The sequence below is a fragment of the Clupea harengus genome, chromosome 15, assembly GCF_900700415.2.
Source record: "Clupea harengus chromosome 15, Ch_v2.0.2, whole genome shotgun sequence".
NCBI classification, from domain to species: Eukaryota; Metazoa; Chordata; class Actinopteri; order Clupeiformes; family Clupeidae; genus Clupea; species Clupea harengus.
Genome location: NC_045166.1, coordinates 17,744,849 through 17,816,937, shown reverse-complemented (window position 1 = coordinate 17,816,937; position 72,089 = coordinate 17,744,849). Strand labels below are relative to the sequence as shown.

The following is a 72,089-nucleotide window of genomic DNA, read 5'->3' as shown; positions in this document are numbered from 1 at the left end:
GCGTCAGATGAGTTGCCCTGATCTCAGCGACGCTCGCTGTTATCTGTAATCGGCTTGTTGACCTGGGTCACCACCCTGTGCCACCATCTTCTAGCTCGGCAGGAAATCAGTTGTCACAAACAGGGGGACGCACCAGGCCTCTCTGCATAGCCTCCAGTTCCACAGCTCCACTGGCTAGAGTCCTGTTAACTGTTGACTCCTGTTAACAACACACAGTGCTGCTACTAGTAATGTGGGAACTGAGTGATTGTTTAAAAGGAGCACTTAAGTTGTTTGCTATTCAAGAGATTCATAAGAGGTTTGTTGACTTAGAGTACTGTCACTCATTATTTGGAAAGGGCCCTTGTCATTTAACAACACCAAATGCGGCCTTACTTAAACACAGAGTTAGGGCTCCAGTGTAATCACGTACCTGTGTACAATTACAAAGTATGCTATATTTTTGAAGTATGACATAGTGTTTGTAGCATTGCCATGTAGTTTGCATGATCAGGGATAGTAGGCTTCACTCCATTCCAGCTGGATGTCCATGCAAATCATTCACATGTTAGCCTTTCTTAACAGAGGTTCATTAGCAGAAAACTTCTCCTTGTAATCTCCCACAGTGGCCACAGTACACAAGTGTCATGTTTTTCATTCGGTTGGGATAGGTGTTAGAGCATCCCATGTTACTTGTTACTGACTGGAGATCAGCACGCGCATCATTATATCCGACTCTGGTTGGGATGGATGGGTGTGTGATACTCATAAGCACCTCACTGGAGAGGGGGAATCCTCTGGTGGCCATTCAATGGATCTCTTTAGCCTTTAAGACCGACCAGGCGAACGTTAAGCCCCGCCATCGATTAGCTAGCGATTGGTCACTCTCGGGAGCTGATGGAGTGGGCTGTTCAATCTCTCTCTCTCTCTCTCTCTCTCTCTCTGTCTCGCTCAAGCTCTCTCTCAGCCCATCTCTCAAACAGCGATTCCCCTGTGTTCTCTCATTCGTTCTCTCTCGTCTCTTCATTCCTCTCTCTCTCTCCCTTCAAACCATGCATACTTCTCTTCGTTCCTCACTTCTTCATCTGTCTCTCTCTATGCCTTTCTATGCCTTTCCTCTCAAAATCACAATTAAATACAGATTTTTTGGTGTGACATCAGTGTTAAATGGTGTTGTCAAAGCAGCTTTCTCTTATCTCCTCCTGCCTTTCTTTCTCTCTTTCTCTCACAACCTCTTTCTATCTCTTTCTCTCTCCCTCCATTTCTCACTTCTCATCAGTGTGTAAAGGATGTCATTTCGGGAGGCCTGTGGGGTCCCCACTAGGGTTGCCACTTTATTTGTCCTCTGTTCCTCCCTTCTTCTCTCCTATCCTCTCCTCTCCTCCTCTCCCCTTGCTGCAGTAGTACCATCTGCACCTTTGATCCATCACTAGGCTGCTTTGTCCCTCCGTGTGCTAATAGCCTGTGTCTCTCCATCTTGTGGCGCTTAACCCTATCAGACAGATGGCATCTGTGGTCAGGTGCCGATAGCACATAGGGGGGGTCGGGGGTGAAAGTCGAAAGATGAATAATACAGGCTTTCAATTGCTTCTGTGTTTTACTGACAAAGCAATCCTCTTTTCTGTATTTCAATCTCCATTCTCTTTCCTTTTCTTTCTCTTCTTTTATTTAGTTTTGTCAGCTTTGGGGGAGCGGTGGCTGTGTCCTTGGCTGGAGTTCTGTGGTGTGGCGGATGATAAAAATGCCAGTCTGGCACTTCATACGGATGGTTGATAGATGGTGCATGCCACGCCAGTACACGCTCTCTTATGTACTGACTCATTCTCCGAGGACAGTTCTCCACAGATCTTTTACAGATTTTTTTAAATGTTTTTTTTTTTTTTTTTTTTTTTTTGTCGTGCCACATACTGCTCAAAAGGTTGCCATGGGAGTTGTCATTCGTGTTGGCTGTGCTTGCCAAAGTTGCCATGTTTTGCATTTAATCCCCAGTGAGACGCACTGAAGTAGTTATCATTGTGAGCAGGTGTCACAACTTCTGTTTTTGCCCTGTTCCTCCATCGCATGCATATTTAATCTTACAAAATGATTTGCCAATGTGTGTCTGTGTGTGTGTGTGCTTCCAAAAATGTCTGACTTTGGAAAATACACGTGTCTGCGTATGTATGCATGTGTGTACGTCTCTGACCGCGTCAGGCCCATTCCTTTCACGGCCGACTGGAATATTCCAATTTAACTCGCCGCATTAATTCAGCCAAAAAGCCGCTTGGAAGTGTACAGAAGCTATCATTATCTGTGTCTGAAATACCCCGTGTGCCTGTGTGTGTGCCGAGCTCACCTCACCTCCTTATCGCTTGCCTTTCATTGGCCTGATAAATGCATCCCCCTCTCTCTCTCACAAGTTGCTTAATTTCTTCCTCCCATTCTTTCCATTTCTCTCTCTCTCTCTCTCTCTCTCTCTCTCTGTCTCCTTTTCCCTTTATCCTGTCCCACTTCCTTGCCCTGTGTACTCCCTGCTACCTGCAGCGTCTCACACTCGTTCTCTATCTCTCTCAGACCGCTACCTCAGCCTCCGACCGTCTTTGTCAGACTGCGGTGGCCTTGCCTTTCACCCTTTTCCCCCCTCTATCCTCTTTGTATTCCTCAGGACACCTGTCCCCGCGTTTCTAAATCTGCCTGTTTCTGTGTCCTCCTCTGTCTCGCTCACTCGTTTTCTCCTTCACCCAGTGGATATTTCTCCTCCATCTGTGACCTTCTCCCTCTCCTCGCTCCCATTCTAGTCTCCTCTGTTCTCATAACTCTGGCCACATTACACTTTCCATATATCTCCCTCTCCTTCGTCTTCCCCCTCCATCTCCGTGGATGTTTCTCCTGTACCCATAATTCTGCCATACATGCCTGCTCTACCTTTCTCAAAGTCATTCTCTCCTTTCTATCTTTTATCTGTTACTCTTCCCTTTTGCTGTTTTTCATGTCTTTCTCACTCTCCCTCTCTAGACCTCTAGCTATGCCATATGTTCCGTCCTGGCTCAGCCATGTCTCTTTTCATCTATTTGCTTCCATTCATCTCCCACAACACACACACACACACACACACACACACACACACACACACACACACACACACACACACAAACACACACACACACACACACACACACACACACACGTGGCCCTCCTCTGCAGTGTGGTTGAGTCGCTAATGTACATTCATCTCCCTTGAGCACTACCCAAGATAGGAAAGAGCAGGGGTCACAAGGTCATGAGCAAGCTGCTCATCCACACACACACAAACACATCTTCATCCACACACACAAGCACACATCTACATCAACATCCACAAACACATACACACACACACACACACACACACACACACACACACACACACACACACACACACACACATATCAGCCCCCACATCCGGCGCATGGGTAGAGGCTTGGGGATATTTTCCCAGGCAAGGGTCAGATTCATCATCCCCATCATTATCCTAACTCTCCTGTGCTGCCTCTCAAAGATGGGCGGGCAGGCAGGCGGGCAGGCAGGCAGGCAGGCAGGCAGATGGGCAGGCAGGGTAGAGGAGCACCGTGGCACCCAGTACAAGTGGCATGGGACTCATTTTGATTGCAGAGTGTGGGTGCGGGTGGGCGGGAAGAAACTGCATGAAATGAAATAAAAGTACAGAATGTTATTTGCACGAGAACAGTGAGAATTAATAACCCATGTTTTACACAAACCGGCATGGGATTGGTGGTTTTCACAATGGGCACATCTTCACGGGAGACGGCAGGAGAGGGACTGAAAAATCCATCCAATATACACGTGTATGTGTAATATACAACGTGAAAGACGCGGGCAGGAGTGGGACAAAATATTACATATTTTAGCGCGAGTGGGACCGAATCCTGCAGGAGCAGGTAGAAGCAGGACTGAAGAATCCATCCTGCGCATGCCTCTGGGCCGGGGCTCAGTAATGACCCAGCACAGCACTCCTCCTCCTCCTCCTCCTCCTCCTCCTCCTCCTCAGCCTCACCGGAAACCGTGCTGATATAAATAACCCGGGAATGATGCATGTTGGCACAGATGCATGATGGGATGGGGAGCGTGCGTTGTACAGGAAGTGAGTCCACGGAAATGTTTGTGACTTAAACTTAAACTTAAACTTAAACTTGAAGAAATAATGACTGTCAGTTCAGAACCGAATTACATTTGTGAGTGATGCCAGGAACTTTTACCGGAAAGGACATGCAATGAGCAGCTGGTTGAAAGTAATGTATAAAGTCAACGGGGAACTAATACGCATGTGACCTTTAGATGTCAGCCTCAGGTAGAGTCCTTCCGACAGTCCTTTCAGAGAGAAACTTTTTTTCTGAAAGAAAAAACTAAGCCCAAAATACTTTCAGGGCCCCAAAGTGGGCAGAAAGGACATTCTCATGTTCCTGGGGAGAGCTTCCATTCTACTAAGGACATTCTGGCTACCCACAATGCACTGATGACTTTAAGTCTGTCACTTCACCAGAGGCTTCTGAGCTCTGATAGGAGGGTTTGGGCAAAGAGGAGGAAGTGGAGGATGAAAAAAAAATGACCAATGCGGCTTAAGAAGATTCGGAAAATAACTATTGACGTCATAAGATTAAACCAGCATCCAAATTATCCTTAGAGAAATGAAGGATGTTTTCACCCCAGCCAAATCAATATGTTTTGCACTCCGCCTCAGAACTGAATCTCAAGATGGGAAGGAGTGTGGGGAGGACTCTCTCTTTTAGTGAAGAAATAATGCATCTCTAATAATGTTTGCCCAGGGAGTCTAGGAAATTATACTTTAATAAGTCAATACCTTCATATTTTCGTTTGCCAGTCAGGTAACACTGAGCAAATGGTACCAAAAGCAAATAGTCAGGAAACACGTATTTTTTATACTCTAGTCTAGAACAGCCAATTTAGGTCCCAACTTCTCGGTCAAAACAAAGCGCTTTGTTGTTGGATGACAGGACAGGTCGTGGTGTGCCGTGGTTAACAAGGGCAGGTTTCATATGCTAAGGCCCCCTATTGTGTGTGAAGTGCTACGCCATTCAACATTTATGACGCATTTATAATGCATCTGTGAAGAGGTGCGAAGTGGAACTTCCCTTCAACCCGCTCTTGCTCGTTCCTCGTACCAGAGCGGCACGGTCATTCTTCCGATTTCTTCATAGGATTTCATCATGTTTTATCCAGGCCACAAACCATTGTGACAACCTCCAGGCGTCAGTGTTTAAACAGCAAGTGCAGTGGTCAGACTTTTTTATATATTTATATATGTATGACTTATTTTATTCTCAGTGTGGGTTGCTCCCCCCCTGCTGACAGGCTTTGGTGAAAGTCAGGGGTTTTGATGGATCGTCTCTTTGAGGAGAGCTGAAAGCGGTCAGGCTGTGGCGGAGGCCCGACGCGGGAAGTCACACTGTGCATTCACTCAGCATGACAGCACTATCCCACACATCTGACACTCACCAACCATTCCCCATGCCCCCCCCCCCCCCCCCCTCTTTCTTTCTTTCCACACCTCCTTTCTCGGGGGAAGTGAATAGCAGGTCGGTGTGTGTGTGTGTGTGTGTGTGTGTGTGGGACGGGTGGGGGGGGGGTTGTTGAGTTTGTCTCTCTATTCAGGTGACAGACGACCAGCCAGCACAACCCTCGTCCCCGCCCCCACCCTAGACTTCCTCACCCCGCTGAGACTGAGGGGTTTTATCATGATTAGAGACGTGCGTGATTAATAGACGAATCGATTACAACTCATCGCATACTCGCACCGATCAAACCCAGTAATCAATATGATTAATTTGACTCTGTGTCACCTCACATTAGAGTGCCCCCGTTTCAGGGGGTATGAAATGAGATTAGACATCCGCCGCCAGATGTGCCTCTACATTTGAACCAAGTCAGTGTAGGGTCTAGGACTGTGCTTTCCGACCGGTACACACATATCTTGACATAATGCCCAGGGAAACAACTAAACTGATAGCGTAGCTATGTCAGTTATCGGACAGTGTTAAACATCGGCCATTCTGTTAAACAATCAAAATGCCAAGTTTAATAATGGATTAACAATCTATAACTTCAGTTTAATAATGGATTCACATGACAACGCGAACGTTTGCCGATAACACACGCCGTCCGATAATTAACACCGTTACGATATAAACCTAACGAATGAAAAAGTTATGACAGGCCTTTGGGGTTTAGTTAGCTGGGCACCAGCTGAAAAGCTCTGCCGTCTGCTTCTCTTGTATTGAAATAATTACTTGTTGGTAGGATTATTACTCTGAAGGTTTGTGTGGAGCAGTTTTGACAGTCAACACCTGGATACAAGAAGGCATGACACCTTCATCAGCTGCAGTTCTACTGTACTAAAAAACATTTTAGGACGCTAACCTATCGTACTTTATCAAATCAAACATAATGAATCAAAAGATTGGTTTACGTAAGTGTGGATAACTATGAGGATGGTGCGTGGCAATAACCTGACGTGGATATAAGGAGAGGGAGAATAAAGAGATAGAAGAAAGAGAGTGAAACAATTGTGAGAGAGAGATATTGTGTGTAGAGGGTTGGGTTGAAAAGGAGAGAAAGAGAAGATGGGGGGATGTAAGAGAGAACAAAAGACAAAGTGGGAAACAGAAAAAAGGCACATGCAAGTAGACACGTGCTAACGTGTCCAATTTTACAATTGACATAATTAGGCTTCAGAAATTATATTTGCTTTAGCAGTGACTTTGTATGAGTGTGTCCTGTATGGTATCACAGTAATCTGAATACGGAATCTTTCCGGATCTTCAGTAGAGTCAGTGTATTTCTCCAGTAGGGACACGTCACAGAGGGTTCAGAACGTAAAACTTTCATATTCCCTCCTCAAACTCACATCTCATACCTCAATTTGACCCTGAGTATTATATTATTCTTGATAGTTCTGGATTCTGCTGAATAAGAAAAAATATTATTTTTTTTTCCCAGAGACTCATTATAGCTAAATACCCACTATTACCACTCAACAACAAGGATGGTTTTCCTAATTATGTAATTTTATGTCCAGCAAAATGAGTCCAAAAAATCGCCTTGAGTCTTTGAAGTGCTGAGAAATAACAGAGGGGGGGAGAGAAGGGACTAAAGAGAGAGAGAAAGAGAAAGAGATGGAATGAATTCAATTCCAGAGGATTCAAAAAGCTATTAAATTAGCCTTTTGTATGAAATGATTTCACAATGCAATCAGAAAAAAAAAGGATTTTTTTTTAGGTTTCGAGATTAGGCATTGTTAATCTCATAAAAGACGTTTTTGCAGGCAAGCTGAAACGATCTGGCCCTGAGTTATAGAAAGGTGCACACACACACATACACTGTTGATGCCTGGGGTGTTTGTATGTTCATGTGTGTGTGTGTGTGTGTGTGTGTGTGTGTGTGTGTGTGTATGTGTGTGTTTGTGTGTGTGCGCACCTTTTTTTTGATTTGCACGCAATCACACACTATTTCGAGGGAGAATTCTGGGCAGCTGTAAGAGAATTACACTGCAAATATTGGCATATGCATCTCTGAACAACACACACCTCACAACATTAACAGGATTTGCAATAGAGGGAAAGCAACCCTTAAGAGACATCCTCCACCTTTCAACAAATCCACGACTGGTAAAGGGTGGACGGACAGATGTGTGTATATGTTTGTCATTACTTGCACACTTATGTCTGTCTGTCTGTCTGTCTATGTGTCAGCCATTCTATATTTTGGTCTCTGTGTGTGCGCGCTTATTTTCAAGGGGGGGGGGGGGGGTACATCCACACAGGTGGTGTGTGTGTGTCAGAGTGCAGCTCTTATCTGCCAGAAGGCTTTGTTCCCTCCGACATCAAAAAAGGATGCAGTGAACACCTGCTGCAGTAGTCCTGAGGCCTGGCACCGCGCCCGCTCAACATATGGATGCCATTTCCAAGCGATGAAGACAGCATTGGGCCAGACGGGGCTGACAAAGCTAGCCCCCCCCCTCCTCACCCCTCACTCTCTCTCTTTCTCTCTCTCTCTTTCTCTCTCTCTCTCTCCCTTTATCCACCAGCCTCTGCTTAGCGAGACGCTAGCTCTATACAACGCGTGTAGCGTTTGACACAGGTTAATTAACCGCGGGTTAATTAACCTTACAGCATCGGCTGTTTGCGAGAGACGAGGGAGTCGAAGAGTGAATGCGGTTAACTGACAGATACGTCGGTTCCGCTGGCTGGTGGGTAGTGACAAGGGCCGCGAGAGTCAGAGAGAACTGACCATTCTGCCAGAAAATGGGAATCGACACCAATATGAGGGGCTAAAAGAACTACCCAGCACACAAGCAACAGAGACATGAATACACAGACAGAGAGATTGATGGGAGGATAAATGGCTAGATAAATACAGTTAGACAGACAACCACAGATAAGTAAACAAATAAAGAGAGAAATATAAAAGGAGACAGACAGATAGATAGATGGATAGATAGATAGATAGATAGATAGATAGATAGTTTGTCTATCTGGGTGTATAGACTTTCCTTGGCTGGCTTGTCACCCACTGGGTACCCACTTCCTACAAGCAAGGCCTCTACCTTGAGTCAATAGCTTTTCAAGACGAGGCAAGCCTGAGCCAAACCATCATTGCAGCAAAAGGCCCGTGCTGAAAAAGAAAAACACAACAGAGAGAATGAACACAACCACTCTCAAACCCACAGGAACCACAACCTGAACCCAATGTATTACCGCCTCCCTCCCAAGACATACCTGTCCTCTACATGCTTTTTTTTAAAGCACAGCTTTGCTCCATTTTAATAGATTCAACCTACTCCCTTCAATTTCCTTGGAAAAAAAAATGCGTTCCCATTTTCTCCCCTCCACTAAAGCCCCAGCCTCTCATTGGACTCAAAGGCTTTGAATTATGATTGGGTAAGAGGCATTCTAACTGGATCCAATGAAGGCTGGGAAACATGTCCAAACCCAGTGGAGAATAATAATTAAATAATTATAATTAAAAAATATAATAATTATAATAATTATAACGATAACACTAATATCACTCTAGCTCACAACGTCCAAAACACAGCAGAATCCATCGGATTTTAATTTTCATCACATCAATGAACATGAAGGATGAGAGACTTTTCTTATGGAGGGCTGTGTGGATGCTTATATCGATATATTTAAAGTTGTCTTCATAGTTATTGCTTGGAGGTGTGGACGTCCTCTTAGCCTACACTTGGGCAGATTGCCCTTGAAAGGGGAACAAATTCTCTGACAAATCTGGGGGACAAATGGTGACTCACTGCTGATGTCACGCATAAACAACATTCAAACTTATTATAGGTGCAATGCATTCTGGGTAGCATAACACAGAGTGGGGGAGGACATTTGTGGTGGAATGAGGAACCTAATAGAGGTTCCAGATCATGATCAGAGACTTTAAAATGAGCCACACCATAAAAATGGCAGGTCCCATTGTTAGGCCATGCAGCACAAGGGTACAAAATAAACAGACACAAAATCATAGCAAACCACCAAGGTCTGACTGTTATGGATCGTACATCAATCTTACCTGCATGCCCTGCAACACTCGCACTACAACCACCCACGAGGCAGCCACGGCTGACAGAAGCCACTGCTTTAATTTCATTGCTATGCAGAGAAGGCAGCAGCCTACTTCCGTTACGGCTTGACACGGCTGTATCATATCTCAATCCACAGGGGGATTAGCATTTATCCACCACTGAGAAATTCCCACCTACTTTTAATTTCATACAGCGAGCTACACAATAGAGATGACATATTTCACCTTGCAAAAGCACTGAAGTTCAATTTTGAGCTAGGGCTTTATATTAATAGCTGGATCTTGAAAGGTATATAAACAAATATATTATGGCATTTGGGGAATGGATTCTGACTTTAATCATAATTAATATCGGCGGAAATCATGATGTGATACGTATGAAGCGGCATTGTTAGCATGCTAATGATCACCGGCTTTGACTTAATCAGTCAATTAATCTCTGTCTCATGAATGTAATCTCATTCTTTTTCTCGCTTCTTTGCTTTCTCTCTCTCCCTCTCTCCCTTTCTCTCTCTCTGCTTGTCTGTCAGTCTTCTAGCTCTGATTGCTTAGAAAAGCAGACTTCAAAATCACGAACATAAACAGTCAGCCTTCGGCTTGACTGAAGTCCTGAACATCCTGAAATTGCATTTCTTCCTCACATGAGAAAGCACAAGTCTGAGACATGAAGCATTAGCTTGAAAATGTCCTCAAATAAAATATTCACTAAAGAAAAAGGATATAGTGTGCCTTTGTAGAAAGGGCATTGTGTATAAAGTCCACGACGCGATGACAAACAGCACAAGCCCCTAAAACAACCTGGCAGGAAAAGAAAGAGGGGGCACTTTTCTCTTCCACAGCCAGAGATTTGCCCCCCAGCTGTGACCACAAGCCATCCCAGCTATCAGGACCCCTCCCTGGGGCCTGTCAGCTGTAACGGGGCTTCACAGGGTAAAGGCACCTGGGGGGAAATTGTCTCTGACAATGTCAAACGAGATTAACAGGTTGAGGTGACAGCTTGTCCTTGACTCTGCGCTTGTTTAGACCCCCCCCCCCCCCAACCTTGTCTCACCAGCATTTGAAATTAGGCCCTTCACGATGAGTTGGTATTGGGGGTGTGTGCTACCATCAAATCAACTTCTCCCTTTATTAGTTCTTTGCAAAGTTCAGTTGAATAATAACCTATTTTTTTTTGGAGAGAGATAATCTTACCTGGCAAATGAGCTTTTAAGCTTTTCAGGGCGGAGATGCTGAAGGATCAGGTGCATGCATTAAGCTAGCAGAAATGTGCTAATTAGATGCTTTTGCTGTGCGTGGAAAGTGTGTGTTTTGACTGTATAAAAATGACAGATCTACCATCTTGATGTCTAATCACCATATTGTAATAAAATTTAAATGGTGCCAAGTACAGTGTTTTAGCAAATATTAGCAAGTACATTTAATTCAGTTTTACTTGCATATATCTTTTAACAATGAATACTGTCACAAAGAGAATGTTAACAGATATTTAGGGAGGTTTTAGCAATTACGTGAGACGATGTATGGGATAATCTGGATTCTGTCCATGGATCTTTCTCTCTCTCCCTCTTTCTCTGTGATCATCAAGACTGACATGATGTGGAAATTATGTGATTGACTGTCTGACTGATGTGCCATTTTGTCTTAATGTTAACCAGGGCTGGTATCAGAGATGATATAAAACTAGACTTCACACACGAATCACTCCCAGAACAGTTCCGCTCTATTAGCAGGGTAATTTGCTCGTTTTTTTTTTTTTCATTTTTTGTTCCTCAATTCTCCTCTGTAACAGTAGTGTCTTGGGGTATCACAGTAAGAGCCAAGATAAACCCTTTGTGGAATTCTCCCATTTTGCGCCACGTTTGATTTTTACACGTTTGCACGTTTTACAAAATGTTAAGACAGATACTTACCTATGAAACGGTATTTAAAGTCTAATTACATTTCAGGCAAACTGGCAAAGCCCTATATGTACTATGCTGACATTCTACCTTTAATTTTGATGATCATCTGGCTACAGAGCCTGTGTCACAGCAGCCTAGCAATCACTGGGGATGGAACCACTACCCTACCGACAGATAATCAATTATGTGGGTCACTACCAGCTCCCGTGCCATTATGGACAAAACACTGAGATTACAGTGAGATGCCTTAAATGCCCTTTGCCTTACTTCACCTTGTGTGTAGGGAGTGTGAGGACGAGGAGCCAGGCCTCATTAGCGAAACTAACCAGCCTTAAATATTAATCGCAGTGGTTGTTTATGACCCATACTGATGGCCTGGCCGTGTTCCCCTGATGCCAAGCTAACCCCTGCAGGTATCTGGGCCATCAGGCCTGCCCCTCATCAGTCTTCATCAAGGCATCCTTCTCTTTCTGACCGTGCCCTCACAGTACTCACATGTTTGGCCTGGAGTGTTAAACGTCAGCTCTGACGGGCTACAGATCGGGCCGAGTCATGACCTATCATGTTAGACAACGGCAACTGCATGACCTCCTCAGCCTATTACTCCATGCAGAATTCCGAACAGGTCACTGCGCCCGGGACCTTCAAAGACGGCTCCTTGGACGAATGCCCGAAAGGCTTCATCTGATGGATTTATCCGGATCATCCAGACATCCATCCAAGAGGCTGAAAAAAAGGAGATTTGTAGACTGTTTAGAGAGAGAAGTGAGCACCATTATTCCTGCCTCTACTTCAGATGCTGCAGTGGCAACAATTCATCCTGCAGTAATGTAGCGTTGAATAAAATGTGACTGCCTATAGTAATCTGATCTACATGAATTCAAAAGGCACTGTTTTTTACCTTAACGTCACACTACATTGCCAGTTTTTCGTACTACTCCCTCCACTGGAAAGGGTAAAAACAAAATATCAGAATGAGAACAGGCTATGTTGACTAAACATTTCGGTGTCATTTGTATGGGTACAGGGTGGGAAAATAGTTTTTTGTTCTTGTTGTCAAATGCCTTTAAAGCTCAGAGAGTCTTTGTCCTAGAATCATAAAAAGAACACCCCCAGAAACCTTTTACATATATGCCACTTGTGCATCAATGTTTTTAGTAAGAGGAAATATACAAAAACATCAAGGCATGTCAGACTACCTAAAAAAGTTTAAAAGGCCTTCGTCCCCTGAGGCACTGAGCTGAAAAAAATCATGAAGGCAATAACACAATCAGAAAGCTATGCGCCATTGACATAGTATATGACAAGCTCCCCTGATATTTCTACAATCACCACAGCTAGCATACACATATGCTGCATTTTTTGTTTGACGAACACCATCACTAACTGCTCAGACCACTCTATCACTTTTTTCCCATGCAAGGAAGGTCAGAATTTCTAAATGTATCATTTTAAATATTCATGAATCCACTTAAATATTCGTAGAGCTGGCAAGGCATGCTGTACACTCTTAGAAGAAAGTGAAATTTAGCAATCTTCTCAGAACTAATTCATGTTGAGAAGACTCATTAAGTTCTAGTAAGTTGAAATGAGTTATATAAGTTGAGGAAGTTGCAAAACGCTAATTGCCATGCAGGTTTGAAAGTTCAAAGTTAAGCTTTTAGCACTTTGCCAAGGAGGGTTAGCCAAATAACCCTAAGCAGCTTATACCACATGTGCCTGGCAAAGCTCATTTTGGGAGAGATGCTTTTAGGTTTAACGCATGTTAGAGTGTTCTCCTCCACGACCACTGAACTTTAGCTTGGCACACTGAACATCTGCTGCTGCTTTTAAATTTTTTAACCAAGACACCCCAGTTAAGTCTCGTCTCGTCACCTCACTGATTGCCCGTGCTCCGGCTTAATTAGCACACAACACATTCAAAGTCTGGGGAGAGAAAAAACCTACTAGGGTGACCAGGTGCCCCTCTATGCATACCGCACAGCACTTTGACCCTTTGTCCTGCGTGCTGCATATTGAGATAAAGTCCCGCATTTTTATCAGTCATTTGGTTTTTAATTATCAGAAATAAGAGCACACGGATGCATTCTTCGACTGGCACCTAAACTGCTTATGCCGTTGCCATGGCAGAGTTTCAACTCAATTTGCATGTTCAAACCCAACAAAACATAGCAAAACATTAATTTAAATGGAAACGGTGGTGCGTTGAACACCCTGCTGTGTTACCCAAGTGTTGCAACTATAGCAGCTAAGACGGCAATTCTTTACTTTCTTTTCGAAGAATTTCCGAAGGCTGATGAAATCGGTTTAAATACGTGTTTTTTTTTTAAAAAGACTTTAGTTAGTCTCACAGCAGGTTTGAGCTACATGATGCTTGCTGCAGTTGACTTTGATGGGCCTGTAATGGCCAATACATGTTGGATGTCTACCAACGTTGCAAAATGAATGTGCTTTTGGGAACATAAATAGCACCGTGCTCATCCTATCAAAATTTGTAGCCTGTATATTTTGTGGCCTAACTGGTGTGCTGGTATAGGTGTTTATGAGCCAAAAGGCAGAATACAAATGTTTCTTTTTCAGTAAGACACACGTTGCATCAAAGTATTAGATAGTGTTTCAGTGTTGGTAACATGTCCCACATTGTCCCACCCAGCATTTGCGTCTGGCTACCCCAGTGCGGCCTGTGAGCAGGAACAGAAGGATTACACTGAGAATGTGGGTCAGGCAGGAGGGCCTGTAACAATGACCCACCAGCAGGTTCTGTGCCATAGTGATGAGGATGTGGTGATGATGATGATGAGGAGGAGGAGGAGGAGGAGGAGGAGGAGGAGAAGGGGGATGATGGGGACCTGCTGGTACAATGTTGGCCTTTGGCAACGACTCATTTATGGCCCGTTTTATGCTGACAGTTATCCATTTGTCTCTCCTCTTTTTCTCCACTCTTTCGTCTAACTATCTTCTTCCCCCTATCCTCTAAAACACTCACTCTCTCTTTCTCTCTCTCTCTCCAGGCTGTGGATCATGGCAGAGGGGGAGAGACGATGCATCTGAGGCCCTTATAGAAGAGCCCCCCTATGGGGAGCAGTTGCCGGACATGGGGGCTGCTTCGGCCACTGACCCCTTGTCCCAGTGATTAATGGCACCAGACTCTCGCCTCTGCAGTTGTCCCAAGCTTCGTCCACTGCAACGCACCACCTCCCCTATCCACCTTGCTCTTCTACTTTATTTATCTCTCTCGCTGTTTGTTTCCCCTCACACGACCCAGAAACTTGCAGTTAGCCTGTTCACTTCAGCGAGCAATTCCTCAGACACCGACACCAACTCACACAGACAGGCACCCAAATCTGAAGATATAATAGCCTCATCATCCCCATACCGATACCCTGTCTATAACTGGATCATGGAGGCTCAGCCATAGGAGCCATTTAAAGGCTGCCTCATTGTTCAGCCATCCTGGAGAGATCAATGGAACTGCGCTGACTGATGTGTAGAGCGACTCCTTCAGTCACCCAAAAGGAAAGATCACCCGCCAACACCAAACTCTTATAACGCTGTCCTTGAGCAGCTATTCTCTCTCCAACTCTGATGGATGTGTGCTTCTGTATTATTTAGAGGCAAACATTATTGAGGAAGGACATATTTCAAACTGACACACGATTCATTGTTTGTCTCAAAGAGTCATAAGAGATTCCATTTACCTGAGATGTTTGAGTGTGTGTTGTCGTGACTCCAGCCTAGTGTGGCTTGTCTGAAATTTAGCTGATCAAGAAAGGAGGACAAAAAAACAACAAGAGCGTCGACTAAGACGCTACTAGCTGCCGCTGTGACATACGTGCCAGGGTTGTTGTTGTCGTGACGTGGTTGGTGGCCATCGTCATGGTGTTGCCACCTCCAGACAAGCGTCACGTGTGTCTCACCACCATCGTCATCATGACCAGCATGGCGTTCATGGACGCCTACCTGGTGGAACAGAACCAGGGGCCAAGGAAGATCGGTGTGTGCATCATTGTGCTGGTGGGTGATTTCTGCTTCCTGATTGTGCTCCGCTACGTGGCGGTGTGGGTTGGCGCCGAAGTGCGGACCGCCCGGCGTGGCTACGCCATGATCCTATGGTTCCTCTACATCTTCGTCCTGGAGATCAAGCTCTACTTCGTGTTCCAGAACTGCAAGGCTGACCGCAAGAGCCTGGAGGTCGTGGCCCGCAAGGCCCTCACATTGCTGCTCTCTATATGCGTCCCGGGGCTCTATCTGATCTTAGTCGCGCTGGATAGCATGGAGTATGTCCGCACCTTCCGCAAAAAGGAGGACATGCGTGGCCGTCTCTTCTGGGTTGCCCTGGACCTCCTCGACCTGCTGGACATCCAGGCCAACCTGTGGGAGCCCCAGCGAACAGGCCTGCCCATTTGGGCAGAGGGCCTGATGTTCTTCTACTGCTACATCCTGCTGCTCATACTGCCCTGCGTTTCCCTCAGCGAGATCAGCGTCCAGGGGGAACAGGTGTCGCCCCAGAAGATGATGCTCTACCCGGTCCTCAGCCTGGTCACCATCAACGTGGTCACCATCTTGATCCGTGGGGTCAACATGGTGCTCTTCCAGGACAGCCGTGTCTCCACCATCTTTGTGGGGAAAAACGTGGTAGCCATCGCCACCAAGGCCTGCACCTTCCTGGAGTACAGGCGGCAGGTGAAGGAACTTCCGCCACAGGGCCCCCCCGGCATGGCTCTAGAGCTTCAGCAGAACTCGGTACCGCACGGCCAGGCGCTACCCAATGCCACCAGTCTGCCACATGAGCCCACGCCCGCTCAGGAGATCATAGACACATGACGGGGGCAGAGCCGACTGATTGACACTAAAGGCTGCCAGTCGGCATTCTTCTTGCTGACTCTGGGCACAACTGATTGGACAGGTCCTAGGTTAAATGGGGGGGTGGATTGATCACTTATGGCTGAGGACACCCCAGTCATTAGGCTGGTATGTGCTACCAGGTTGGCCCTTCTACATTGTCAATCAAAGCTAGAAAACAAAAGAAACTTGGGTATCTCTGGTCAAATCCTTGTGAAAAAGACTTACCTAACAGACTGAGATGATTACGTTCTAAATGATGCTATATGTCACTGATGTGAGATGTGTTTTTAATTGTGTGAGCATTTTTAAACAAAAAAAAAACTTGTGATGAAACCCTGAGAAAGGGAGCTTGTGAGACAGACCCTTTTTCTGAAGCAGATTGATAGCTTTGAATCTGTTGTAATTTTTTGGTCCCGTGGAAGTTTCAAATGACACCTTTACCTGGAAGTTCTTTCTGTTTTCGTTTGTAGTGCAACTGACAGGGCATACAGATCTCTCTTCTCACTTGTAGACAGGAAGTGAAAGGATAAATGGAGAAAGGGCTGGTCAAGGAATAGGAGGGAGCTCAGGATGAAAAACTGAGGAGAAGAAAGAAGCGAATAATCCTGTCTTCGGAATTAAGAATCTGGCATAGCTCTAGAGGGAAGGTCTGAGGAAGCAGTTCTGTCACAGGTCCCCGTATTTTACGTGTGTGACGCAATGCTGAAAAGAGGCTCAGGAGATCAACAATGTCCTTTGACTAAGAGGTTTTCTTCCCAATTACTATGGATCTCTTTAAAGTATATATGTGTGTGGATGTTTCTAAGAGACATTTGTAAAGTTATAAAGGAAGAAAAGAGGAGAGGCAGAGGATAGTAAAAGATAGTAAAAAAGACAGCAGCAAACATTCTGGCAGAAACACAGAAACTAGAAATACAGTTGGAAACTATCTACACTTTAATGAATGATTTTATTATTATTATTATTATTATTATTATTATAATTATTGGTGTATGAAAATATTTTTTACATTTTGAGTTGAAAGAGTGTTTTAATAAAATATGAAAAAGAGTGGGACTTGAATGATAAACACTTAAAAGATTGTGTATTTTGTATTGCTCCTCAGTGAGTCCTGCCTGAAGGACAACAGATCCATTTGCTTTCCTTTGCGAGTCTTTGTCAACTGCGCACACCACGCTACTGTCAGGATAAACAGCAGCCTAAGCGTCGCTAATATGCTTACGGCATACGTCAGCAGAACCTGACAGCAACAAACTAAATAGTGGACTTGGGAATAGAATAGAATACCTGTAGTGGCATCAGCATGCGCTCACCTTTCCGCAGCCCTCGCAGAGAGAGATGCGCTTCATCCATAAATCACAGAGGAACCGAGCCCATCAGGAAATTAATTGTGCTCCCTCCATGTGTAATAGGCTTGTGAAAGCGCATATTTTTTCTCTGCTCCTCTGATTTACTCGGCATCCATGACTTCCTGAAATATTTTCAATTTCAACAACAGTAATTCAGCACTCTCGTGCATTAAAGCCAAGCAGGCCGGGGAGTTTCCTGGGGAGGTGTTGACCAACCAGAGGGTTGCTGACTGTACGGTTTCTCCACTTGGCTGCTCTCCCAATCACTCCTGGGGCCCAAAAGGCCCAATCACTTAGCCGTCCTCCCCTTCTGCCTGCATCACCATTCCAGGGCTGTGCATCTTATCTATATGTAAAGAATTTCCCTCAGTTAGTGCCTTTCAAAGAGTATCTGCTGGAAGTCTAGGACTTCTACAGGGCCACCCATAAACAGACACACACACACACACACACACACACACACACACACATACAGAGAGAGAGAGAATGTTGTCAAGGAAAGAATGTTCAACATCTTGTTAACATGCTGACTGTTATATGTCATATGTAACACATACTGTAGTCAGGCATTCTACTGCATCATTCTCCCACTGCCCAAATGGCATCCTACAAGTCATCACAACAGTGAGGACACAGTTGTGTGCCCTTACCTTATATATAACAATCCATCACAGGCCCCACCATATATAAAGCAAGTCTAAATGTTGACGTCATCAGCGTACAAAAATGTTATTTGTCATGCAGGACACACATTAAGCACATTGATATGGTGCTCAGAGATCAGTCTCTCTTATTCACTTAGTAGAAAGGACGAGGGTACGAATCAAGACGCAACGATGGTATGAACATAAATGACATTCTTGGCTATCGTGATGTCCTTGTCTTTTCCAGCACTGAATCGTTTCCAAAATAGAGTCTGCATTCTGCATTGTAATGTAGTGCTGGGAGCCTGATCAATTGAAAAGGTTTCTGTTTGACAGTTACAGGTTGTTAACAGATACTACCTCTTGAAAGGATATGCTGTCGTAAAGGCACCAACAGTTACAACAGTATCTTCGCAGAAATCAAACTCAATATGTTACAATTCACTGATAATTCCCCGGTGTATACAGAATATTGGCATTCAGCATAATTGGGAAATATGCAATGCCACTTGGATCATCTATAGCCATGGTAAAAGGTCAAAAACAAAATTGGTATTACAAAACAAACATGACATCCTTATCCTGCTGATCAGGGGAAAGTATAGTGGTATAAACTCACATTTCTAGTGATCAATCCTATGGGGACTGGGGTGGTTTGCTTTATAGTAGTAATTATCAGCTACGTATTGACCATGGTTCCATTTTCTGTGGCTTGTTAAGCTGCTAATGAAGACTAGCTGGTTTGCAAGGGTCCCACATGGCTTGTAAAGAGCCGAGCTAGGGCTTCTTGAGATCATTTAAAGTTTGCACACAGTTATTCCAGCTTTCCCCAGGCTATTGGAAAACAGTTTGCTAATCCCACTGCCACATTGAGACTGATTTCAAGCCCATTAGAAAAGTGTAGGGGGCTAACAAGCTGTCCTCAGAGTTCCTTCTCTAATTATTCATGCACAAGGGTAAGAAGACAGCATACTATTTCTCAAGCCTTCCGGACAATGCTGTCATCTGATGAAGTCTAATGATGACATGATCATGAACATCTGCTTTTGACAGTGATATCTGGAACACATCACAATGCCCTACCTAAGTGTCTCAATCAACCTTAATGCCTTCATTAAAATCAGACACGAGATGGTTCTTCCTCCCCTAATGCAACTTGAAAATGCAGCGCTGTCTACACACACGCACACACACACACACACACACACACACACACACACACACACACACACAAACACACACTACACACATACATACACACACACACACATACACACACACACACACACATACATACATACACACACACACACACACACACACACACACATACATACACACACACACACACACACAGACATAAATCTACAGATGCCCTGCAAATGTCTGTACTGGCATCAGTCCAGCGCTAATGCATATACTCAGCAGATGAGTGATGCACCTAAATGTTTTAACCTCGCTGACACAAATCGCACCGATGTAAGCACACGCCCACACCAAGCGAGGCACACTCACGCAATGCATCCCATCTTGAATACGTCTCATTACCTGTCAGGCTCCCACTTCCTGTTTTACTTTCTCACTTTCGCAATGAAACATTCAACATCATTTTAGATGCTGTGGTACTATGAAGAAAAGCCTAACTGAGGCTGGTCCAGAATACGTCAACCACACTTGATAATATTTATATTTTTTCTAATTACAGTGATAGAATCTAAATGAGCACGCCAAAGTTGGAGAAGGGACCGAAGGAGGTAGTCAGGTTTCTGTAGTTTATGTCGGCGTGGAGACCCCCTCTCAGCTGGTGCTCAGAGAAAGGCCTACCTTACTGTACACTAAGCTGGTATTTAAACGATTTCAGTCAGGTAGAATACAATAGGGGAGGGGATGACCACACCCTATAGGTGAGAGGAAGGGGGAGACAGTGGGGTGAGGGGTTCACCTATGGGGGAGGGGGGTGATAACAGGGTACAAAAGGTTATAGCAGGAAGGAGACTCTGGGGGGGGGGGGGGGGGGGGGGGGGTTCACATGCCATTTGGTCAGGTCTCAGTGAGACAGACAGAGTACACATCCAAGGGTAGGAGTTACAGATACAAAATAAGGCTACACTTGGTTAATGTCTTACAACAACAGAATAGCTATTTTGCAGTTCCATCAGTCCCCCATATGAGCATTTCTATGTTCACACAAGAACCACCATGCAACAACCAATCAGGCCAGGAAAACATCAATATGCGGTTCCATCAACAGGTAAGGTAACATATTTACAGTTGACAGCATTTACAGATTTAGCATAAAGCTAACAATGTGGATTGTATTACAGATTGTGTAAATGCACTGGATTTTCACACCAATTTCAGCTTTGCTTCACTGTTGGAGTGCATATCTCTTTGCTATTGGCGCTTGAAACTGTACACGAATGTGTGTAACATGAGCACTTGGAGTTTTACCTATATTTTTCCATTAGAACATTTGTTTTACCTTAATATTCAAATGATTCATCATTAGGCTATTTTTAACCTTAAACGAACATAGAACAGAGTGGGTCATGAATGCCCTGTTTGTCACCAATTGCTTCTGGTTGAAAGAAGAATGTCCTTTTTAGTATATCCAGGCCTTTAGAGCCTGACCAGTCAAGCATACTAATGACAGGTGGTAGCCAAATGTAGACAAGTAAGTACTCTTGAACAAATGTTTCCAAAGAGACATAAGTGATGCCACAGCGAGGAATGTAGAGAAGTGGGGAATCAGTCAGGTTTCAGTACTTACCACAAACCAAAATCCTTGTTGTTACTATCCGACTCCGTCAATCCGTCAATACATCGCTGTTTACCTTGTGGGTAGTAGTATGCCAACATCAGATAGCTGGCTTAGACACCTCGCAAATCTCCTCAGATTTATTTTTCAGTTACTATAATGGGGTTTTTACATTGCACAGTGTCTATTTCTCGGTAACTTAAAAAAAAGTCAAACAAACAACTTTTATGTACAAATACGACCATGTACGGAGTTTGGTCTGCCGCCATCTTTTTTTTTAATAAATGCTTTACAACACTAACAACCGTCGGAGTACCATAAATGAAAACGAGTCCGTTGAGGCAACTGCGTGACCACGGATTAACGGAGTCGTAGAAGTATATTTCAGCCTTTACGTCACCATCACTGAACGTGCTCCTTCTGCTGAAGCACTGCATTAATTACACTTCAGAACACCTGCAGAGGACATGAAGCGTGACGGTTATCTGGCAGAAAAAGTTTGCTATTGGCCAAGCATTCCATCTTCCAAGTAATGTCCTCCATCATGTTTGTTGCAAATTGGGTGCCATGTTCACAGAAGTGTCCTCCCAGGAGGACAGAAAATGCCAATTTGCTCACAGTCATGACAGAAAGATCGGCTTTTCCTTAAGGGTGTTGAGCGCTCGTTGTGTTGGATTTGGCAGATTCCTAACAGTGTTATAAATGTACTTAGCTTTTTTAACGTCCCACAGGAATGCAGGCAAGTATGTGGACGTCTTTAGAAAAGAGAAGGCGAGTCCCCAAAGGACCTACTGTGAATGCTGTGGTTGGGTATTTCAGTGAAAGGGTCTCTGTGACAAAATAAGGGGTCCATTAATGAAAACGGTTTATTGCCGATCCAGGCTGTGTTTACACAGACTTAAAATAGCATTGCTTCAAATGATGTTGTTCGTAATCTTGAACAAATGAAAGCCATTCGGCTACATAAGAAGGCTTCTATAAAAAGAGGAGCAATGATTTTCATTAACACGGTGTTAATGGAATGTCCATATTGTCACTTGTCTCCAGCAGAAAAACGATATGCATGGACAGCCCTAGCTAGCAACAAGCGATCTTTTAAAGTGTCTTTTAAACTGCTTGTCTTACTAAAGGTCCATGTGTTAGTTTAGGGGAATAGTATTGTTTCAATAGAAATTCAACAACGAGCATTCCTCAAGACAAATCACATATATGTATATTTCATATTCTACCCGTTTAATATCTGAAAACGGGGACAAATGTCACTTACAGTCGAGATCTTTCTAGTGATAAACCCACTCTTTGCTTCACAAGGCTCCCAGAAAAGCGTCTGTAACTGGAGGTAATAATGGCGACTTTGCATATCATCCATCATCCAGCAAAGCAATTTAGAGAAACAGAGGAGCTGTGACCAAAATGTTACAAAATGAAAACTATGCAGCAGCTTGCCTTGGGACATGCATCACCCCAGGTTCAGCTTCATTAATGAGACACGAGGCCAGAGTCGGAGAGAAGCAGAAGAAAGTCAACGGGCGCGTGGAGTGGAAACGGACCTTCTTGTTGATGATAGGCGCTGGCACGGGGCCTTGCCCTTGCCAATTCACCAGGGAGGCTAAGATCAGTAGAGTGTACAAGGAACAGCAGGAGCGTTGAGAACTGACCTTGTTAACTCCCTGGTCAAAAAGACTACAGTAATATGACTATATTTGGTGACTTCAAAAGAGGTAACACGTAGCCTGTTCCCACATAGCAAGGTAACATGGTACAACTAATTGTTGTAGCTTTATATCGACATAATGCCAAATGAATATGAGGGCAGCTGCTAACTCTCAACTGTTAAACATACCTCTGTAAGAGACTAAAGAGGTTGAATATGTTTACTGAGCTCTAGGCGCCACTTGCTGGTTGTCAAGGGAACAGCGCTTCTCTGTTTGACTTTTTTGGAGAAAGGCTTCTCCCACACTTCTTACCAAGGTTTTTTTAGCCAATGGAAGTATGAAAACACTAAGACGAAAGTGGATGGATTCAAACAAATTGAAAGCATTTCGAATCTAATACATTTTTTATGTAAAGTAACCAAATCTGTCAGTTTAGCATACACAGTGTTCTTACAATAAATGGGTGAGGATTCTCTTTTTCAAGTGAACCCAGACTGGGAACACTGTAGCAATCACGCAATATGGTCGACAAAAGGCCATTAGCTCTTCAGAATCAGACATTCCTCAAAACATATGTATGCATCCATATGTATGAAATCGTATGTTCCAAAAGGGTACATCATTTGGTGTCAATTTGATGTGTTCAAAAGAGGTAAACAGGGCCTGCTCAAACTTCACACTGTCTGGTTTAGATTTAATGGGGACAAACAGCCTGCTCTTGGTTCATTACCCTGAAAGACAATGATATGCGCAATCATCAAATTAATGCGACAAATTGGAATAGATGTGATTCAAGGGGGAGGGCCTCATTGGCATGCAAGCAGTCCACTCCCTGTTCCAGCCTGAAATTTAATCAAGGCATTACCAACCCTGAATCCCATATCCTGTCTTCACAAGTCTAATGAAGACTTAGTTGAAAATGTTTTGAATTATAATCGGAAGCGATCAGTGTTCAACTTGGATGCTTGACTTGCCATGTAGTTAGCATCGTCTCAAAATGTTGAAATTAAACACTCCCTTTCCGACAAGATCATTTTTGAGGCAGTGGGCAAAACTTTACCTGAGCACTTGTCATAAGACTAATGTCATAATCACGTCATGGCATAATGTCACAATCATAGTTATGGCAGTCGTTGTCCAGTGATGTGTCATTTCACCATAACCAGTAATTGTCACTACATTTCAATGCTACAGCAGTTAAGTAGCATGTGACATAAGCCCTTATCGCATTTAAAATTCTGAAGGCTTTCAAGATAATAACTAATATTGGTAACTTGACAGTGTCAAATCATTGGAAATCAACTGTCATTAAGACTTGACAGGACACAACATCTGTTATAATATGTTGATGACATGGTTATGTCAGTCTTATGATACCCAACAATGCTGAGACAATCATCTCATGACCAAATTGAGCGAATAAGATCTTAAGCAAAACCTTACCTTATTTGGTTAAATTTTTACACAATTGCATGACTAATTTCACACAGACACAGACACACAAGCCACAGAAACAATGAAACTTGTAAATGTCATCATTTAATCTGACATTTTGGTCTATACATCCCATGTTCTCAAGAATTTATTTGACAAATGTACAGGAATTCTTTAGCTAGATTTATTATCATTATTTTTTCCACATTATTGCTTAACAGTAAAATTCATTGGTTGGATATGTCCATTATAGCAAGACAATACATTCATATAAGGTATACAGATGTCTTCAGTTATATTTTATTGTAACTAACTTTACATTAAATATATTCATTTAAATTATTCATTGTTTTTATGTATATATTAAATCATTTATCAGACATGACTTCCACCACATTGAGCTCACAGTGCATAGGGTCGCATTCATTCTGTAGAATCACACCCCTTTCCCCTCAGTGTATCCCTCTGTACATCATAGTTAAGTGTGTATCTGTGTGCATCTGTTCAGAGGACTTTCCCATATTGACCATTTTTATTTAGTTTCATACAATCTGAATACGGAGCGCTACAATAGTTATGGCATCTGAATTCTACTTGATTTTTTTTTTTTTTTTTAAACTTCTTTAAAAAGTGAGTGATGCTCAACATACGCTGCTAAATATCCAGTGAAATATTACAGAGTGTGTGTGTTTGTGTGTGTCTGAACAGATGAAGTGAAATAACACACGCTCACACACAAAATGGTGGGAGGTCATTTACAGAGGAGGTGACCACACAAACTGTTGGGTACAGGGTCCGGTTGCATCAAGAAAATAAAAAGCAAAAACGCAAAAATGGTCAACCTACAACGAACAATCAATATTCTGTACCTATACCAAGTAACCTTTTTAAAAAAGAAAAGAAAGAGGGGGAAAAAAAAAAAAAAAAAAAAAAAAAAAAAAAAAAAAAAAAACCCCATCACGCTTCTTTTGCTTTCAAACAAACATTTTCAATATTTACATGTCCTGGGAAACACTTCAAGAAATGACCACTCACTATACAGATTGTAGTACTAGAATGGCACAAGATAGAATACAGTCCTGCTCATACAGAGAAACAAATTAACTTTCACTCCCTGCACTATATTGACATACATTAGAGTGACCCAAAGGAATGCCGGTTCGGCCTGGGCAGTACAAATGAGCACTGGGACTCAACTGACACCGGTTACCTCCCTTCCTGTGTGGTCACTTCCTCTTAAAATCAATAGCAGCTGAGACACATATCCCCCACACCAAAAAAAAATACATAATAATCTATATCAATATGCATATTTATTTACACACACAATTGAATTTCATCACAAATCAACACAGTCAAGTCCATCACACACAAGAGGAGGTTCCTCCGCGGAGTGCATGCATCCATCCATCCATCCATCCATCCAATGGGCCGACAGCAGAAGCAGACGAAGGAGGAGCAGAGGTCGTCCAAGGTCGCCTGGCGAGGAGCTGGTTAGCTCCACCTGCATAGAGACAACTTCAGGAATGTTCTACCCTCCTCTTGGCCTTTGGGAGGGGCCAAGTCCCCCAGCCCTGATCTCCTAGCAGTCTTGGCTCCCAAAACGATACCCCCTCTCATGGCACAGAACCCCCCCCCCCCCTGTACAGTACAGTTCAATACAGTACAGTGGGGTTTACTTTTGAGACCCCCTCCCCCTCAGTTCTGTCCAAGATGTGATTGCATAAACCAGACTAGCACCAGCCTTTACCGGCCCATTGGTCACACGGTGGTGGAGGAAGGCGCATGGGAAAGGTCAGGGTCAGGCAGAGCCGAAAAGACAGACGCCAGAGCCTATGCGCCTATGCGCCTCCTCACCCACAGCACCCCCCCCCCCAACCCCAACACAGCCCAGACCCCTTGACAGGTTGTTTTTGCATCATGAGGTGAGACGTCTGGATTGCCATGCTGCTTGTAGCTGCCGCTTTGTAAAAGAGGGCCGGGTGGCGCTTCAGGGAGGAGAGCTAGTGAGGTGCAGGGTTCGGGATTACTACAGTTGCCACTGAGCAACCCCTTCCCCCTCCAAGCCCACCTCAAGAAAGAGTTCCCATCATGCATTGCAGACACAGATGTGCTCGTTGTGGCTGTGCTCATGGTGGGGATGGGGTGGAGACCAGGAAAGAGACAGAGGTCCCTCAAAAAAAATCAATCACACACGCATACTCGGACATTACAACCACACGCGCACACATAGGAGGAAGCACTGATTGGATGAGAGGACTGCTTTGCTTTGTTTTTAAAGTGCAAATATCTACATGTAAATTCCACAACGAGAGAACATCACCAGACTGCCCCCACCCCCTCTTTTACTGGGGGGGAGACGTATGAAGCTCATAGAATTCCCTGATTTCCAAAAACAGGCTTACAACTCTAAAAGGAAAAGAAAGAAAGAAAGAAGAAAAAAAAAAAAAAAAAAAAAAAAAAACAGCCCAACCAGAGGGCTCTCCTTTTGCCCCTAAAGTGGCCAGGAGGTCAAGCAGCTCGCTGCAGGATGAGAGCACTGGCTCGATGTCAACCACTACCACGAAACAATACAAAAGAACGACAAATAGAAAATACTGCACTTCACCCTTTGGCGACCGTCAGTCTGAACAAGTCATACCAAGGACGGTATAAATCTGAGCTGCCGCTCTCCTCCCCTCAGAAAATAAACCCCAAATGGCCACTAGGGTATTCCATCTGTCCCGGCATGCAGATGAGTGTAGTTGTGCAGCTGGCAAATGATGGACATGTCTATTTCTGGGAAAACTGGCAAAAGACCATCCAATGGAATCACTGCCAGTGGAGGTCACACCCCCTTTCAACTGACTGGCAAGAGATCTCATCTCATTGTCCCAACACCCAACTTAAAACATCCATGGGCAATTCAAACTATCTGCACAGATTGCTTTTCCCCTGCCCCCCTCCTCTATGGTCTATTTGGGTACCACTTCTTTGTTTGTTTGGGGAGAGAAATAACTTACAATATATCCAATGAACGATATTTAGATGATATTTACATGTTCAAATTGTGCAGTGCTGCATATACATATGCGATGGCTCAAGGCCCCACACTCCGAACGAAGCATGCAGCACATACGACGTTTGAAACCAAGCTTCCGGACAAGTAAAATGCTTGTCTAAAAAAATAGAGGTTGTTAGGAAGGTGGAAAAAAACAAACATAAATAAATAAATAAATAAATGTAAACAAGATGAAAAAAGAAATATCACTAAAACACTAAGAGGAAAGTGGTGACCAGGGCTGGGGGTGAAAAGGAGGAAGCATGCTGTGTAATCTTTTTTTGTTTGTTTTGGCAGGAGACATTATCCACTTGCGGTCGAGCTAAGGTCATGAGGACAGACGGGGGGAGGAGGAGGAGGAGGAGAGCTGCCGAGGAGAAGTTCCTCCTCCTTTGGGGATAGATCCAGGTCTTCAGGGGAGGAGAAGGAAGGAGAACACACATAAGAGCAGGCGGGGAAAAAAAGAACTCCAAAACTCTCCAAGACACACAAAGGAGAAGAAACAAAAAAAAAAAAAGACAAAGACCATGAAAACCAGACCAGTTCACAGAAAGATACTCATCTCACTGTCTGTACATGGAACAAGACCAACCGATGAGAAATTAAGATAATTAAGGATGAAGGATAGAAAAAAAAAAGATAGAAAAATAAATTGACAGTGAGAGAGTGAGAATGTGTGTGTGTGAGAACAGGAAAGATAAACACAGGTCTCATGGGAGTCTCAGACCGAATGAGAGCGTGGGGACACCAAGACGCTTCACAGCCTGTTGAAGCCTGCAGGTGCTCAGGTGGTTGGCTGGGTGGGTGTGTGCGATGGTGGGGTGTCTGAGAACATCTGAGGTGGGGTTGGGACACAAGACGTGGCTGACAAGACTGTGACGAGGCCCGGATGTCTAGAAGTCCTCCTGACACATGGGCAGGTTGACGAAGGTGAAGACGTTGTACTCGATCATGACGGAAAAGCAGAGGAACACGGCGTAGAGCAGCAGCACGTAGATGCCCAGCTTCAGGTCCAGCTTCCAGCCGTTCACATGGATCGCCAGAACCTACGGGAAAGAACGAGTCACTCAGAACCAGAACCTCAAGCTGTTTGAGATTCATAAAGAACACACAACCACTCCCCACTAAACTCTACATTTGTAAGGAAGATTTCAAAATAAAAAAAAAAAAAGCATACAAAAAAAATGTGTGCTCTGCGGACAAAAACAACAAAATATCTGGGGGCAGATATACTAACATGTTTCAGGTGTAATTTAGTTGCAACGTGCGCCTAAAAACATGGCATGGTACCATGGCAACAGACCACATATGGCTAAAACGTTATTCTGCGTTCCTGCAGTAGGCAGAATGTGAAGGAGATTTTGGGCAAAATTATGGAAGGAGAAATGCAAAGAACGGCTGATTACGAATTCTGTTTCATGTATGAAAATTGCAGGGATCAACACACATCTGTTGTGGTCATAAATGTTCCGCCTTTTTAAAGCGAGTCAAAAGTGTGTGTTAGATGCATGAATCAGTGTGCTAAGTTTTGCTAATTTGTAACGTTAAAAGCAACCTTTACTTTTGTTTGCCTTTTTATGTCTTGCCATCACTTTTTCACTTTTCCCTACGTGTAGGTGCCTGCTACATCATTGAATTTGTTTGGTAAAGCTGCACAAATAGTCAGAGTATTTTTGAGTGGTGTAGAATTTCTGCCCTGTATTATCTCTGTTTGAAGACGCCTTATGAACATGTCTTTTTTATTAGTATGTACTAGCATTATTGACACTAAAATAAATCAGAGATTTAGCGGTTGGCAGTCTGATGATTGCATTCCATTGCATATGTGATGCTCTTACGCACGTGGGTCTGTTACACAACACAGCGTTCATCATCACACACATTCAGCTGCACCCAGACTGACTTTAGTGATTCATTCGTTACATGCACATCTAACAGATGAAAGTTTAAGAGTGACCGCACTAAATATTCTAGTCCAGACTGTCCGTCAATGCCAAAGCAATGCATTATGCCTTCTGCATTAGAAATTATTGATGTTGAGGAGGAGTATCCAGAATAGTTCAAAAAATTTCCATGGCTACTTCAGTGGACTTTTCTTAAGTATTTTAGATGTCTGGACTGTGGCAGTTGAAGTCTGCAGGCTGTTCTACATCTAGACCTTGCAAAGCAGTGTCCTGTCAGAGGATAGCCCATTTCCTTTTTCATAGTACATTCACATGGTTGCAGACTAAAGGGAGGACTTCCAGGACTGCAGTAACACTGTCCCATCTCCAGCATCCTTATATTAACTTAATATACAATTCCCTGCTTAAAAAGGTCGAGTTTGTGGTCATCAATTCACTAAACCATAAACAGCTTCAGGACATACAGTAGACAAATTGATTCTTTGGGGGGGGGGGGGGGGGGGGGGGGGGGCTTCATGAGAGTACATTTTCAGGCCCAGAAAAATGTAAACAAATGCTGCACAATACCGGACACTGCGCAAGATGAGGTATAGAGTGCACAGAAATATCGGAAAACACCTGACACCTTTTTTTTTCCATCACAGTTGACATTTGACAGTCCCAACGTATCTTTGTGTTCCTTCCAATATTTTCCTTCACTTTGTTACCACAGTGAACTCTCCTTCATTATGTCTATGGTCACACATTGTCACCAAAGTGAACTCTCTCCTTTCTTATGGCCATAAAGGAAAAGCAGAGAGTGAGAGATCCACGGCCCTCTCTTTTCTTCACACCTTAATTAACTCCAGTGCAGTGGAGTGGAGGAGGTCTGCGCCTGAGCCTTTCATCAAAGTTTTATGAATGAATGTATGACCGAGAGGCTTGACTAGCACATTAACACTCCATTTTAGGTGAGGACTTGATTCACCCCTAAAATTAGATATGTAATTGAGGGGTAAATGGGGTTGTCTAATTTATTTAGAGACTATTCATTGGAACGTTGTCTTTGAAGAAGAGCTACATTTGCTGTCAATCATAATTGTTCCGCATTTTCTGCTGTACAAGGACAACGGTGTCCAAAATCGATCAAGTGGTGATCTTCAAACCCTCAAACCTACAAAATATTGTGATTTGTATACAATTTGTTTAAGTAAATCTCATCCAGGCTTCAGTACGACATCATCTGTAATAATATCTTCATGTAATGCATAGGATTTCATTTAATTACTCAGTTTTTTCATAACATGTGTTACAAACCATGAGGTACTACTCTCTGGCAGTCTTGGGCGCAATTATAATTTATCCAGATATTTCAAGGTTTTTCCCTTTTCCATTTGTTTGTGCAGTAACTTGGTGCAGTGTCAGAAAAGGACCCCTTCTGCACTGGCTTCTGATACTGTACTTCGAAAGCTTCGGTAACACATTCGTTGAGGGAACAAATGTTTTGCATTAACACACATAGCCATTAGCACATAACCATATTAGACACTAATACAGACACATGTTAGTTAACATGTTCCTTAAACAAAATGAAGAATACGTTGTTGCATTGATGATGTTATATTTTGTAAGTACACTTACTGTTAATGCCACGGAGCCCAGTAGCAGCACCACTGAGTACACAAGCCCTCGACTGTTAATCTGGACCTACGGGACACACACACACGTACACAAACACATAAATAACTTACAGTATAGCACATAGCCATGACTTAAAACAAATGTGCAAAGTGAGGTTCATCAGCCCTGAGGCTTCCCATCACTTTCATTTATCTACTAAAGCAACCATGTGGAGAAGCCACAGTGCAGCTCAAACTCGTGCAGCAAGGTCAGACTCAAATGAGCACCAATGCATTAGGCAGGTCATCGGTATCAGACTTAAAAGCCTGACAATTACAGGTGACAAAGTTCATGGTCACAGAATCTCCATCGTCCTATAATTATCTAGGCCACCAATACTATGGACCAGTTTGGTGTCAGGCTACTTTTACATGATAAACCATCCTATTGTTTGGCTAAATGCTTAACAGGTTTACAGTTTTTGTTTTGTTCATTTGTTCCAACATCTCTGTGCCTTGTGCCTACCCCTAAAGTAAACCAAGATGTCAGCTGATGAAACAGTTTGTCCTTACCTCTGAGCCGCAGTCCACTGCCATGGTCTGAATAGCCCATGGGACACCGAGGCCTACTAAGATGTCAAACACGTTGCTGCCAATGGTGTTGGAGACTGCCATGTCCCCAAGACCTGAAGACAAAACATAATCAGTTTCCACCAAAACATCCCGGTGATTTAGTGTTTGTTCAGACTAAACACTGCAAATAATACAGAAGTTGTGCAAAAATGAAGACAGCAGAAGCCAGGTCATGAGGTACTTTATATACATTTCATAATGATAAATTAGTCAGGGAATTAATATGGTTACTATAGATACAGTAGTGAACTTTGTCAAAGCATCAGATGCATGTTAGCATTGCAATAGAATTCCCTCCCTTCACCCAAATACAAAGATACTCAGGAAAGTCCCCTGCAATTCATTTAAAAGGTTTAATTCTTAAAGAGCATTTAGGCTGAGGTGGCCTTTTTACTGCATTTACATTTAACTGAAACGAGTCCCTCTCTTCTAAAGGTGGTTGACTCAAGGCAGCAGACTGAAACCAAATCCTGTGTAGTTATCTAGACCAGATGAAGCTTTTTTTATCATCAAGTCAAATTATACTGACAACCACATCTTTAAAAAATAAATCAGTTGAATTTTGAGTAAAATTCACTGTGAGACGAATGCTTAAGTTTGCCATCACCTGACAAACTCTGCCTTTAAACAAAATACAACTGCTCAACTGAAAGACCTGAGCACCAAACCAGTCATGTCAAAATGGGATCAAACACTCTGCAATGCATCTCTGATCTTGTCTTTTAGTTAAGAAATATCTGTTACCAACATATTCATGCCCTTATTTGATCTTCTTTGATTTGTCAGTGTTGTGTTTCCGCCTTGTCATGTTTTGTCATGTTTGTTTGTACCAGGGACAGATTGATTGATTGATTGAGGCGTACCTTGCCGTGCAACAATGAGGCTGGCAATGCAGTCTGGCACACTGGTGCCAGCTGCCAGAAAAGTGATGCCCATGATGACGTCGGGAATGCCAAGTGTGTATCCAATTATTGTTACCTACAATCAGAAAAATGCTTTATGAAAATACATAGAACAGGATTTAACATAATGCTATCCAGACTGCCAACAAGGCCACAACAAACTGACATTTTTGCTTAGTTTTTAAGATTTCTTTTATTTTTGGACGTTCGGTATACAATACAGCTATAACTACTTTGTATAACTGGTCAGTCAGGCCATAGTCAGTGTAAAATGACATATCCAAGACCCCACATGAGAATTGCAATTCATTATTTCTGGAGAGGAAGGAAGAGAGAGAGAGAGAGAGAGAGAGAGAGAGAGAGAGAGAGAGAGAGAGAGAGAGAGCGCATTACTTTTTACAAACCAATACACAGTGCACAAGAAGTAAGACTGTTGGTAAGTGAAAGACATGAAACACTTAATATGGCATCGACAGAGACGCGACCACACATCTCCACTCTCGATAGTTGGCTTTTCAGTCTGACTAAGAAACTCCGTTTAAAAATAAATAAATAAATCAGCTCATGCCGTTGATACAGTAAGACTACATGATGCCGTTGGGTAGCCAATCCAAACCATTTAGCAGCTAAGGGTTAGAGAGCACACTGAGGGATTCCAATCTCTGAATAAAGAGACACCTGAAGTGATTTACTTAAAACGGCACTGACTTATTAAAGCTCTTCACATTAACATCAGATGTCTTTTTGCCCTCACAAGAGAAGATCCTAACGCCATTCAGAGCCCTCTGAAGATTACATTGAGCACACTAAGGCTAAGCCTACACCCTTTGTAGAAAATTAACCAAGTCTATGACGGATATAGAACCACATCAAAAGAAGAGGTGTATAATCCATCACGCACCCCTACTTTTAGACTTATCTGGAACCTTTTATATCTGTCTGGAACCTTTTATATCTGTCTGAAGAAATAAAGTTCTGAGGGGCTTCCACTTCCAGCAATTCCCGTGAAATTCCTTTACACACACACACACACACACACACACACACACACACACACACACACACACACACACACACACACACACACACACACACACACACACACACACACACACACACACACAGCAGGATTGGGCTCTGTTGCATCATGCAGGGAAAAGGTACGTTTCACAGCTTCTGCTTTGACACTTAGAAACTGAGAAATTGAGATTAATCTATGTTTGAACAATTCTGTGTGATGACACAAACGGGAAGAAGCCATAGAAGTGAGACTGCACCTATTTATTTATATTTTATTTATTCACAAGGTCCTTTTCAGTTTGCCTACAACTGTATTGGAGGTACAGACAATGGCGTCACAGCTATGGTACATGCACTTCTGATTCCGCTTCTTATGAAGATTTTTTATTTGTAGATTGTACTTTTAATTTAATACTGTACAGCCACAGCTATTAGTTGGGACGCTGGGTAAGCTGAATGTCCACCCTCTAGTCTAGTTATTACCATACGTTCTTGACCAAACATAAATAGGTTAGTGTTAATGGTATTCTTCCTGCACCCCAAGCCCTGAACACAGAAGCCCCCTATCCTCAGGTGAGACCCCCTATAGTTTCAAAATTCACATGTATTCAAATTCATTTAAATTCAAAATTTCAATTGTATTTTGTGATTCACAAATCAATTTTATGCTATTAAAAAATAAATGGTCACACGATTTACACACGTGAACGCTGTTACATTTATTTACAGACTATTGAACATGCATTTGCAAACCGCTCACCATTTGTGAACATCCCTGCATTTCATTTTGACACCTTCTGGACAAATGCATGTTTTTCAAAAGGACATTGGCTGACATTGTAAGAGACATCTGATAGGCTGCAGAGAATCACATGAAGGCAAATTCAAAGGCATGATCGCACAGATGTAACGCAGTGTGGTCAGTGTCCAGTTATGTGGACTACTACACCATAACAGACATCTGCCTACAACTGATTACACAAGGTGGAATCCATGTTTCAATGGTGTCGGGTAGCTGCCCACCAAGTGGGAATACAATGTGTTTATCTTGTTAAAGCCCTTGTCATACGTCATTGAACATGCTTGAACTACCGATATTTAAAAGAATGGCCAATCCGACCTGCAATCTCAAACAGGTTGCTTTCCCGAAACAGAGCACTCTATACAGAGGGCACTCCAACCCACTAGGTAAGCATCACAGTGTCAGTACACGTGGAATTCGTATATTGTGTGATTTAAATCAGGAACTTAAGTCTTGTCCAATCAATCACTGTAACCTGATGTCACCTGAACCACGCCCCCTGACCTGGTGGACTGGACCCCAAGTGACAGAAAGTTCTGTAGTTCTCCCCACTCTCACAGAGGAGCTGCTACTCTCTCTTATCTCCCTATTCTCAGGGAGCGAACCCTTGCTCTCTTACCTCTACTGCTCCCAAGCTCTCGGACCTAAGGTCCCCTTTTACTGTGTAGTCTGCTGGAGGCAGACGCACTGAACTCCATTTCTTACGGCAGACTGCCTAAGATGTGGTATGCTCAAGACACCATACAAGGGTTAATGTTAGTTATGCCCCCCAGTCATAGGGTCTTACAGGCATCACTAACCAATTTCCTCTTAACTTGGCACCATAAATCACACCAATTACACATACGTTGGGTTTAAACATAGCCACACACACGACGAAAAGACTTTGCGCTTCACACAGGTTATTTCTTTGTTTTACCTCTGTTCACCACTGAGTGCACTCTCTCTCGCTCTCAGTTCACTAATTAGGTACATCTAGTTAGATTACATATTGTGTGTTTTACTTCTGATCATTTTGTAAATAAATGCTTTTGATTGTGCAACATTAAAAAGACCAGCATAATCAAAGTTCAAAATTGACAGATTAGTATATTTCATGACTAATCTTTATTTTTACCACTATGGTAGAACATTCACTGTGTGTGGCACTCCATGCGTTCAACTTAATTGATCTGCTGTTGTGTTCTATAGTTGACGGTTAAATCAACAACATTTTATTGATGCTGTTGTCAGGATAGTGCCAACATTATTTTGGTGGCCCTTGTGAGGAGAGTATTGCTATTCATGCACAATTGTACCCACATTTATTTGGGTCCCTACAGTCTACCTACGAGCAGGCTGTGCTAAGGCAAGCCAGCAAGAGGAGGTTTTAAATACTACACTGTCGTTTGTAAAAACTCTTATCCCCATTTCAATAAAAAAGTTTAAATGGCGGCAAATGGAATAGGAATGGAACCTTTATGGACACCAACCGAGCTTTATTTTTAATTATTCATTGATGGTTTTTCAGTTCTAGAGCCTCTGTATTTTCCTAAATTATAGGTATTTATCTATTTAATATCAATGTATGTTTTTCTCTGCATCAAGTTTTTTTTGGCTTACTTTAAAAAAAAAAAAAAAATAATAATCTCTTAGCTAAAAACCCTAGGTTGGTGGTCATTCAGGTAGGTTTTGCACACGTGTGTATACACTTTAGTCACCACTTGAGATGTAAACCGAGCCCTCCCAGTGGCTATTAGAGACCGTGGCCACTCACCATCCACACCATGAAGTAGGAGAAGACGGCGATCCAGACGGTGGAGAGGATGAAGGAGAGCATGAAGTACTTCTCCCAGCGCGGTTTGGCACAGTTGGGGATGGTGAAGAAGAGCAACAGGAGCAGCGGCCAAGAGACCAGCCACTTGATCTTGTTCATCACACCACCTGCACAGGAGAGGGGACAGGGATGAGAGAGAGAGAGAGACACGAGCAGGGAGAGGGACGAGGAGGGGGGAGAGGGAGAGCGCAGACTGATCAGAATACAAATGTCTATAGGGGCATGTTTGTATGGTTTCTACTGGTATAGTGTGCAGGAATGTGTACAAAAAAACTAAACGAGAGAGAAGCCTCCTTATTCCAATAGAATACGATAGTTTGGAAGTATAACCCAATCTGCATCAAAATATGCAGTGCAGGGTTGTGCAGTGTAGGGTTGTACAGCAGATTTTAAACTATGTCTAGTACTGCACTGTAAAATCAGTTTTCCATGTCTTACAACAGTGGCATTGCCAGATGCGAGTTAGATGTGCAGAAGGTTGTCAAGACAGGAAATGGTACTCATGTTTGGTGCCATAGTGAGACTAGAACCGACAATTATGAAATTCTTCCACAGCTGTAGTCACTCTTCCACCTCACATCCTGCCCATGTTGTCCTGTAATCTCCATCTCTTTATCCTCCTTCCAAATAATCCCTTTCTGCTCCTCTTTTTTGCACCCTGCCGCCCCCATCTCTCTCCTTTCCATTGTCCTCCATGTTGTGGTTCGTCACCATATTTTCCTCCCCTCCTCTCCTGACACCCTTATGTCCCCCTCTACCATACACTCCCTTCTCTTTCCCCATGTCCCCTCTTTTACTGTTGATCTCTCCCTCCCTACCCCCCCCCCCCCCCCCCCATCCCCCTCTCGGTCTCCCCCCCTGTCCCTTTCCACTCACGTGGCAGGCGGAACGGCGAGGTCAGCTCACTCTCCTCCTCTTCGCTGGGCTTGTCTTCGGGCACGTTGCCGTTCTCAATGTCAGTTTTGCCATCCACCACCACCGTTTCCACTCCGTTGGCTGCCTGCACCAGCTTCTGACGCTGCCAGACAAAGAGACAGACAGGGAGGGAGAGATAGAAAGAGAGAGACAGAGAGAGGGAGAGAGATAGAGACATAAAACCAGCTATAAGCAGACACCCCACATAAAACTTTTCATTCCCTGCTGATAAATAGCAAAAATAAACAGAAAATATGCCATTACATTTATAGGCAGTGCATGACCTACCGTCCATCTTGTGAAAATACTCACTGGCAAAAAGGAGTGGCAATTTGTTGTCATATTTGGGTCGTAACCACTAATACAAATTACTTTGGTAAATGAAAGCAAAATGCCTTCAGCTTTTTAGTTCCCTCATACCTCAGTGATAATGAGGCGACTGGCCATGCGAAGACGGGTCTTGGGGCCAAAATGGCTGGTGACCATGACACGCAAGCCCGCCTCAGGGAAGCGGTATTTGGGAGGGCTCGCATTGATGATCTCATCAACCATTACCACGGAGCCACGCCTGTAGGCCTTAGTAGGCTTCACTGTGTGAAGGTAGGAAAACAGTCAAAATGTATATTAACACACACACAACAAAACACTACTCAATTGTTCGACCAGACACATGGTAATCAGACAAGAAACAGGCTTAGTAGGGATAAAACCAAATCCCCCAACCAACACCCACACAAACAAATTTCACCTGACAGTGCATCAACACACACAACCTACTGGCAATAACCTCAGTCCTTTTTTGTAAAGGCAAAACATTGAATTGGCTGTTCTGAATTAACTTTTTTTTTATCAACATACTCTGTAGATCTTACAAAGGTTTTCCATGCTCATAGGACTGAAGACAATATGAGTGGACTACATCCCAGTTTTGAACTAGCCTAATTTGCTGAAAGTGCCGGAAAGAGGACAGAAGTTGCACTACACAAGCTCGGAATCTCGCACGCACACTTAGCATACACGCTTAGAACACACACTTAGCACACACTCACAGCAATAGGCAAAAGGCTGAGCTGGCTTTAGTAAGGCTGAGCAGACAAGCATAGAGCGCTTAAGAGGGGAGACTGAGGAAAACTGAGGCAGTCAGATTAACTTCTGCACAGAGAAGAGTCCAAATTAGATCCTTATGTCAGCAGCACATTGAGAGAGGAGAGGCTGAATATGTGAATATGCAATCAATAGTGTGAGAGCTGCTGTCAATGAGACAGGGAAAAAGATGTACACAATGAATCTATTTGGCTGAGAAAGTAAGAGATAATCTGTGAAGGGATTAACTGGTAATTGTGCACATATGAGAGAGAGAGACTGCATGAGAGAAAGCACAAAAGAAGAAAGTTTTTACCTCCAAGCCAGCAGAGGGCAGAAGAAGGACAGGGCGAGGGTTGCAATATTCATTTGTCCCCACAATCCTCAAGAAATCCAACTCTGCTCCCTAAAACTTTGCTCAAGGAATGTAATAGTTTCACACTACATGCAACTTTGCTTGGTTGTGGTGACATGTTCAATCTCAGCTGATGACTTAGAACACATAGCCCATGTCCCTCATGTCCAAGACATACCCTGCAGTAGAATCTATAGACTGAGAAAGCAAAGGCCTTAGAGTACTTTGATAAAACCTGTTTATTTTTCAGCACCCAGGTAAAAAAAGGATTTCAGGCCTTGTCAGTTTCTAAACCTCAACTGAATTTACAAGAAGTCCCTAAAGGTTTCCAACTCCATTCCCTCTTCAATCATAAACAGAGATGGGACTTGTAGTCTCTTTTAAGACACTGGGACGCCACCAAATCTACAGTCTCTCCCTTAACTCATCCCACTCAAAGGGGGACCTTGTTCCCCAAGTCACGGCCTGTCTGGTCAGCCTTACCTGTGCCCAGCAATGGCAGGGTGGGGTCATCCCAAACATTGTCATAGCAACCATTACCATCCTCTAGCTCACTGCCACTGGCCGCGTTTCCATTGGCAACATTCTTCTTCTTCTTCCCCTTGCCTGTGAAGAGCCTCTGTATAGAGGTGTTAAATCTGTCAGGGGAAGGAGAGACAAATGCAGAATTTTGCTTTGGAAAAATATAAAAATATTTTGTAGTTACCATCCATTTTGTTTATTAGGCATAATATGCCAAATTAAACTTCCTCTCAGTTTAAATGAGAAAACCGGTTATTTTCCCAAACAAAAACAGTGAAAAGGCACTGAAGTTTTTTCCCCATCTAAAGTTTGGCAACAGAAAGCACACAAACCCCAACTGAGTAAATGCGTGAGGCTTAGAAAGCACAAACTCCTTTTCCTATGAAAACTAGGTCTTGGCACTGCAGCATTTTAAAAGCACCAAACTCAAGTCTCTCAGGTGTACGCCTGCCTAAAACATTCAGCATTAGGCCTGCAGTAAAACTCCAAGCTGGAGCTGGAGCTACACGACTTAATTTATAATGCATTACTTATGGGTCAGGAGAGCGTTCTTGGATACACATGAAAAGCAGAATACAAATGAGAATTTCTCTTTTGTCTCTCTGTATTGAACCTACAGACACACACACATTTAATTACTTCAATTCCCTCCTGCTGTTGACGTCAGTGTGAATTGCTCATACTTCTTAACCTTTTTTTTTTTTTTCTTTCCCATGACCTGAGGTATTTCTGAACAAAACCCATCTATGGAGATCACGACTAATCATGCACTAACTCAAGCGTCAGGTTGCTTTTGGGTTGACTACTGCTCTTCCATGTCAGGGAGTTTCCGGTTCAGCGTTGGGTCACATTCTGAGGATGATCTGCACGTACATATGATTCAGGACATGACCCGACGTCTGCTCAGCTGGGAGCAGCGGATTAGATGACAGAAACAGGAACGTTTAGCAGCTAAAGAAAAAAAACAAAAAAAACAACTGTAATCTAAAGCCCTTGGAAGGGCTTTACATAGTTTGTATGCACCCCTGTAACAGATAGAGAGGTGCATCGTGATGGGAATCCAGAACTGGTTCCAGTTGAGAACTGGTTCCAAATTGTTCCATCTATCAGAATCTTATGCCTCCAAGGTAATCAGTTCCTTTAATCCATTTTAAACGCATGCACCGTGACGTCGAACTCTGCTGGACAACTTGCATTAATGTGAAGAACTCCATACAGTTAGTGAGTGTCACATCAACAATAACAGCTAGGTAATAATTATATGTCCTCAGTTTGAGCTAACAAGTAACTGTTTTTTCCAAAAATCCATTTGTCCAAAAAACTTGCCAGTTCAACTGGCAACTAAATGTCCTCAACTACCACCCCGTCGACAGAGGAGTCGACTCAGTTGTCTGCACTAAATGAGGACAGCCAAGCAGCAGCTAATGTCAGCACATCAGCTGCAGGAGCGGCATCAGCGGAAAAGGAATTTGTCGCGGGAAGCAGCACAGAAGCAGCAGCCACCGAAACCACATCTACTACAACCAAAGCCAGCCTAGCTGAATTCGATTGTTTTTTCCATTTAAAGGATTTTAAAAGTTTCCATTCCAACATTCCAGCGTTTTGGAACAGAAACCGCACCTATGCATTCTAACACAGGCCTCCTGCAGCTCCAACTCAGGAAGCTGGGGAGACATTCTCCCTGACGCACAGTCCCAGAAGTGGCCTCACGTCTCACCACACTACACCCACAAAACAGAGTTTTGTTCTGAGAAGTTGTAAACCTCGGAAAGCTGTGTCGCTGTCTTCCCATATCAGTGGTATCATCAGAGAGATGTTTCTCCAATCTTTGGTGCCTGAAGACATGGACGTGCAGAACAATGACTCAGAAAAAGACGGACCCATCTAGCAGTGATGCATGTGCACTGTGACATTTTTGCAAAACGTAAACATGCATGCCCTGATGAAGGACTTTGTCAGTATCACACCAGAGCACAAAAGCACTTTGAGTTATATAAGGTTAGCCAATATCAACATGGGGCAGCCTTTGAGAGAAGATGCCAGCCCGAACCGTGGCACTAATAGTGCAACCAACAAAATGTTTTAATAGCCATTCGATAAGCCATGCTATCAGTGCTGCATTTCACGTCCACATCAGCCTACAACACAGTGAAGTTTGCACTGACTGCAGGCTTACTACTACTATATTGTGTATCAGTTGGCTTAGGCTATTAACACATTTTAACATAGTCTAACTTATGCTGATTCGTTTGAGATGATAAAAATGTGGTGCTGAGGCCAAGAGCGCAAGAGCCAGGAAAATTAAAACATTAAACATCCCCCTCTCCCAAGTTAAAATGGGTGTGTATCTAGAGCTTCCTCGTGTAGCCTACGCTTTGATTAGCAAACATATCCTTAAGACTACCCTCTGTATTTTTAAACCATCATGGACACAAACAAAGACCAGATTGTACAAAACAAAACTCCATCATTTCTTTATAACACACCAGATAATATTGAACTTCTACGTTTTCCAATTTGTAGGATCATTGGAGCCATCAAGAGACTCACTTAATTCGTCTCCATGGTCATTTTTTGGTTTATTATTTATCGTTTTACTACCCGCTCCCTCTAGCTCTCCATATTTTCCCAACTATCCCTGCTCTGCATACCCGACTGAACTCGCCTGCACACACCACATTTAGCTAAAATCAAGAGCAAATTACACAACACTTTAATCAGCAGCAGGGGTAGATAGGGTGCAGGGCAGGGGGGCAGGTTGGAGAACCCCTTCTCTACAGGGCCTGAAGAGCAAACTTATATCATGATTATACTCTTATCAGAGAAAGCATAGCATAGGTGCTATATCTGAAACCCATTTCATTGTATCAAAGGGGAGCATAGTGTTTTTAAACATTGACCACGAGGACGAGATCTTCATTAATAACGACACAAATTGATTTAAAATTACCATTTCTTCCTAGTAATGTTTTTAAACTAGGATCAAGAGAATTATTATTAAATAAAATGTATTGAAATGGACATTGCGTCTGCTCATCCAAGCATTCAGGCGCAGAGGTGCAAAATAAAGATGACTGAAAAATGACTCAAAGATGCTAATGCATGCACACAGTGATGGGGCAGGCTACTTGAAACTACTTAATTTCATCATAAAAAAAAACGTACAAAAACTTGCGAGGAGAAAGGAGGAAAGAGTTTTTATTAAAAAAAAAAATAGCAAGCAACACCCCTCCACAATCATTTTGCTGGTTACATTGAACTGTTGACCTGGAATGTTTTATTTTTGCTAAATTTGATTGCTGGACCAAAAGTAAAAGGTGGAGGAGTTAGCAGAGCAGAAGGGTTCATCAAACGCCTATTCTTTGCAAAAGCTTTATGCATGGATATTGAGTGTGTGAAGAGTCCTACGTGTGTGTGTGTGTGTGTGTGTGTGTGTGTGTACACACACACACACACACACACACATGTGCAGGGCCAAATTCCACCACAAAAAGTAGTGGTGCCAAATAAGCTTAAAAGCACAGCTCTCCCTCTCTTAGCACGCTACGCAGAGGGAAACCAGCCCAGACAGAAACCTTACATGGCAAAAGAAAAAATCCAAAACATTTTCAGTTTAAGGGAAGAGAAAGAGGGTGATGAATACTCACTTCATTATGAGAATGTATATGAGGTACATGAGTACCAGGATCAGGGCCTCCCACCTGCGGGAAAACACATAGTTTAAGTATGTGACACATGAACCAAACCACACAATTCCATTACCAGCTAATGTTGTTATTTAACGTACGGTCTACTGTTGGAGTTTCTATGCATAACATACTCTTACGTCACCCTAACCAGGCAAAATGGTGTTTAGAGTACTAGAGTGAAGAAAGCCATAATGAGAACAAGTATATTTCGTCATGGGTAATATTCTACATACAACAACCCCCCCCCCCCCCCCACACACACACACACACACACACTCACCTCACTCCAACCCCCCGGGCCCCCAAGTGGTACAATTCTGTGTTAAATCATAAAATATTGCATTGAAGTTCCAACATCGGTGGATATACTCACCACACAATCTTTTCATCATAGATGAACTAAAGGGAGGGGAAGAAAGAAAGATGGAGAGAAAAAAAGGAGAAAGTTAAGATGAAGGTGTAGAGTACTTCTCCCTGAAGAATGACTGTTGAAGGAGAGGCAAAGAGGACTCACCACAATGAGCGCAATTACTGAGAAGGTGTAGCAGATAGAGTCCCGGAAGACCGCATACTTGGTCAACATCACCACCTAGTGGTCAGGAGGGTAGATGGAAGAGAAGAGGTGAGAAGTGCCCCACCCACATGCCTCTGGTACATTTACATCCAGTCATTTAGCAGACGCTTTTATCCAAAGCGACTTACAAGGATGTATAGAGTCTGGTAAAGCCAGCTCAGCCTTAAGGCAAGGACTTGGTTTACAACTGTTGTATTTATTACTCAGGTCATTGTCAACAAAGCCATTTCAGATGCAATAACTTGTTAAAATCACTCTTGCCTGGATCTGAGATCTACTGCTCTGATTCCTACAGTTTTCTGCAAATATCTTTAAGTCTCACCAGAACACAACTCCAGAAAAAAATATCAGAAAAAAACACCAAAAAACAAGGGACAGCTTTTTGGCAATGGTGGCTGCCCTTGCTGTCTGTCTGGGTTAGCTGACCTGAAGGTGACGGAGGGTGAGGCAGTGTTGAGAAAACCAATCTTGCACTCAGACACATTCAAAGATGTTTGGCACAGACCATTGGCCAGACTGGCTCCATTTAGCCAAGACTTCAAAACAAATTTAAAAAGAAGGGAGCAGGGAAACAGCCCTATTGAATCTATTCAGATGACATTCTGTATTTTGTATTTTTAGATGACACACACTGTTCTTTGATTCATGTTGTCTCCATGCATTAATCTTCTGCTTTGACACACACACACACACAGTACTGCTTTGGGCAGTTCTGCCCATCTAAAAAGCCTGATGATGTCCATCACCCAAGGCACCACACCAAATGCCTATTATCTTTGAGGTGAGCGGTTTGTGGTGGCCTCAGATGACTTCAATAGACAGCTGTCCGCTAATGATGTGAGCACTAGCTTGCAGAGGAAATGGCTGGATCCACACAATGAGCCACAAACTAATGATGCAGAGGCGTTTCTTCAGACATATGGTTCCCTTTCACCACAACAGATACAAATGTGGGGCGGCTTTTAACCCCCCCCCCCCCCCTAACAAAACTCTGCTCTTCTTGAAAGGCAAAGCTTTACTTTGACACGATTACTCTGGTTTGGATTGGAGTGCCTACGCCTTCAACGTCGGGTGTAGTTACAGCATGTGCACCCACCTGCCCGGCGAAGATCCCACACACTCCGATGATGCAGAGGATGTTGAAAACAGCAGAGCCCACGATGGTGCCCACTCCGACATCGCCGTGAGTAATAAAGACACCTGCCGCAGGAGAAGAAAAGGGTTGTGAGTGTGTGAGTGTGTGAGTGTGTGTGCGCGCGCGCTCATGCAGGTGCATTGAAGTGATACACATGTAATTAATGGTGAGCGTGTTTTTTTTTTTTTCCCAAACAAGTTTGTACCAACTCATGAGAAATTGTGTATGCATGAGGCTGAATATTGAAGCCTTCATTTTAACTGCATAGATCGCTCTATGGATCACACTCTAGAGATGGAGGAGGCTGAGAGGGGGAAATGTATTGACTCAAGTGTGTGCGTGCGTGCGTGCGTGCGTGCGTGCGTGCGTGCGTGCGTGCGTGCGTGCGTGCGTGCGTGCGTGCGTGCGTGCGTGCGTGCGTGCACACTTGCCTATAACCGAGGCAAAGAGCTCAGGAGCAGAGCTCCCTGCTGCCATGAAGGTAGCCCCAGCCACATCTTCACTCAGGTCCAACTTCTACAGAGAGAACAGCAGCAACACAAACCCATTACACAGGTACTACAGCAAGACTCTGGCTCCCTGTAGATAGCACTGACTTTCTCTCGGACTTGAAATAACCCCGTTGCTCAGCAGACTGCTGGTATTAAAAGCTGCAGTGTCTCTTTTTGGGGAGCTTTCAGAGCTGGGAGGCACACCGACAGAGAGGGGGGAGAACAGAGAGGCCTTTGGATGATGATCGGCCGTGCTTACCTCACAGATTTTCTCCAGGGACGTGACAAAGTAGTCATCACACACGATGGCCAGAGCCAGAAACATGTAGAGCGCCTAACGGAGTGGAAACAACAGGGAATGGTTAGTGAGGGAACTCACTCTCTCGCTCTGTGTGTGTGTGTGTCTCTTTCTGCACCTGTGAATATACCTTGCTTCTATATGTGTATGCATGCATGTTATGACAGATCCCAGCAGTGTGTTTCAATATGCTGTGTCCTGTTGAATGCATGTGCGTGTGTGTAATGCACTGCACATACGCGGGGGTGGTATATATATATATATATATATATATATATATATATATATATATATATATATATATATATATATATGTGTGTGTGTGTGTGTGTGTGTGTGTGTGTGTGTGTGTGTGTGTGTGTGTGTGTGTGTGTGTGTGTGTGTGTGTGTGTTTCAAATGGCCATCGCATTGACACACACATCAGTGACCGACTAAGCGACTCACCTCTTTCAACCCAGATCAATTCATGTCCACACTCAACAACATGAAAAATGACCTGGGCTCTCGGTAAAGCTGAGGCGAAAAACATGCATTATTAATCTGCTCGTCAATCTAGTTGCGGACATGGCATGTGGTATCCACTAGGGGTGCCAGAGGACCCAGTCATTTAAGCATGAAGCCAAACCTGTGGGTTAGCGTGTGCTTACAGGCCAGGAGAGGCAAAACACCTCTGGGCCCTCGGACAGAGCTCACCTGGGGCCAATAAACCGTTTTCAGCTTAAACATCCAGGATCTCTGGCACACCACCACACTCCTTGTCCAGCTCCAGGCAGCTTGAATAATCCCCACCACCACCACCCCTGTGTCTGTTCCAGACCTCTCTGCCTTTGCCTTTATTGACTTCCTCTCAGTTTACGGGAGCTCAGAATCTGATGACTTGTTTGTACAGGGAAAGGAATCGACCAATGACATTCTGTCTTGGTGGGTCAATGATGAAGACGGCCCATTTTTCAGCCTGGCCTTTTTTTCGGCTGTAATGAACGGCTGGCAGCGCTCGTGAATGGACACAACTCCCATAAAAAGCCACTTGGGGGGGGGGGGGCAGCAGCGCAGGTTAAGCAACACTAAACAGGAAGAGAGGTGGAGATCCTAATGCTAACCGTGTAGATCAACTGGTAGAATAAGGTGTCGACCTCACCAAGATCAGGTGCTTTCACACCCAGAGAACACACATACTGTGCAATTACATGCAATTAAGTCACTTTGGAATAAAAAAAAAAACTCAATGCTAAATGACAAAAGAAAAATTGTCAAACATTTTTTGGGCATAAACAGCCAGATCGTCACCCTGTATTTAGTCCAAATAGTATTTAGTTGCATCTCAGGATTTCCATGTATGCTTAGCTCCTGCGACAGAGTGCTTTCAAAAATGAAACCGGAGAATGCGGGATTGGAGAGTTTGATGGCAAAACTGACTCCGGGTTCAATTTTTCTCCTCAGAAGAAACACTGGGATTTTGACATGAACTCCAGGAAGGAGAAAAGCTCTATTTCTGCACACGAACCACAGCAGGAAGTCTTGTCAGTAGATTTGACAAATGAGGGCTGAATATGAAAGTGGTGGGTGTTCTGCAAAAGCCTCACACAGACAGACAAACACACACAGAGTCACCTACCGCTGCTATATGTAGCGAGACTGCTCCACTCTTTCGTTCAGCATTGGTAAACATGTCATCAGGAAATTCACGTATGGCTGCAATGAGAGAAAAATGAAATATGTGAATGCAAACACACACAAACATAAAACAGAGGTGTTCCTCAACATCAGTGACCTAATGAACAGTTTCTCAAAAAAGCTAAACTATTTTGACTAAATTAGTACGCTATTGCCTCAGAATTTCTCATAGATTGTTTCAACCAGTCAGGGAGTTACTGATCAACAAACTATTGATTGGCATGAGCTTGATTCGTGTGCCTCGTGAGTTTTACCCTGGGGCTAGATCACAGTTCTCGCTATAAAAGTGCAGATCAATAATTTAGTAGAGACACCCCAAGACGAGACACTCACAGTCTCATGTAACCTCGCGGTGAAACTCGACATCTAAAAAACACACAAACACACACCAGAAGTGAAAGCACTGGGTGAGGCTTCACACTAAACAACAGTAACACCTGGTGCAGAGATAACAGCTCCTGTGGAGCATCCTTTCAAAGGCCTCATTAAAAGACAAGGAAGACACTCATAAGCTTCAGACAGAGGAAGAGGAGGTCATTTTTCCATTCACACGCCCAAACAATGTTATGAGACTTTTTCAAATATTAGACCAATTTTATATGAAGTCTTTATTGGGCTCGACCCATGGCAAAGACCCATCATTTAAAGTGAGGCTACAACAACAGTGCCCCCTACAGGCCCCTGTGCCCTGTACAGCCTACATGCACTTGGAACATGTCCTTATCCCAGCACAACCTCTCCCATCACGACTGGGCGGCACGTGTGGACACACTGGCTGGCATCTGGTGAGGGTCGGCCAACCTCGACCATGTAATGGTCTGCTCCTAGTCATTACGCAACTGATGCATAGCGAATTCTATGACAAGGTTATGTACAATCCCTGGGGTCAAAAAACAACACAAATACAAGCATACATGTCATATAGCAAGTAGGGTCGCAGCATTTTTTTTATCCCCTTTTTGTCCTGGTATTACAGCATCTAAAGCCGGTTAATTACAGGACAAGGTTAATGCTGGCATATAGAAGCATGGTGGGTAGCGGTGTAGAGGCACGCAATCCCTTCTCTGCGTTCAGTGTTCCATTTCCAGTAGTCATCTTCCAGACTGTCGACGAGTTAGCCACCGCGTTCTTTGAAAAGATGGTAGAAGACCGAGTTGATGCCAGGCATAGGACAGCCTGATGGGCATCAACTTCTTGGAGAACTGGCTTGGATAACAGCGCTGCTCAAAACATCTGCATTCAACCCACCGGCCAGTCTCTCTCTTCATCTCCTCCAAACACGGACACTCGCTCACGGACAGTTCAACTTGCCCTTATGTACCAAGAGTCTCAAAGGAACGCGTTCTGCTGCTAGATGCAGACCGCCCCAGCTTAACGAGTACGCCTTCCGCAGTCCCTACTCTTGCTGTCGGTTGTGGGCAGCCAGCAGTTGACAGGAGCGGTCTCAAGAGTCATTGGCTCGCTCTCTCGTGCTGACAAACTCAAGCATAGCTTCCCACGCGATGGTCAGTCACCTACTGATATCTCTCTAGCTCTCTCAGGACAGTCCATGCACTGAAATGCAGCAAGCCACACATTTAAGAGTAGATCCTACAGAGGAGGGTGAAGGCGTACGTGGAACATGTCATGACTGATGCAGCTCGCGGTTTGGAATCCTCTCCTTTCATGACGGTACCTCTCCCGGGGTGGTGGGCCAATTTGTTCATGCGCACATTCTGTTGTAGGACCATAGCCAGTGGCAAATAACTGTACCCTTCCTTGCCTCAGACCTATTGCCAACTTTTAATTGGCCGTCCACCAGCAGGACTTGTTACAAACAAAGCAGTTATCAAGAGTACATGCTGCTCGTTACCACTGGCCTTTGGTTGCAGTTCAGATTGAACAGTTCATGACGCTTTTAGAGCTTTTGAAGCCCACAGCTGCAGGTGAGGTCCGTACTGTGATGCTAGTGGTTCTGTAGAAACATCTCTTCCGAACCAGTCATATACACAGGGTAATTTGGCCGGCTATTCAAAACTGTTGGAGTTCTTTGCATCAGACAGGTGTGTGCTCAGATCAGTTTTCTCCCTTCTGAAAACAAACAAATCTCGCAGCTGCCTAAACAGCATCAACAGCAGTAACGATGCCTCGAACACAGAACGCCAGGATGAAATCCAGGGCACACTGGTTGATGGTGTTATGCAACACACTGTTATGGGGAACATTACTGTGAGTGGGATACCACAAACTTTTTTAAAAGTTCATCTCCTAAATGTGGCGGAGCAGGCGGTGCCTGGCGTGGGGATGGCGCCTGGGTGGGCTGTAATTGGCTTTGATCAACAGCAGATAGCGCTAACGTTCAGCCCATCCCCATCGCGAGGACTGTGTTTTTTTTCCCCTTTCCCCGGAAGCCCTGACGACACAGCAGAGGCAAGCAGAAGTGTTTTATTCAGCAGTTTCCTTTCACTGGGATGCAGGCCATGAGCGAGAGAGGGGAACGAAAGACAGGACAGAGTGAGAGAGACATAGAGTAAAGAAAGATAGGAGACAGAGGCATAGAGATGGACAGAAAGGGGGGGGGGCAGAAGACATGAAAAAAAAGGAACAAAATGCAGAGAGAGAGAGAGAGAGAGAGAGAGAGAGAGATGCTTATCTGAAGTGACATACCGGACACACAAGTGAGTCTGAGAGAGAAGTGGACAGAGGCGATTTGCGTGGCGAGGAAATACACCCACAACACAAACAGCTGCAGAGGAAGCCAGTCGCAGCAGCGGGACGGAATAATCATTCTCCCTCTAAAGCCTCCCTCATGAGCGGCAGGGGAACGACGCCTTCAAGGTCACTCTACCACAGGCAACACCGCCGGCAACAGTCACTACGGGAATGCCGGGCCCGCGGCCAATCACAATAAATCTCACAAGGTGACTGTCTAAAATGAATACCAAAAATGAATGGGAAGAAAAAGACACACACACACACACAAGTTGGTTAATTGAAAATAACTACACAGCCCATGCGTAAAGGTTGAACGGCAGTGGCACACAGTTGGAATTTCAATTCCAGCCGGGCATCCGGCAGGCACCATTGGCACTTGCCGTGCAAATATAAAATCAGATTTTAATAGCACTGTCGAAACAAAACAGAAACAAGGTCTTATACATGGCAATTCAATCTAAATAATTTCATCGAGAAGAGGGGGTGAAAAAAAAGAATAGAAAAAAAAGAAATGAGAGGCCAGAGAGCAAATTACACTGTACAGCACTGCTGGAAATCTCCTCTGTTGTCTTGCCCTTGGCCGACATCTTCCATTTTCTGACTGTAGACATCAGCACGGGCCCCATCAATAATTAAAAAAGCACTGGCCAGCCTTCACCGTCTAATTTAACCGAGCCGGTCATCCTGATGCGTTAGCTGCTGGATAGGACTGCGTGTACAAATAAGCAATTGGAAGACGACGACGCTTGAAATGGTGCCTGCAACACGGTGGGGTACTGTGTTCTGAGAGGAGTAAGGAAGTTAGATCAGAATCTGCAGGATGATTAGTGCATGTGCGTGTGTGTGTGTGTGTGTGAATGCAGGCGTGTGTAAGAGTGAGGGACTTCAAGCATGTTCATACATATATAATGAGGACGTGTGTGTGTATGAGTGGGTGGATTTTTATGTATTTAGCCTGTGCATACGTGTACACATACACTCAGGCCCTGCATGCGCGCTGACTAGTTCTTGTGCGCACACACACACACACAAAAGCAGTCGGTCACTGTAATTAAATGACTTTCTTTTGCATATGACCCAAGAACAGCATCGTATAGATTAACAGCCAAATGCCTCAAGGTGACTCTTGTTTCTTGGCATTAGCTCCCCATCTTTTGATGGATCTCTTTTCTCATCATGGAGGTCCACGTCTGTGGTCACACACAGGGCAGTAGTTACGTAGAAAGACTCTTGGCTCGGGTGCCTGAGAAGACAAGCGCTTGGCACCAGCAGGAGGATGAATCAGTTATCTGCACCCAGGACAAACTCCAGCAGGGGCCCAACTTAGTCATGACCATTACACACGACCGCCTGAGCAATATAGAGACCCAGAGCGCACGTCAGGCACCAGGATGGGTACAGAAAACTGATGTGCAATCAGTTTAGTTGGTATTTAGCGACAGCTTTTAGGTAGAGACTGTAGTAGTTACTGGTGGCGCATATTAAGTACTGACTATCAAGCCAAGATAAAAAGGCAACAATTTGATGCAGAAATTAAGAGTCAGTCATGCAAGAGTCAATGTCTTTGCAAAAAGAAAGGACAAACAATACAGCCCATAGCACAAAAAAGGAAAAGGCATCGGATTATAGTTTAGTCGTGTGTAACGAGTTTAAAAATATTTTTAGGTACTGAGATGTTTTTAGTGCACTGAATTGCAGAAGATTTTCTAAATGATTTCAAAATGTTTGAAGTCAAATGACAATCTAATGAACTACTGTTTACCAGCAGGAGCCAGACCGTCTCTTAACTGTCCAGCCTAATTGTAAAGAGATGTTTTCTTCTGCTAATATCTTCCTCTTCCTAAAAAGTCAGATGAAGAGAGAGAGTGTGTGTAAGAAGAAACAAATGTGTATTTGAGAAAGAGAGAAATAGAAGACGGAGGGAAGGGATGGAGGGAGGGAGGGAGAGAGAGAGAGAAACCATTAGAGGCTAAGCTTGACATCTAAAAATAAAACCTGGATTCTCTATTTGGACACCTGACTATCTTGCTTATGCAAGACATTAATGGCAACACATTTGTTCATCTGTCTGTTTTCTGCGCACCCTCGCTCACACAACCCCTCGCTCTCGCTCTCTCTCCTCCCACACATGTCTGCACATAAACTGGGCTCTAGGATAATCACCAAGTCTATGCAGCTCTGGCCCTTAACACAGTGGAGAGTTTTCAAGAGTCGTGTTCCCTCCACTATCAGACCCTGCCAATCGCTGCTCACCGCTGCTCACGCTACGGCAGCTGCACGTTTATGACACCGCTACACTGTGTCCCCCAGAATCCCACTGGGGACATTTTCAGCACTGCAGAACTCTGATGTTGCTCTATGGTGTGTTCCAACAATCCACAGATTTGGACCATGTTGCCCTGTGCAGATTTGGCCTGTAGAAGTTAATTCTCCAACTTCTCGTCCCATAATGAATTGCCTCGTTTGGTGAGGTTGCCTATTCCACTTGCTTCGGTCAATCTCCGTGTTAAAAATTTTAGTATAGTCTGCACTTCACTATTGTATAAAACTATTGACTGCCTCCTCACAAAAAGAAAAGAAAGATCAGTATTACCAAATGTAGTAATCAAATAATGACCATGTACATATTTAAAATTGTTCTTTTTAAAAAGCATACTACTCATAGCAACTACCGCAGAGGGTCGATGCAGTAAGGCACTCCATACAAAGAAACATACAGCTCTCCAGCTCTGCCATCCTATGAGTGCTCAGGCAAGCACACACACACACACACACACACACACACAACACTGCAGAGCCTCTAACATTCCATCCATTTCTCATCTTGATTATCTGTGGAACAAACACTCCCACGCCAATCACTAGATGTATATAAATCTCCCATTCTGCTAATCCCTCAAATGTATACAGACGCATTGTGTGGGAACACCCTTAATGTCCCTTTGCGTGGTGCTGGCATGGAACAATCCCTCATACAGTATGCAGACAGATAAAGCCCCACAAATACCCTCATAAATGTGTGTGTGTGTGTGTGTGTGTGTGTGTGTGTGTGTGTGTGTGTGTGTGAACCTGCACAAGAGGTATTATTTCACACACAAACAGGCTTGAATGCCAACACAAATATTGTGCAATGCGACTTCTTGGCATTCACCACACTTTTAATTAGACAGCAGCTAATGAAGAGAGGCGCTCAATTGAGGTTAGTTGTGAGTGTGTGTGTGTGTCTGGGGGAATTGGAATGCAAATCAGACCATACACTCCAGGCTTTCAAGAGGACCATCAAGAATGACATTTCATATGCTAGATTAAAGGATTTCTCTCATTGGACTTCCCTGAAGAGGGAAGGCCCACACTGATGAAGCCAGATATTCCCAGAACAAAAAAACAACAACCACCACCAACCAATCACCACTACTGGATGCAGACAAACACTCACTGTTCAATTTCCAGTCGACTTTAAAACTACAGTGCACTAAACCAAATCAGTCTACACCAAGTGTATCAGAAGTGTCCTTCAAACGTAGTGCCCCATTCCATTTGATGAATGAAATGCACCCCTGCTACAGATAAAGATCCATCCCCGTGTTTTATGTGAAATGATTCTGTGTATACTTGCAGTAAATGGCCACTTTGTGCATGACAAAACATCTCAATTCATCATTGCCCCCATAGGTCACCTTCAATGACACTGCATGGGTTTCATCAACAGTTCCAAAAAAAGATCCCTTTTCAGAAAAACATGTTCCAAAATGGACATCATTTGAAAAAAAAAAAAAAAAAAAAAAAAAAAAAAAAAAAATGCAGACGAGGCAGATGCCACACACAAACAAATATAGAGGATGCTAGAGTGTATGTCTATGTGTTTGTCTAGGAGCATACACACGCAAACACGCAAACACGCACGCACGCACGCACGCACGCACGCACGCACCCCTGTGGGGCAGAGGGAACTTGGTAGAGGCTTACTCTACGTTCTCACACAGCGCCGCTTGGCTGCCCAAAAGCCGTGTCAACAGTGAAAATCCTGATGCTGGCGGGTTCTCCCTGCCACACCGCGCCCAGGCAAGCTGTCGCCATCCCCAAGCACCAACCCACATCACCACCTCCTCAAGCTACCCCCTAATCCCACCACCACCTCATTCAGTGGATGCCCCCCCAAGCCCCTACACAAACAGTCACCAGAATCATAACCTGCCAACTCCAGCCCACAGCCACACATTGGGAACTCAGGCGGCGCGAATCGATAATGGGCCTATCAGTTTTTCCAAAAGCCCCCGACTGGCTCCAAGCTACAACATCTGCTGCAATACAGACATTTGGGTATTCCGGGCATGGTTGCTAAAGATAAGGGGGGGGGGCTGGGGTGTGGAGGAAAGTAAACGGAAGGGAAAAGGAGGGAGAGAGAAAGAGAAGGGGGGGGAAAAGTCTCAGTTAAGAACACCTGTGCGCAGGGAGACCACAGTATGACATTCCTGCCACCACTGAGGGCTCCGGGCACTGTGGTATTAGCGCTTCCCTGTGCAGACACCTTTAGCTTTGCCGTTATTAAACCGGTGCGTGATAGCTGCACTCGGGAGCTTTTCAGTGGAGGTGGGGTGGGAGTGGGGGATGCAGATTTGTTGAACCAACTGAACTCATCATCAAGCTCATCAAGCCCTCCACACACACACACACACACACACACACACACAAACCTCCAGCACCCAGCGGAGGGATCTAGCATGCGTGATTTGAATCAACGGGTGCAATTTTTTAATTGCCAAGGTGTGTATTCAGGTGGATAATTAAGTAATGGGCCGGATTAGATTCCTTTGAGCTCCAGAGACTGGTGGGAAGGAGACGCAGGCAATACGCCGTTTACTCAGAGAGCACAGGAGCTGATCTGGGAGGCTCACGTCTGTATGACAGGCCTCTATGACCATCTTTTACAATCTCCCCTGAAACTCATCCGTGAGAGATATAGATATATATACACACACACACACACACACACACAACGAGGCGAGAGAGAGAAAGCACGAGAGAGAGAGAAACAGATGCGGACAGTGTGAGAAGGATGGGCAGAGAGAGAGAGAGAGAGAGCCAAACGGACATGACGGGAAGCAAGGAAAAGGAACAGCATATGGATACTCATGTAGTGAATAAACGTCATTTTAATAGCTTGGGAGAGATGTTTGCACTTCCTTGGACATTTTATGGTTGCTGCAATTCCCCAGCTTAGAACACACACACACACACACACACACACACACACACACACACACACTCCTGACCAGGTGGCACATTTAGTGAGACCAGTACTGTGGGAGTTGCTTTCAAAGGCATAATCCAGCAGAGGGGCCACTTTAGAGCAGCCTCCTGCACTTTGCATCCCTCTCTGGGGAAGGAGCGGGCCAAATTTGAGTGGGTCACACACACACCACACACACACACACACGACGAAGACAGCCATCAGAGTAAGGCACATTAAAAACACTCAGTAATGGGCATCTCATAGACAACTTGCATAGCCCCAACAACCCAGAGCCAGAAACTGAATTGAGAACTCAAGCTAAACAAACGGACCACTGCTAATCATTATGTGCTCCAACGTCACACCAGAGAAAGGGTGGAACCTGATAGTCATGACCCATCGTGTTTCGAGTTAACAAAATTAATACAAATATTAGGAAGTACGTGCAATCATTTACTAATATATATCTGTGAATAGTTAGGTGACAGTTAATTGACCAGTCATTACTGGGAACATTTTATAACAGGAAGTGATAGATATTTGCCCTACAGGAAAGAAAGGAAGTACTGCTGTGCTGCACAGCCCAACCAATACCTCGCTGCACTCCACTTGTGAGCATGCATGTTTAGTATGGGCAAAGAAGAATAGGATGAATCAGCACGAGTATGATGAGGGCATGTATGTATGTATGCATGTGTGTGCGAGTGTGTCCACTATATTCGTGTGTGTGTGTGTGTCCACTATATTCGTGTGTGTGTGTGTGCGTGTCCACTATATTCGTGTGTGTGTGTGTGCGTGTCCACTATATTCGTGTGTGTGTGTGTGTCCACTATATTTTAGTGTGTGTGTGTGTGTGTGTCCACTATATTTTAGTGTGTGTGTGTGTGTGTCCACTATATTTGTGTGTGTGTGTGTGTGTGTGTGTGTGTGTGTGTGTGTGTGTGTGGGGAGGAGGTGAGCATGTGTTCCCAGCCTGTGTAGGCACAGAGCGTCCCCCCCCGCACGCTGTATTGTGTGGAGCAGTGCTCGCTGCAGTAATCCCCATGGCTGTAATTCCCTTTTAAACAGCCTGCTTCTGCTTCTGCTGCTGCTGCTGCTGCTGCTGCTGCTGCTGCTGCAGCTGCCGCCGCTTCTGCGTGCTACGCCAGCTCAGCCCAGACGCTTCCCCTGCAACAGCACGCATGCACACACACAAATATAGCCGACACACACACAATCACATTTGGACACAGTTGTGACCCTACCCAGGGAATATTTCTGAGATACAGGAATGCACACACCCACACAGCCCTCACATGATGTACCCAGACACACACCACCGTAATGCACTGTCCTAACAGAGCGTGTGTGACAACTCCACCAATGCACATATTTACAACACACACAAATAGAGAGATTGAAAATTGAACAAGGATATCACTCCCCAATCATCTGACTCATGAGACATATTCACAATAGCATGAGACATATGAGGCAGTGTCACAAAATGACAATAGCTTTAGACACCCTCTCTGCCCTCTACCCCAGCCACTCGCACAGCTAAACAACACACATGTTCTGTACGATCACACCACACCACACACACACACACACACACACACAAAGAGAAAAGCAAAAAGCATGCTCCCCTCTCTGGCAGATTAGTATGGCACACCATCTAAACCCGCAGTAATCACAATCCCAGAGGGGATTAATACATGCCGCAAATGGGGCCATACAAAAAAGCCCACGGCTTCACTGTTCAGTTCTGCTTTCCCGGAAAACACACACACGGGTCAATTACACACACACACAGTTTGCAAGGGTACATTTAACAGACCCGGCCTGGCGTGTGTGAGCACTTTGATGTGGTCCTCTTCATACCTGCACCAGGAACGATACCCATTCAGCATCACCCAATTAGAGAAGAGAGGAGGGGAATACGGCCTGGAGCTTGGAAGCAGAGCTGTTACTAGGAAGTCCTCTTTGGGTGGGCACATGGATTATTTGGTTGGGCAAGAACAAAAATGTTGCTTTTCCTAGAGTATGTAAACATGGGCGTAGTTTTAATTTGAAAGGGGGGGGCAAAAAAAAAACGACAATTACAGCATCCAATTTTTGTGTGTGTGTGGGGGGGGGGGGTCCAGTGTGGGGCGGTCTTTTACCCCGTGAAAAAGAAACTTAAAATGTACATTTGATTTTTGATGTGAGCAAATTTTGGTTTGGATATTCAGTAGGCTACAGTGAAATAGAAAGCACAGGGTCAGGCAGAAGTGCCTGTATGATGAACATTTGTGATGTGATGAACTAGGATGGTTCTGTTTCCATTTGTATTGTTTGTGTAAAGGAATACAGAACTCCTAGAATGCAATTGTTAGCTTAGCTAGCCAGTGTAAACATCAATAAAGATAAAATAAGACAAAGGGGGGTAAGCTAGAATAGAGGCAGTATGAAGAAAGTTATATTTGCCTACTGAGTGCAATTAAAGATGCAGTCCACGATTCGGTTTTGCAAAAGGCGGTTGAAACGGGATGACAAATGACACCCCTTCCTTCCATGCTCCTGAAGAAAGCATGTTGATTGGCTGGGATTGTTTATGGCTCGGGCTGAGCCACTTTGTTTCCCATTTACAGAGCAACGACTAACACCACCAGTTTGTTTTTTTAACACTCACACTAAATGGACAGCTAGAGGACCATGAGGAGGAAAAGTATATGGGGTTAGAATCACAGACTACACCTTTAAAAACCACACAGGTTACTTGCCTATGCGTTTAGCTCTAAAACGACATTAACTAAATAATCAGATCACCTGCACTAAAGCTTCTGAATTTGTCCAAATGGGAGCTTTGGATAACTAGTCAAAATTGGCTATCCAGGAGCTAAATCACAGCAGAGCTGGAAGATGGTGAATCTGGATTTCGTGGACGGAGGTTTGCCTCCCCTGACACCTGAGCCAGTAACACTCTGCTCTGTGTTGGTAGATGTGCTGGGCTCGACAGCGGAGGCAGCGAGAACTGGGTTGGAGGGTGCCCGTTTATTTGTAATTTTTTTAATTCAACAAATAAGCTATAACTAGCCTCAACTGTGAAACTATACAAGACTACTAATCTAACTGAACAAGTATCAAAAGGCATCAAGTTTTACTTGGATTGCTGAGAGCAGGTAGCGACAGGTTTTGCAGTTCACTTAACCATGTCTGTACCACTGAACAGTAATAAATAAATAAATACATAAATTAGATTTTTTTTTCAGAAGATTGGTAAATTACTTCTCTGTGTGGGCAAAGCCCACGTGCAGACACCCCCGCTTGCTACTGAAACGATCAGGAGTCGATTTTGGAACCTGCAGTCCAGACTTGGAACGAAAACCCCTAGTGTGTGTGTGTGTGTGTGTGTGTGTGTGTGTGTGTGTGTGATGTTCTCCAAAATTGTAAACAACAACACTCCACTGGTCTTGATCCACTCATACTATGTGCCAGCGCTTACGTGACAAGTAAGCCTCATGACAAAAGATGAGGGGCGGATACTGAAATGGAGTGGATGAACCGCAACGCAAACAAACTCAACGCTTTTTTTCTGGAACAGGGGTGGGCGGGGGAGGAAACCTTTGCTGGAAGTTGTTGCACAGACATCATGATGCTCTAATGCAATTCTTTGGTGTAGGGTTATTGTAGGGGCAGGGGTTATGGGGGCTTCAGAAAAGACATCACGAAAGGTGCCCTTCACAGGCAGATGAACCTGGAGTGCACCTTTCACAATGTCGGAGATCGATTCAGTCATGCCAAAGGCGTCCTGAAAGAGCGTGTGGGTGTTTCGGAGCTAAGAACGATCAATATGTGTCCTGGGAATGTAAATGAATGGTGATCGGCCCTGAGGAGGTCAGACAAAGACACACACACACACACACACACACACCCCCCCCCCCCCCCCCACTAAAATCAAAGGGCGCAACACTGTTAAGCTTCAAAAGAGGAAAGTGGTTTCATATTACTCAAATTAGTCACTTCTTTTTTTAAGTTCTAATCTGCTGCAAGAAACTGTTTGTGTGTGATTGTACAGAATATGTTGGCTCTCTTCCTGTACATTATGACAGCCCATTATGTAAACAGAAGAGAAATATCCCCACAACATTACTTAAACAACTACATCACCCACTTGTGTTAACCGATCAGGATATGTTTTAGATCAATTTTGATCAATTTGAATACATTCCAAAAGTGAAATGCTATGTAATGCCATTTCATCCAACAAACTGAACACCAGTCAAAACGTGATTATTTTATTGCGCATTTCACACCAATGCATTACAATGCGGCAGTGTTGCAAATCACAATAAAATAATTACTTTCGTGACTGCTGTCCAATTCATCTTTTTGTTATTTGGAGGTTTCTGGGATCCAGCACCTTACAACTATCTTTCTGTAACCAGGAAGACAGCCCATCCTTTGTTCCTGGTAATTCCTTCCGAACAAACAAAAACTAAATTCTGCTTCAGAAAGGGACTCGCACAATAGGGACTGGCCCACAATGTATAGACACTCATTAAATCTGGGCTGCATTAATCATCATTGTTCCAGAGGACTAGACTTCAGACCATGAAGTGAGCCTTGATTATTTTAAATTAGAAGGCAAATAAATTACCCCTGTTCTACTTGTGAAGACAGGAAATCTATTGGTCTCCTCTCAAATCTAAACACCCTTGCATGTGAAATGTGCAGTTACAACAAGCTAAAGCTCTCTTTGCAAACTGAAACTCCCCCCTCCTTGGGCTGTACTGTGGCAAGGCTTCCTGGCCTATTGTGTTAGGAGTCTTCATGAAATAGAGATCCATTTTCCATTTTATGAATGAGAAGGATGGTAACAAGCTTAAAAATAGAAAGGTGTGGGGGGGTGTAAACAGTAGTGCTGGCATCCCTATACCACATAGCCTCAACGCCACGGTATGGTCGAGTTCAAATCCAACCCGCAGTCAATTTCCAATCCCAATCCCCACCTTGCTCTCACTCACTGGTCCCCATCTACACTCCTGTCCAAATACAGGCGAGAAAAGCCCACAATTAAAACTTTTAAAAAAAAAAGGAAATTTAAAAAGGAGATGAAAATGAAGTCAGTGGACAGGTCAAAGGTCAAATGGGAGGAAAAATTAATTTGAAAGCAAACAAGTCAGGACAAGAGTACTCAAGGGAGCCTAGTCCGAGCAAAGAGAAGGATGTGTAAAAAGCAAAAGGTGTCCAAGCAATGTAATTCACTTCCATCTGGTCCTCAACTTCACTTTCTAAAGCCTGAAAATCTTCCTCCTCCTCACAAAGCCACATGTCCTCTTCCTGTGGCTCAACACGGCTCATGTAGCTAAATTGGTAGATCAAGAGCGTCACAACACCAAGGTCACAGGTTTGTAGAACCAGCAAGCGCACACACTGACTGGGAAAGAAACATGTGTCTGTGCTTTAGTGCATGACGGCTTGGATGAACAAGTCTGAGGGAGTAGAACATAAATGTATATACACCAGACATCTCCAACCCAAACTAAAGCACCCTCATGGTGCAAGTTACAGCTTAGACCAAGTCTCCAATCTTTCAAGGCTCCTAATTCAATGAGATAAAAAGCCATCCTCATCAATTATAATGAAAAACAATCCCTGTAGGACTGCATGACATTCTCTCTGCACATGGCTGGGTCGTGGTCTGCACTTACAGCACTTCATACGAGCAATTCTTGCTTCATGCTTCTCGTCTAGGATGCACCACTTGGCTGGCAAACAGTTTTTAACATTAGGAAAGTTTCGGTTGTCTGCGCCATCTGAAATGCATTACGACCAATCAGGGTATGAGGACATTTTTCACGTTCGCTCTTGTAGCTTGATTCAGCTGACATTCATCATCTCCTGTGTGGCGTCTCGTTGGATAACAGCCACCGAATAAATGTAAACACGTCTCACAGTCCCGCTGGAGAAATGACAGAATGGGGTTTCCTACTCGGGCCGCCCTTCTCCAAATCTATGATTAAACGGCATCTTCATAGCCACCTCCACAGAGGCAGGAAACACTCAGTACTGTGGTTTAAAAGGTACAGTCTGCGATTCTAGAGAAAACTGGTTGGTATTTGAGCTTAACCGCCCATCATCCCTCCCTTCCGTGCTAATGAAGCCTCATGTTGATTGTTTGGGATGGTATACGGCCCGGTCCACCTCGTTTCCCATGTATTGAGCCAGGACTGTGTACGAAGTTTAAGTTTTTTTTAGCACACACACATAATGGACCGCTAGAGGAGAGTGACGAGCCAAAAAGTGCAGTGGATTAGAATTAAGGACTGCACCTTTAACACAGAGACTAGACACAGAGTTCGAAAATGAAAAAAGCACTGAAAGAGGATAAAGGGCACCCATCTTAACAGACTTGAAGCGGAAAGGACCTTAATGTTAAAAGGTGGCTGGATGACACAGGGGTGTATTAGAGGTCCTCCATTTCCTGGTTACCACTAGGAAGAAGGGAGCACTCACCAGCAAGCTGTTCCTCTGAGAGAAGACTACAACCCCAAGGCACTCAAAGGCCTATAAAGACATTGCTAATGACGCGCAAAATCACGATCCGGCAACAGCCATCTCTGTCTCCTGACTAGAATCCTAATGCAGACCTGGAGATGACATTGAAAGACTATCTATCCACAAGCAGCCAGGCTTCTGGGCATCTCTTCACTGTGGTCAGTGCACCTAAATTGGTTATTTTCTCAGTGTACCAATAGGAGTGAGGCAGCAAAACCAAAATGAATGAGCAAAAGTAAAGCAAATGTGTAGTAGATGTAAGAAATATAATAAAATGATGCAAGAATAATTATCAAAAAAGTGTGGAAAAGCAAACCTTAGGTTTTGAAACATGCATTCTGAGCAAAAGCATTTTTTACCTTCAAAGACATAGGACATACAGTACACAAAAAAAAAATAATTAGATCTAGACTAAAATGCAAATCACATACACTTCCAGAGGTCACCGCAACACATTGCAGCAGAACTCCCCTAATGTACAATACACACAGTGACCCGGAAGTAGTTAAAGGCTGAAGGGAGAGTCTCCATGTGCGTAGGAGAGTCAGTTACATATAGGAGGCAAGAGGGCAAAAGCGCGAGAGAGAGCAAGAGAGAGAGAGCGAGAGAGAGAGAGAGAGAGAGAGAGAGAGAGAGAGAGAGAGAGAGAGAGAGAGAGAGAGAGAGAGGATGTGTTATGTGGGCGTCTCCATTATGCTTATGCGCTAAAGAAACCACTGGCTCACAAGATGAAGCTGCCCCAAAATAAGACAGAAAGAGGGAGCAGGGATTGATGCCATACTGTTTGTGCAAGACAGCATTTAGGAATGAATTAAGCAAATGAGTAAATAAGTGCATTTCTGTGTGTGCGCGTGCGTGTGTGTGTGTGTGTGTGTGTGTGTGTGTGTGTGTGTGCCTGCCTGTGGGGGTGGGTTGTTGTGAAGAAAGCAGATGCAAAAATGGTGGGCAAGACATTGTAGGAGGGGTAAAAAGTAATCTCAAGAGATTAAGAGCAAGATTTTCACCAAATAATCTTGTCAACTGGCACCCTTTTCAAATTAACCTGCACTCATTTAGGAAAAAAAAAAGAAAAAAAAGAAAAAAAAAACAGGAAAACACAGCTTTCAGTAATTACTTTCGCTACAGAAGCGCACAGCTACAAAGAGGTATTGGTTACAGCCGTGTAACGGTCTTCACTAAAACCTGGTGAACACAATGCCACCACACAAGAAGTGTCCAACTAAGTATCTAAGCGTTTCACATTGTATCCCTGCATAAAGCTCATCTCGCTTACGCCTCACATTAGATGTTCCTTTTAAAACAGAACAAACATACCATCTGTTTTCCTAAATTCAACCCCCCCACCCCCATGATCCACTGCCTTTTGGAACTCGCTGAGGGCTTTAACCCACTTTAAATGACGAAGCAGAAAGGGGGGGTGGCAACAAAAAGTGGTCATTTTAAAAGGCCATCTGCCTTCAAACAGTGACTCAGCCATCAGTGGGGTTAAGAAGGATTAATATTTCCCTCTTCTCCTGCCGCCACACACACACACAAACCCCTTGTAAGTGCTGCAAACTTTCTCTGGTATAACCGCAAGATGCCTTTCAAAATTGTGCTCAAAGGATTCTTTCCCCCATAGCTTCACATACATTTCTCACACACACACACACACACACACACACACATTATTTAACTCCATGTATTGCTCTTGCTGCTTGCTTTTATTGATTTTATGTAAAGCACTTTGAACTGCAACTCTTGTACGAAATGTGCTATATAAATAAAGTCTTCAAACTGATTTCACTGTGTCGCCTTAAAGCCTCTGGCCTGCATCTCAGGCGTGGCGATTAATCAAGTAAACAGACACTCCAACTTCCGCGGGTCACTCGCCATGTCACCAAATGGAACTAAACATAGCAGCTGCGCTACCTCGCCAGCGCGTTCGGTCACGTCACACCAACATCACGGCAGCATCAGGAGAACCCCCCCCCCCCTCGGGAACGCCACACTCTGCGGCACGTCACAGCTTCACACACACACACACACACACACACACACACCATAGCGAGCATTGCCTTCAGTTCAGGATCATCGACCACAGTGTCACGCCAGTCACAGTAATGCAGAACACACTCCAGGTGGACACAATGCACAGTTGTGTTGCGGGGGCAGATGTTACAATGATGGAAGTGCATCAGGAGATGGCTGGTCTAAATTCTGATGTTAAATTGTAGCGCCGGCCCACAATAAAAGCCTGTCTTATTTTGACTCAAACAAAAGCACCCCTCACTACACGCGTTTTGTTTGAATATGCGCCCGCTTCTCCGTCTTTGCCTGGATTGATTAGGAACGTTTCAAAACGTCCTGCGCATTCCTACACACACACATATATAGACCAAACTCTCCTGGGATGGTCTCCGGCAGTATAGTCTAATATGCGTCGGGCTCCAAGACACTCGTCACATCGAGACGGCAGTCAGGGGCGCAGCGGCACAGCCGTCAGAGCCGCCACGGAGCAGTCAATCAATAATCCAAGAGGAGCACAAAGCGAACGCCACGCATCTCAGAATTAATGGGGCAGATGCCGCAGAGGAACTGTGGAGGCCGTGTGTCGAGCTATCCTTTATTCAACAAAAGATGGCTGAGTGAATCGATGTACCGACGCGGCACTAAATGTATTGGTAATTGACATCTAAGCAATATCACAGACAGGAAGCAGTCAGCAGAAACTACTATGGTAAGAGCAGGGAATGCTTTAACATCCTCTTCTAGGTGCAGTGAGGAAGGTCTGCAGTACTGTTCGGAACCGTTTGATATCTTAGTGGCTTGTTAATGGCTTGCAGTCACCACCATAGCACTGTTCTCCCATGGAAAAGAAAAGCCGCAGTTGTTTCCCCCAAACACACCGTTTCCTGCACAGGGTTTATTCTGAGTCTTCACCTGAACATCCAAGAGTCTGGCAAAGGCTACTATAGACCAGTGAAGCAAAACAAGAAACTTTCAAACACATGCTTTTACTTGTCATAAATAAAAGCATCATTTGTCATATGACCATGATGAAAATGATCATTCTAAAGTACCTCTTCAGAAGACTAAAAACATTTGCTTTGGCTATGTGAACTGAGGCCTTGTAGAAGGTCCACTGGGAGGGGGGGGGGTTCTATCTGCATCTACATTTGATTTTTTTAATGTGATTTTGTTACGCCAATGTGAATTTCTCAGTATGCGTTTGTGGATGAAGACCTGCATCCCTCTTGCGCTCTCCTCTCTTTTCTTCTACCCACCTGTGCCTCCATCCATCCACCGGTTCACTCTTACCTGGCTCGGTGCAGTTCTTCTCCTCCGTCTCGTTGCCGTCGGGCAAAGAAGCCATAAGTCTCCGACCCCAGTGGTCGTGGTGATACACCTCATGACCGCCCTCCACCAGCATCCCATGACCTGTCACACAGAGAGGAGGAGGGCATTAACTTTAACACACAGACAAATATAAATCACCACATGATTAACAAGGAACAGGAACAAGACACCTTAACAAAAAAAAGCTGCCTTCGTCATTATCCCATGATGTCAAAGGAAAGAAACAGTCGCCTGAATCATTAACCCATGGTATTAGTAGATGCAATCTACTAGAGTTAGCTCATCACCACGCTCACAGGAGACAGCCTCACAGTCATATGAAGTAAGCAATTTCAGGTCAAGCCTCAGACCACGGAGTTCACCTCCGACCCCAAGTGTCCCAAAAAGCAGCTAATTATGGCTCAGACATAATTATAAAAAAGCCTTACTCATCTAGCCCCTCATGGCCTTGAACACAGCCGCCTTTGGAAAGATTAATTAACACAACCATTCACAAATGTATAAATTGGTTGGAGAAGGCCTTAAACTATATGTTGCATCAGATTGTGGTTGTGTGAGTCTTAAAACCTTTCTGCATGAATCATGTCTTGTCATGTTATCTGCAGTCTGATTATCTGCAGTCAATTATTGCAATCCTGAAGTCCGAAGTTTTAAGCGTCATTAGATATTGTCGTTTTAGCCATTAGAATGTCAGTGCATTTGGTGAGTAAACAGTGTGGGCGTTTCGGGCATAATCAACACAAACACTGCCTGTGCCTCATGAACTCAGCATCATCCCCCAGTGACATGGGATTAGTCATTTGGGGCTTTTAAACGATTGTAATCTTATTCACTGCCAATTCTCTCTCCCCCTCCTACTCTCGCTCTCGGCTTCTCTGCGGGGAGCGGGCGTCTGCTGGCATGCGTTGGGCACCAAAAAAATAAATAAATACGTCCAAGTTCAATCTCGACCGTAGAGCTCAGTCACGGGACGAAATCAGTCAAACTCAGCAGCCCTCCCCTCTTCCTAATTTGTTCCTGCTTTTTGTCAAGCAAAACAGCAATTGGAGCGCCGTCCAAAATAGAGGCTATTAATGAGCGCGGAAACTCGCTACTGGTCCGGCCGCAGGCCTGTCTGCTGACCGCTCGGATTTGGGACTCGTTTTGTTTATTTTTGGTGTTTTTTCTTTTTTTACACGAACAGGAGAAAGGATTAAACAGTCATCGCGCTGAGCTTAATGGCAGCCTTGGGGCCACTGCCTCTCTGATAATGTCACTGGCAACAGAGGATAATTCTGCTGTGTCAGTAATGGTGTGATAAATTAAGCATGCACAAGGAGCGGCAGTAGTAAAGGCTAATATTGGGAAAGCCCTGTCTTCCCATAAACGTGTGTATGTTTGTGTGTGTGGATGCAACCAGGATTGAGGGCAAAGGAAGAGGCCATTTAGATGTGTGTTAGGTCCCAATGGTCCATGGGTTGAAACGGGGGAGACGGGTCATCACACACACACACACTTTCCTGACTTGCCACTGTAACAGTCTGCTCTCTGGTTGTAAAGCTACAAATCAACACCACCATGATGAGTGCATTATGAGCAACGTCTCGCCAGTTAAGCAATAAGCAAGGTCATTGGACAAACAAGCCATCATGCTGTCAGTAGGAGTTGTCATATACACCTATCCAATCACAAAGCAGTAAGACAAGGAAGTGTTAAATTGCCCAGGATGGTCCAACCCTCACTAGCACATCTAGTTGTATCTTCACTAAAAGCTTCATCACACTTGAACACACCGAGTTTTCATCTGTAAGGAAATATCTACTGTCAGCCTTCAGCTAAAGTCCCCACATCCCCACCAAAAGCTGACTACAACATTTGGAAACACATAGGACAAAAAAACATCCCAACTTCAGCTTATTCTTATTGGCAAATACATCTAGGCAAAATTATCCTTTTATGAAACCATATGTGAAACCCCTCGAGCCACTCCAAATAGTACATTAAAACAGAAATCTGTATTGTTGTTTTTGACTGGTTACATTCACAATATGCAGTATACAACATAAAAGCTACTTCATCCCTCACATCAATGCCCCCTACTCCTGTTGAGGCATGCCTCCTCCTTCTGTCTGACTGTCCACACACACACACACACACACACACACACACACACACACACACACACACACACACACACACACACACACACACACACACACACACACACACACACACACACACACACATATGGGTAAACAGGTGTCGGGTTCACAGCTCCAGCATCACTGGGCCAGAAATACAACGTCCTCTTGCCCACTGCAGCCTGTCAGGCCATACCTGGCCTCGACCCTGATGCACGACATCCAAACACCGGGTGGAGGGCAGGGGGCAAACAGCTGCTTCTGAACATCCTGCTGCCCCCCTCCCCCATACAAAGTGTGGCTACACCTCTGCAATGGTACTCATCATTCAACTCTAACCCCTCAGGAGCTTCAAGACAGACCCAGAGGGGCTCCATCAGGGGTTGGACCTGTGGGGCGGTCGATCTCCAGGAGCTGGGTTTGACAGGCCAGGTTTAAAACCCATTTGCCGCACAAGGAGTGGCAGCCGGTACAGAGGGGGTACGGTCAGCTGAGGATTTGGTTTCGTGAAGAAACAGCCTACATCATTTGTACTGTGCATGTCCTGCTGAAAGAGGGCCACTTCTGAGGTTGGGCACTTGGCTGTGTTTACTGAGAGGCCAGGCTGGTATTCACCCATACATGTAAACAGGCAACACACCAGCGCCATGGTCCATAATATACTTGCCTTCTACTCCACAACCACCTGCATGGTTCTCTGTACACGGAGGCAAGTGGCGGCATGTTCCACCACTACAGTGGACTATATTTACCAACTCTGGGGGCCGAGGCTGTTCCGGAATCAGCCGTTACCTGGGTGACCACAGAATGGCAGAGAATCTCCGACTGGGTGATGCACACCTGACCAAGACTTCCAGCCTCTGCTGAAATTACAGGGCACAAATCCTGCAGCCAGCTGCTGCAGCCTCCAGTCAACCACAATCGTTACTTACCCACCCAGACCAGCAGCCTGCACTGTCCTATGCGTGTCTAACCTAGCCCTATACCCTTCACAGCGCTACACCAATCCAAGTGTAGTTCTGGGCTCACAGTACAGAGATCAATCTTGGGCACATGTTCTGTTCTGGTCTATCAAGAGACACACACACACACACACACACACACACACACACACACACACACACACACACACACACACACACACACACACACACACACACACACACACACACACACACACACACACACACACACACACACACACACACACACACACACACACACACACACACACACACACACTGAACCAAAGTTGTTTATGAACTCTGCAGCAAGAGAAAGCCATGGAGATTAGACAGCGGAGGACGGAGAGACAGACTGAAGGCAGCAGATGAGATTCCTTTCCCTCAGCCCCTCTCCTCCCTAATAAGACAACAGCAATGGATGGCGAGGATGACAGATAATGAGACTGGGTGGGTGTGAGGGTGGAGGAGTGGGCTAGGAGTGTTCGAGTGTGAGTGTGTGTGTGTGTGTGTGTGTGTGTGGTGGGTGCATTGTGTGTCTGCCTTTGATCAGGTACTTGTCATCAAGGCTTCCCGCATCCCCCCCCCCCCCTCAATTTCTCTCCCATCCAGATACACTAATAAAAACACACACATATATACACACACAGCTGCTGGGCGAGCAACACACACCCCTTCACCACTCCACCAAATCACAGGGCGGGCTGCACAAGCTTGATTACATAAAAAGATGGCCCATTATACGAACAATAAAAGCTTGGTCTCACTCACACACACACACACACACACTCTACCCTTCTCTCTCCCTAAGTTGCTCTTTGTAGATAAGAGACTTACAACTCTCTCAACCTACGATATCATGCCAGAATAATCTTTTAAGCCTCTAGATTGTTTTTAATGTAATTAATAGATCACAGATACATCCATCTGCATTGTTTATGAATGTTTGTGTGAAGCTTGTGTGAATCTGGGTTTGATTGAGCAAGTGAGTGTGTGTGTCTCTGAAAGTGTGAGTTTGTATGTCAGTGTGTTGTAAGTGTGTGTGTGTTAGAATATGCTTGTGAAGCCAGTATGACAACCACAGAGAAAGCGTGGCGGTTAAAGTGTGATCAAAGGGAGTTTGTTTACGTGCAAGTATGCGTTTTCCTTACTACAGGTGGGTAAAAGAACGCCAGCGTGCGTGTACACGCATGTGCGTCTGCAAGAGTGTGTCTGTGTACGAGAGAGGAATGGAATTGTGCATGCTTTGGTCTCTGTGTGTGTGTGTGTGTGTGTGTGTGTGTGTGCGCGCGCACTGGGGGTGGAGGTGATAAGAGTGCACGTGTGTCGAGGGGCAACTAAGTAGTTTGGCCCTGAATCCCCCCCTTGGTAGAAGTGCACATGAATAGTGCAACACACAATATATCTATAATTAAGAACAAGCTGATGCCGTCATTTTTTGGATTAACTGGTGGAAACAAACAGCTTAATGCTGATCACCCCTTGCCAGCTTAGCAGGTTATAAACCTTGCGTGCAGAATATCGTGGAACATTAGACGTTTCAGGCATTGCCGACCTTTCGCGAAGAGTGCAGCATTGAGTGGGGTCGACTGTTTTGGGAAAGAGGGAAGGGAGGGAGGTAGAGAAAGAGAAAAATGACGACTGACATCAGCTCAATATGCTTGAGTCTGATGTCATATCATCTGAGAAGTTAAATTGGCCGTTTGCATTTTTAAGGTTAAAGCATGCGTTAACAGGACATGTAAACGTTTACACACGTTTCGGGGTTAGTGGATGGACGCGTTTATGTCAGTGGACTTAATAGTAGGCTACTGTGCAAAAAAACAGTTGTCATTTGTCCGACACTACAAGAAACGTCACCTCTTTTTTCTGATGTCACGACAGAAACAAACCTATTGCGTGATCTTTGTGTAGCCTGTAACAGTCGACCGAATGACAGCGACGTGCGTGAATGCCTACCATCTCCGGGTGCGTAGGACGGGGGGTGATTCCTCGCGAAGCCCTGGGCGAGACACGCTAATACCTGGATCACCGGGTGCTGGTTTAGAGGATCCCTCTTGTTGACCTCCCACACCACACACCCCTCACCCCTACTTGTCATAAAACGTAACGATGAGCTTTTGACGGACAACGTGCAATGCGGGAAATAATGACAACTTCAAATGTTCTCTGGTCCATGCACGCTGGAAGCACATACTGCGTTTCGTTGAATGAAAAACGATTCGGTGCCGTGCAGTCTAGCACACTGCGGCATTCGGACAGACACACATATGCGCGAGCTACACAGGACGGAAAACGGTCTGCGTTGACCTATATCACGCGAGTCAAGGCCATCTCGCTGGACCCGCACGAGTTTACCGTGAGTGTGGCGACAGCAAACGGCCTCTCATCAGCACATCAGTAATGTATAATACTTGAAGCAAATCTAAAGTGCATACTATGACTTCACACAGAATACAGAATAGACAACTAAAGATGAAAAAAATTACAGATAATGTGTATGTGATCATCGCCATTATACAGTTACGTATATATGTAGATATTTGGAAACATGGTCGAATAAATGATTAAGCAGTAGACTGGCTAAACGTCAGCCCACATGCCCTTGAAACACCCCGCGTTTACTAGTAAATCATAGCCTGCATAAATGACAGCGGCCACCACAACCATGGGGTGTTTATCTTCGGAGATTGCACTGCAGAATTCTCAGCTGTTCCGCTCCGTGCAGCCCCCCCCATCACTCCATCCTCACCTCCCCGGCACTCACCTGCCTTCGTCAGGAGTGCTGACATGCACCACACCATGAAGAGGACACTGCAGATAAAACACACTTGCACGAGAAGCATCTCCCGCCGCTTGCGAACTTTGAAAATCTTCGCAATGACGGATTTTTTCGACACCTCCATGGTTTCCTCGTCCTGATCCATGCTTCGAATGGGGCGCCGGCGGTGACTTTTCTTGTTGTTAGGCTGCTCGTCCCTCTCTCACGTTGCGGACGAGGAGAAACCGACCGATGGAATTGCCCGTTTTCGCCGCTCCACACCGCTCAAGCTCGGGACTCGGTGCTCATCTCCAGTGGCCGGGGCGCAGATGCGAGGAAGCGGAGCGGACGGTTGGCATGTGCTGTCCAGACAATGCCGATCAGCTGTTGGCGCGCAAAAAAGATAACGTGATAGAAAAAAATGGTATAGCTCCCTACAAAAAAGGAAATGACGAGAGCGATTCCAATGTTTCGATCAGTACGGCATTTCTGTCGCAAATCCCACGCTTTACCCTCTAATTCCCTCTAGTATATGGAGTTCCCATGGCTTTCTCCAGCGAAAACGCCTTGCGCAGCGATCTTGAACCGAACCGAAACGAAGTGAAATCTTCTGCGGACAGTTATTGTCTCGTAATCATTTCATTTAGTCCACAATCCTCTGGAGAGGGCGCGCGGCTGTGTACACGTGCCCGGCTGCACTAATTGAAAGCAATCTTATCTCATCAAGGTTAATTGTTAGGATCGGGTAGCGCACTCTGTCATGACACTAGTCTGGAACGGGTAACTCCCCCGCCCCTCCAGTTCCCAGTTAAATAAATAATCAGCGTCGGCTGACGAGGGAATTGTCCACAGCGCATTCCCAGGTGGTGTCCTATGTACTGTTTGGACCAGATAAACCCCCCTCTTTTCGCTTTCTCACTCTATCTCTCTCTCTCTCTCTCTCTCTCTCTCCTAAACCAACTGCAACTTTTCCGTGGGTGCCATGCGCAGACACGTGATCCTTTGCAGCAATAACATTAGATCATTTTTATCCGGTTTTCTTACAACTGAAATGACAAGAGGTCCACCTTGACACCGCAGAGACAGCATCGATCACGGCGAGAAAAGTCACTGTGTTCCAGCCGAGCTATTCAGGCTTGGAGAACTCATTCACACCAAGTGGCCGGCTGCGAAGTTGCAATAATCAATGACGATGTAATCTTCAGATAAAAGAGTTTGGTCAAAGGAGGATTTTCAGGACAATCAGAACTGCAAATGTGGGTAAGACTGGATATGATCATACCCAGGTGAACACAATGGAAATGCACTGGAGGAGAAGAGATGGCCTAAGTCTAGCCACTGCATCACTCCTCACCTGTGTTAGGTTGGGGAAATATCTGAACTATGCCTGATGTAGCCTAATAATGCCTTGAAAGTAACCTATTTGATTTCTCCATCTTCTTTATTGCATTTGGACTATTATTTGTAGACATCTGCATTGTTAAAGTTATATTAGATGTGTTTGGACCACAGCCAGTCAATTAATTCTGCCATTCTATATAGGCAGAACATAAACATGCAGCCCCAAAGCTGACCCCAACCGCCCTCTCAGGCTGAATAGCCATTTATCTTACAGTGTGCGTCTTTGGGGAAGCTATATTTATATATATATATTTATAGCTATAGTTATATATAACTATAATATACTCTGGTTCACAGTTCCATTCTAGGTCTGACCAATTATTGCAAATATGATAAATACATAGTTGCTGATAATGAATTTTGCACACAGATTATCCTCATGGGAACCAAGAAAAACTAACAGAATAGCTCAAAAGAGTAAGAGGGTATATGCATGAAAAACAAATGTC

At 44.4% G+C, this 72,089-nt stretch overlaps 2 protein-coding genes across 2 annotated transcripts; one reads left to right on the top strand and one right to left on the bottom strand.

Annotated features, from left to right (window-relative positions):
• The first annotated feature begins 14,440 nt into the window (after positions 1 to 14,440).
• tmem121ab (transmembrane protein 121Ab) lies at positions 14,441 to 17,394 on the top strand. The gene has a single exon (XM_031581162.2). It carries the CDS (start codon positions 15,348 to 15,350, stop codon positions 16,293 to 16,295), a length of 948 nt encoding a protein of 315 aa, XP_031437022.1. The 5' UTR covers positions 14,441 to 15,347; the 3' UTR covers positions 16,296 to 17,394.
• Positions 17,395 to 24,326: 6,932 nt separating this feature from the next.
• slc24a4b (solute carrier family 24 member 4b) lies at positions 24,327 to 71,335 on the bottom strand. Its single transcript, XM_031581161.2, has 17 exons — positions 70,246 to 71,335; positions 64,358 to 64,477; positions 46,550 to 46,626; positions 44,895 to 44,969; positions 44,576 to 44,660; positions 44,106 to 44,209; positions 42,950 to 43,024; positions 42,809 to 42,834; positions 42,394 to 42,447; positions 38,765 to 38,862; positions 37,207 to 37,376; positions 36,748 to 36,889; positions 35,812 to 35,978; positions 32,195 to 32,309; positions 31,272 to 31,384; positions 30,721 to 30,786; positions 24,327 to 28,242 (listed from the first exon to the last, which is right to left on the bottom strand). The coding sequence occupies exons 1-17, from the start codon at positions 70,403 to 70,405 to the stop codon at positions 28,090 to 28,092; spliced, it is 1,800 nt and encodes a 599-aa protein (XP_031437021.1). The 5' UTR covers positions 70,406 to 71,335; the 3' UTR covers positions 24,327 to 28,089.
• Between the last annotated feature and the right edge of the window lie 754 nt (positions 71,336 to 72,089).

Bases quoted from the DNA above. Each gene is read 5' to 3' on its own strand.
- tmem121ab (XM_031581162.2), top strand. From the start codon at position 15,348: ATGGTGTTGCCACCTCCAGACAAGCGTCACGTGTGTCTCACCACCATC.
- slc24a4b (XM_031581161.2), bottom strand. From the start codon at position 70,405: ATGGATCAGGACGAGGAAACCATGGAGGTGTCGAAAAAATCCGTCATT. The intron at 31,385-32,194 runs GTACGCCTCAAT...TTTTGTCTTCAG, and splicing joins CCTCATTGTTGCACGGCAAG to GTCTTGGGGACATGGCAGTC. The intron at 30,787-31,271 runs GTAAGGACAAAC...TGTGTCCCGTAG, and splicing joins CAGTGGACTGCGGCTCAGAG to GTCCAGATTAACAGTCGAGG.